The 72089-nt window shown below is 38.5% G+C and overlaps 1 protein-coding gene across 4 annotated transcripts; it reads right to left on the minus strand.

Moving 5' to 3' along the window:
• Positions 1 to 7730: 7730 nt before the first annotated feature.
• Positions 7731 to 22197, minus strand: LOC104235656 (uncharacterized). 4 transcript variants are annotated; one of them, XM_070150459.1, is made up of 22 exons: positions 21993 to 22197; positions 21458 to 21804; positions 21222 to 21256; positions 21001 to 21122; positions 20324 to 20412; positions 18931 to 19020; positions 18705 to 18824; positions 18469 to 18552; positions 17574 to 17651; positions 16391 to 16516; positions 16227 to 16316; positions 14918 to 14953; positions 14773 to 14828; positions 13988 to 14135; positions 11408 to 11852; positions 11201 to 11292; positions 10509 to 11058; positions 10180 to 10315; positions 10006 to 10047; positions 9102 to 9267; positions 8922 to 9005; positions 7731 to 8312 (listed from the first exon to the last, which is right to left on the minus strand). In XM_070150459.1, exons 5-22 carry the CDS (start codon positions 20363 to 20365, stop codon positions 8214 to 8216), a joined length of 2484 nt encoding a protein of 827 aa, XP_070006560.1. In that variant the 5' UTR covers positions 20366 to 20412; positions 21001 to 21122; positions 21222 to 21256; positions 21458 to 21804; positions 21993 to 22197; the 3' UTR covers positions 7731 to 8213. The 4 variants fall into 4 exon arrangements, with proteins under 4 accessions (XP_070006560.1, XP_070006559.1, XP_009787768.1 ...); XM_070150458.1 differs by lacking the exon at positions 20324 to 20412 and having other exon boundaries at positions 21458 to 21774; positions 21993 to 22181; XM_009789466.2 differs by lacking the exon at positions 20324 to 20412 and having other exon boundaries at positions 21993 to 22181.
• Positions 22198 to 72089: the final 49892 nt, after the last annotated feature.

A 72089-nucleotide genomic window follows, 5' to 3' on the forward strand; every position in this document is an offset into this window, starting at 1 on the left:
CTGATTTCGTGGCCGATTTTAGTCAAGGGATGCATTTAGAAGCAGAAAAAGAATTACTAGTTTTTAATGGTGCGAACCTGGGGACTTGGGTTTTATTCACTGATGGTTCATCTAATGTAAAAGGGGCAGGCCTAGGGATAGTCCTCGTACCACCTGCGGGTGAGACTATTAGACAGGCTATAAAATGTCATTCTATAACTAACAATGAAGCAGAGTATGAGGCTGTAATTGCAGGTTTAGAATTGGCACGAGAACTCGGCATAACACAGATTATAATCAAGAGTGATTCTCAACTCGTGGTTAATCAGATGCTGGGGACTTATACGGCCAGAGAGACACGAATGCAAGAATACCTCGCAAAGGTACGGGAGTTAATAAAGCAATTCCAAACTTGGAAAGTAGTGCAGATCCCAAGAGATGAGAATGTAGAGGCAGATGCTTTAGCAAATCTCGCATCTGCAGCAGACGTAGCAAACAATACAAATGCTTCAGTCATACATCTATTTCATTCCGTTCTCGAATCTGATAAAAACGAGGTAAATTTTAATCATCTAACATGGGATTGGAGAAACGAAATTGTTGCCTTTTTACAGCACGGTACCGTGCCTAATGACAAAGGAAAGGCTCACGCGCTTCGCAAAAAAGCTGCACGATATTGTTTATATCAAGGAAATCCTTTATCGAAAGATGTTCGGTGGACCACTAGCAAGGTGTCTCGGACCCTCTCAAACAGAATATGTGATGAGAGAAGTACACGAAGGACATTGTGGGAATCACGCAGGGGGACGGTCACTGGTAAGAACATTAATTCGCACAGGATATTATTGGCCTAAGATGGAAGAAGGTGCAACCAGTTTCGTGTCCAAATGTGATAAATGTCAAAGGTACGGCAATAATATGCACAGACCAGCTGAGTTACTACATCCTGTTATAGCCCCGTGGCCCTTTATTAAATGGGGAATGGATATCGTAGGTCCACTTCCACAAGCAAAAGGTCAGGTAAAGTTTCTACGTGTACTTACAGATTATTTCACTAAATGGGTAGAAGCAGGGGCATTTAAACAGGTACGAGAGAAAGAAGTTAAAGACTTCATATGGCGAAATATAATATGCCGCTTTGGAGCACCAAAGGAGATCGTGTGTGACAATGGACCACAATTCATTGGAGCTCAAATCACAGAATTTCTTCGAAGTTGGAAGATCAAAAGAATAACGTCTACGCCATACCATCCAGTAGGTAATGGACAAGCAGAATCTACTAACAAAGTCATTATCAACAACTTGAAGAAGAGGTTACAGGATTCAAAAGGTAATTGGCCTGAGGTGTTACCTGGAGTATTATGGGCTTATCGTACAACGACCAAAACAGGCACTGGAGAAACACCATTTTCAATGGTTTATGGTGCGGAAGCCTTAATTCCAGTTGAAATAGGTGAGCCAAGCACACGGTACGATCAGGCAACGGAGGAATCTAATGATGAAGAGATGCGGGTTAGCCTAGATTTACTTGAAGGGAGAAGAGAAGCTGCATTGATAAGAATGGCAGCACAAAAGCAAGTAATAGAACGATATTACAATAGGAAAGCACGCCTCAGATTTTTCAAAATTGGGGACTTCGTGCTTAAAAAGGTGTTCCAATCTGCAAAGGCTGCTAACTCAGGAAAGCTAAGTCCAACATGGGAAGGACCGTACAAAGTCCGTGGCATTGCGGGAAAAGGAGCATACCAGTTGGAGACAATGGACGGTAAAGTTTTACCCTCACATTGGAATGCCGTCCACTTAAAAAGATATTACTTTTGAGAAAGTACCTACGGTCAGGTATCATCATGTTAAAATTTCTCTCTTGGATTATTAATATTTTACTAACGATTTTAGATGCTAGGCAAAATACCCTAAACTCGTGCCAAATGATGAGTCACAACCTGCAAGGCAAAATGGAGTATTCTTAAATTCCTAGCCCAGGGTTACAATTAATCTGATGGAAATACACACGAGTTAGGCAGTCTTCATCTATAATCGCACCTTCGAGTCCCGTATATCTTTCTGTTTCAGGAAAAAGGGCCAAAGTAAAAGAAATAAACAAGTGCTCGAGGCTTCATACTTCACCGCTCAAACACTTGGGGGACTACAATACTGTACACAGATACGTGTAGAAATGCAGATACGAATATCGAACAACAGAGTCAAGTGTTGAGTAAAAGTTACGAAGTCTTCAGCGGTTATGAGAATAACAGAGTCATCTCTCAAACCCTTCTTAATATATAAAGATAGGGTCATGACTATGTACTGAAACAGGTTATGAAGAAAAACCTTGTTTATTCTATGTTATGTACAAATCTGTTACAAGAAAAACAGTTACGAGAAAGTTGTAGATGTATTGTAATACATGTAACAGTCAAACACTTGTTAAAGTTTATGAATAAAAAACTTGCCAAAGTTGTTTCATACAAAACGTGTGTTTTCCTATTTCTTTCATCGTATTATAACACCATTATGAAGTTGAGACGTCTTCTTCATTAAGTGTCGATAAAATAAAAGGGCCCTCTTTTATAAGCCTCATGTTAATAAGTCATGAGAAGAATCATAAAGCATTTTCAAAGGATAAAAATGCTAAACTATTCTATAAGTCCTAAATAAGTAAGGAAAAGGCAAGAATAGAACACATTGAAGTACTAACAAAACTTCTTAATATAATTAAAAAGACTAAGTAGAAACTTAGTCAATAAAAGTTTATACAAGTGCCCCATTATGATAACTGGGGACTTTCACCAAAAAATCCCTTAAAAACTAAGGGATAAAACCATCATCCAAAGGGTTTGGAGCATCAGAAGTTTCACCCTCGGGAGCAGGAATTGCAACCCCAATTGCTGCAGTAGCCACTTCCTCATTTAAAAGTTCTTCCGTTCCAGGAGCTTCAAGTACAGGAGAAGGAGTATCAGTAAATTGTTGACTTTTCTCAATGGTATCTACGACTTTGGCCAGTTCAGACTGCAAGTCAAAACCTTCCTGAGCAGCTTCCATCAAAGCATCACGGCGAGATTTCAGGAAAGCCCAACTCATCTCTATGTTGAAGTTCTCCTCCAGAAGTCCATATTCCTTTTCCCACATAGCAAGATCGTTTTTTAAGATTTGGTGCTCAGCTAAATGGGAATCAAGGGAAGCTTCAAGAGAGGCATGAGAACTCTTCAAGGCATGAATCTCGTCAGAAGAGGTCTGTAAGTCAGCCTGAGCTTGAGTCAAGCTTTGCACTAACTCTCCTGCATACTCTTCTTTCTTAGCCAAAAGTGCCTTAAGCTCCCTAACTTCTTCACTAGCCTTGGATAATTGTTCTGACAAAGAGCATTCCAAAAGCTCTTTGTCTCTTTTAAATTGGCTTGAAGAAGCCTTGGCAGTTGCCAGTTCAGAAGTCAAACCACGGTTTTGCTGCTCCAGGAGGTTTTTATTTTCTTGCAACTCCTCTATGGTCCCTTGAGCATTCTCAAACTGTTCTTTCCAATTGGCTGCCTCAAGCTGGGCTCCCCTAGCTATTTCTTCGGCCTCGTGGACAGTTTTTTCAGACTCACGGGCTTTTCTTTCCAGAAGGGAAATTCTTCCCATTAATTCCGTACCAATGAGGTTAGCCTACAGAGACAACTCATAGAAATGAGGGATTGAAGATAATTAAAAAAAAACTTGTTGGTAAGAAGAGGAAAAATACCTTCAAAGTAGAATGAATTATGTCATTCATCAGAGTCAAGCAGCTATGGCTCTCCATCTTCTTCTTCTCAATATCTCCAATTAGGGGCTCGAGCCAAACATCGGCTCTACCAGTCTTTCTCAAGAGGCTATGATTAGCAGGAACTTCCAGAGTAACACTTCTCATAGTCATACTTCCACTGCTAGAACCCATCTCTGTACGATGAACAGAGGGAAGAGGAGCAATGGAAGGAATGGAAGGAGAAGATGTAGAAACAACAATGGAAGGAGAAGATGTAGAAACCAACGCAGGAGCGGAAGCAGGTGCAGTAGAAACTGCCAAGGGAACGGACATAGGAGCGGTAGAAACCGGCAAAAGAACGGAAGTCGTCAAAACTGGTAAAGAAATACTTACAGTTGGCAAAGGAATGGAGGAAATAGGAACGAATGAGGAAAGAGGAGCTTCATCAAAAACAGGGCCGAGCTCGCCACTCTCAAAACCACTATCAAAAAGATGCTGAATTGACTCATTATTATCTCTTGGTTCGGTGTCCTCGTCAGAATGAATCAAAACAGGCTCGGTGGTGGAGGTTCGAGCAGGAGTGTCTTCAATTTCATCATCAATGATTATTCGCCTCCTGACCCTTGGCCTGGTAATTAGGGTACCCTTCTCTTCTTCTTCAGAACTTTCCTTTATAGCTTTCCTTTTTGGCAGCAAGGCTCGAGCCTTATCCAAATCAAGAGCAGCATTCGCAGACATGCGAATGGCCATAGCTACTTCAGCCGTCATTCCTCTAATGCCAAATCCTGATTAAAGGATGGATATACATGATCAAAATTGAGGAAAGAATGCTTAACATGTAAAAAGGGGGATACCATGTGTTTTGACCTTCCAGCCATGTAAGGAAGAAATTGATTTCCAAGTTCTTTGCTCCCTAGAAGCAATCTTCAAAAGTGAGTCTACCCAACCACGGAAGTTGGGAATAGGTTCCACATCTCCCATGGTTGCTACAAAAAACCAAGAAGAGACGAGGTTAAAAACAAAATTTCTTTTGAAATTCTCAAAAGTAGGTACGGTAAATAAAAGAAAACCTACGTTCAAAATTCCACTTCTCAGGGAAGGGAATATTTGTTTCGCCAATCAAGTCCACCGTACGAACAGCAACGTAACGGATATACCATCCACGATCTTTGTCATCTTCAGGATTTACCAGAACTTTTTTGCTCCTTGCAGTTAAGGTAAAAAACCCATGGCGTATTAAGTTAGGGTGGTACAGATGAATGAGGTGAGAGAAGGTGAAATTGACATTGGTTTTGGAGGATAAATATCTCAAATAAGCCACTGTTCTCCACACTAGTGGACCGATTTGGGCCAAACAAATTGTAAAGAAACAGCAAAAATCAAGAATAACTGGGTCAATCGGAGGATTAAAACCTAAAGTGAAGGGGTAAGTATAAACAAAAGAATACCCACTTCTAAAGGAGGAAATTCTTTGATTTGGGGAAGGAATTGACATTCGAAGACTATCCTTCCAGTTACAATCTTTTCTTATGGTGGGGATTGTAAGCTCGGTTACTATTGTAGGGTAAGTATCGGCTTTTTCTAAATTTGCAATTTGTTTTTGAAGAGACGTTTTGTCACTTTCAAAAGACAAATCGCTGGGAACTATCTCATCAACTGAGGGTTCTTGAGAAGAATCAAGAATTTCTCTACTTTTAGAAGAGGGGGCCTTTGGGATAGAACTCCTTGAAGAAGAACCAGAGGAGCCGCCTCGAGTAGATTCTAACCCTGTTCGAAGCCTACCTCCTCCGCCTCTTCTGTGTCTAACAGGGGCGTTGGGGAATTGGTCTAGAATTGGAACTTTTTTACGGTTAGGGTTTGAAGAAGACATTGTTAGGAAGGATAAGTCGAAAGAAAGAAGAAAGTGTTTGCTGAAGATTTGTGAAGAAGACAAAGGAAGAAAAAGTTATGTATATAATGGGAACCGTCAACCTTAGAAGTGTAATGATGGAAAGCCTATAATAAAGGCAGCTATCACTTCGTGAATAATGAGAATGAAGAAGTCTCGAAAAAGGGTGTAAATAGCGGAATCAATCAGAAAATGACACATGGGCAGAACATTAAATGGAAAAGACTACTGAGGCGTTAATACTGTCATAAGCATTAACTGTGGCAAAAATTCCTTTTTTATGAAGATCCACTTCCCAATTATTTAATTGATAAATAAATGGAAAGTGGGGGGACTATCTGTATTGGGAAAAAACTGAGTTTATATTAAAGATGATGTGGCATGACACGTGGTTTAGTTAAATGGTCAAAGCGCAACAATTGACTAAGAGGCACGGATGGAGACAACCACGGGAAGAAGAATTTAAATAGGCACGAGACAAAGTATAGATACGAGTCTCGTACCAATTTAAATTATTTACAGCCAACGGATTAGAAGGCATTAAAGACAAAGATCTGATGACAGAAAGGAGTCCAAATTCATTATTAAATACTTGATACGTTAGAAAATTGGTATTTAATAGGAATGATTGTATAACGGCTTATTTAATGTCATTTATTACTCATAATTATATCATTAAAGCTGAGGCTTCATTCCTTTACCTAGAATTATCTATAAAAGGAAGAAGGATCATCATTTGTAAGGATACGGAATACTATTGAGAATTCATTGAAATACAAAACTATCTGCTGTTTTACCATCATTCTTAAAAGTATTTTATTTTTGTCTCTTGATTATCAGTAACCCGAATTTCTTTTTAGCTTTGACCAAAGGCTCAAATTTTTGGTTAAACACTTCTACAGTTTGCTTATGAAAATATCAAAGTTTCTATATATATGCTCCTATTCCAGTATCATATCTTTGTTTCAGAATATATACGTGTTAGTTCATATGATAATGATTATTGAGGATAACAAGCTTTGCTACTATCTTCATTGTATCGACAAAATTTTGACGAAATGCTTGTGCTAGTTCAGTTTCTTCTAACCTAGCCTGCAATAAAAGGCAGAGCTAGAGTTAGAGTGCCGGGAGCAGGTTCGGTTGAAATATGTATTTATTTTAAAAAATTTATTGAATATGTATAAATTATTAATTTAGAATCCAATAACTTCAAATATTAAAATTCCGAACCTATAAACTTAAAATTCTAGCTCCGCCTCTATCTACAATCACTACTTACGTGCTAATTACCTCATTTTTTGTGGAGGGAGACCATCGTTCTTGTCTAAAGATTGTATAACATTTACGTAGACGCCAACTAAATCTTAGAGTTTTTCATACTTTTCATATGCACTTGCCAGTTTCCCACATTCTAGACGAGCATTAGGAGATGTTTAGGGGAGAAATTTAAAAATAGCTAGATTTATAACTGGTCGTTCAAAAATAGTCCAATTTCAAAAGCAATTTGAAATTTAGCCACTTTTCATATAAAGATAAATCTGAGCGAAAACACTGTTCAAAACCCGAAAAATACGCCAGTATATTATACTGGAGTTCCAACATAAGTATGCTTGAACTCCAACATATTATACTGGAGTTCCAGGATAAGTATGCTGGAACTCGAGTTCCAGCATAAGTACACTAAAACTCCAACATAATATACTGGAGTTCCAGCAAGTATAATTGTCCAGTATAATATACTGGAGTTTGGAGCACCGGTGCTCCAGTCTCCAATATATTATACTGGAGTCAGCAAAGTATACCGGTCCATCATAATATGCTGGAGTTCATACACAGGTGCACCGAACTCTAGTATATTATGCTGGATCGGTCTCTGTTGCAGCAAAATAGTGGTTATTTTTCATTGACTTCGTAAACGCTGGTTATTTTTGAATGACCAATCCGAAAACTGGCTATACCGTGCTATCTTTACGATGTTTAGGTCAAGTAAAGCATACTTACAAAAAGTTAAAAAGTTCTTTCTATTTTCTTCTTGGAACATATGAAGATGTCACAGTTAGAACTTAGAAGTTTGAACTCAGCAGGAGAAGATTGGATATAATGAACAAGCAATCTATGATCAGCAATACTTAAAATCAGAACATGGAAACCTCAATGATAATATTATTTAGTGAGATGGAGTGAGTACCAATGAACACCCAAACAATAAAAACATAGGATCAATTCAATCTTTTTGAAGGAGCTATTCTGTGTAGAACTTAGACCAACTAGCTTATTACAACTGACTGAAAGAATGCTAACCTCAACAAGAGCTTTAAATAATCCATCAAAATTTACCCACTTAAGGTCAAAGCCTTAAATGGTAGCCTATGAAACTCTATCCAAAAATCAAAATCCAAGAATGAATCAGGACATAACGAACCTTTACTATTTTCATTTTTCTTCTCTTTCCTAGAATGAACTCTATTCTACTGCGACTGTATAGGGAGTTACCCTACCTAGGACGATGTATTGATGTTAATGAAATAGAACTATTCAAGTTGTAGATTTGTAAGATTGTCCTAACAAGTTTCCGAAAAGATTGCCAATCACCTCCACCACGCTTAATTCTTGATGTAGTTTATTTGGTCATGCAAAATAGTATAGTGATGCGAAGCATATGAAGAAGTCAGTAAGAAGAAGACCCACAGCATCAAAAACAAACTTTGGAGCAAATAAACCCCATACCTGCAAGAAGATGTATGCGGTCAGTTGCAATAGCATAGTCCAACTAATGTCCCGGGAAGAAAAAAAGAGAAAACAAAGTACACTCATACACGTCTTTCAATTCAGAATTAAAAAAGAATAGCATGTTGTGACTTGGTACAACTATTAGGTCAGTAAAATTAATAATATTCAGGTCATTTTGTTAGCATTTTATAGTTTTTACAACGAAGAGAAGAAAAGGGGTACAAAGAAGTGCAAAAGCCATAGTGAAGTAATGGTTTGTGGTATATGGTAGTTGGTTAAAGTTCAATCTTTTTGAAAGAAAACACTATTCTCATATGGAAACAAAAGGAAAGGGACAAGCAAATTTAATATGGAGGGAATATTGCCCAGCGTTAAATGGCACTTTCTACATTTCAGGAATACATAGGTGAAAAAGTATAAGATAAAGTACATAATATAAGGTCTTTTCATTTCCAATAAGCATGTCATAGCTAGCTAAACTGAGATAATTTGAGAAAGAGGATACATTTTGGGATGACCTAGGAGAAAGTAGAGCTTCAGTTCAGGATAGGAGCACAATAAGATTGAATTATGATACTAATGCCAATGCACAAGGATTAGAGGTACCATCAAGTGCCGCCTTTGAATCGTAACACATATAATTGTAAGTGTCATAGTTGTAGCCATAATAAGTCCGTATGTCAGATAGACCTGAAATGTAATACACAACCTTAGTAACCCTCAAAAACTCTTCAGCAGCAATTCCAAACATCACTCATGATCAAGATCCAGCGTTGATTAGTTTACCTGGCATAACTGAAAGAAAAACAGTTGTTTCCTTTTCTCAGCCTGGACTTCTGGACGTAGGAAAGCAACAAGAAGTGGAAGTCCCATTACTGGAAGAATGTGGGAGAAACCAAATGTATCTATGGTAAGCAGGACAGCTTGACGAAAAAGGTTGAATTCGTCAAACCTGAAAGAAAAAGCATGACACATTTTTATTAGATTTACCATAATCCTGGTTGCTTATGATAGATGAGGACTAAAACTCAACCTTGTTCAATTTTTCTCAACAGGAACAACAACAACAAACCCAGTGTAATCCCACAAGTGGAGTCTGGGGAGGGTAGTGGGTATGCAGCCTTACCCTTACCTTGTGAAGTTAGAGAGGTTGTTTCCAATAGACCCTCGGCTCAGGAGAAGCAACAATTTTTCTCAAGAGAAAGTAAATATATTACATAGATGCATCACTAAGGAAGTGCTGGAATATGTACAAGTGAACAAAAATCAAGAGAATTCCCCTTCTGATCTTGGCGGATACCTTCTTCAAATGTTAAACAACTCCTTCATAGAGAGGAAACTTTCTCAAAATTCCAAGTTGAATAAGATACTTTTGAATTGTAAGGGCAATGAAACAAAAGTTGCAGATCTTGATCCAGATGTCAAGAGTAAACTGCAACAGTATTTTTAGCAATACAAAAGAGAAGATTTTAAAGAACGACAAAACTAGTGCTGGTACAACAAAATGTGCAAAAAATGACTTTTTTTTATCAGTAACTACAACTGTTCAATTTTTGTTAGAACCAAAAATGTCCAATTCAGGGATATTGGCATTACTTTGGACAGACCAAGATGAACACGGGAACCCAACATGGAATTTAATACACACACATTCACAACCCTTAAAAATGAAGAAAACATTTCCTCTTACCCAACAAATGCGGCAGCATAGCGGAGGCCATCAAAGGCACACCTGCAGAAAGATTAAACTCAAACCATTAATGACAAAGAGGAAAGTTCTACAACTGAATGTGATCTACACTTGAAATGCATAGGCTGTAGGAAGGAGTGTTTTTTCCTGATCTGACCGTGATAAGGATCTTACCAGTGTCCAGTGCAGAAAAAAAGACACACAGCTAAAAGGCTCCATTTTGTCACCGGAGAAGAATATGAAATCGAACTTCCCGTACAGTCATTCTTTGCTCTTGGTTCCAATAATATCAACCTAATTATGCACCACCCTGTGAAATGAAACTCTGCTACATTAACAAAGGCGTCAAAAACTAGGACGCAGTGATACTAAAACCACCAAAAGCAAATTAAGGAGAACGAGAACATGAATTAAGAATTTGGAACAAAAAGCCAGTAAGACACATGAAAAAATCTATAGAGGAACATAATTTCTGAGACCTTAGGTAGAATAGGAGTAAGCACCTTGAATTACTGCTGCTAGAGCAATTAGAGGACCTTGTTTCCCAGATAAAATGATTATTGTTGAACTCCATGCTGACAACATGGCAGTTGCTTTAACAATTGTATCTTCCTCCCAACCTGAAGTCTTCTCTTTACCACAAAGTTGAGATATTGTTAATAACAATAATTGCAGAAGACCAAAAACATAGATGATCCGAGGAATCCAATATGCTTTTATGTCCACAATCATCGTGCTCGGGCTGAATAAGTCACCATCAAAAGCCCAAGCCAGAGCTATAAGAGAAGAAGTGAATATGCTTCCAACAACAACATACTTGAATATTCCCTGGCAAGAACTGTAACTGATGCTCTTGTAAAGTATATAAGCTAAAATGGTAAGAGCTAAAAAAGATAAGAAATCAGCAACATAAATCCATAAGTTGGTGGCCTCGTCAATTCCTATAGTCCATGAAGGAAATGACTTCAAAAATAAAGAATTGACAGCCTGCTTTGACTGTCCAAGTTCAATACCAAATCTGAGAAGAGGAACCACCAGAACAAAAAGAAGACCCTGCAGAAAAACAGCAAAAAGCAAACAGAGGGCTGCAAATGAGGTATCTTGGCATTGTTGCAAGAAGGGGAATATGCAAGAGAAGAGACAATGAATAATCAGCATGCATGTCTAAAACAAATTTGCACCATGGAATACCTACTTCAAGAAGCATCTTCTTTTTTACTATTGCATGACGTAATTGAAGCATTCCAGCCGTGGCCAATAGAAAACTTGCCACTTTACCTTCCTCCACTGTAATAGAAGCACAAAATAAAGGCAAACTATTAAATGGAACAAAGGAAAGGGAGTATCATTAGCTGAAAGAAATCTGCATAATGCAGCATTCAACTCAAGGATAAGAGCTTACAGATGAAACTATTTGAAAGAAAACTGAAAGCGCGAATCAGCACAGCAGCATAAGCAAAAATAGACTCAAAAGATATTACAAAATTGCCACCATGAGGAAGATGGAAGCTGCATAGTTTGTCCAATTTCTTGATGGTGAAAATGTGAACAAAAAGAGAGAGCACCAAGATGCAGAAACCAGTGCCCATCATCTTTAGATTGAACTCTGTCCATTTGGAACGAGCAAGTGCAGCAATACTTGACAAGAAATTAGAATAAGCTTCAACTTGCTTCTTCAATTGAGGCAACGATGTAAAACAATGTTCACTTTTACACTTCAATAGAGCTTCCTTGGTATGTAACCAAATATCATGGGCCTGAGCATAGAGGTTTGATACGTGTAACAGATCTTTGTCTGAAAATCCAATCACTGATGAAGCTGAATATACATCAATGTATCTTTTCACCTAAAACAATAAATTCACAAATAAGAGAAAAAAGGCAGATGTAGAAACTAGAGAGTAGAGAAACCTCTATCACACACAGCATTAAAGCTTTGAAACTTATAAAGGAATATTGAACAACTCCACATCATAATGCATAGTTGTGCCTTCAAGCAAATTGCAGGATTAACTCTTTTATTACATCTTCAGAAGTGGAGGCAAACTTTGAAAAGCAGTTTGACCTCATCATAGTTACTGTTTCTCTCTTTCATTGCCTTGCTCAATGAATCTGCGTGCTTGTCCAATCCAGCACGGATCCCACAGCCTTGGAAACCCTAACTTACATTGTTGTGTGTTCCTATTGCAACAGTGACCGGATTTCGTCGCCCATTGTGCCTCGGTCTGGTACCAAATTTTTGAAAATATGGGAAGCAGATCGTCACAGGCCTATTGACTGGGAAATCCAAGTCAATTACCGTCCCCTTCCCCTTGTTCTTGTTTCTTGAATGCCCTTCTTTTTATTAATCACTCAAGCTCGTCAAGGGAGCTTGAAACCTTGGACCTCATTGATAAAGAGAGAGCTCCAGATCTCTGTAATTCTTCGAAAAAAATTGCTTGCCCTCTTTTTCATTAATACGGTCCTTTAAATAGGACTAACTTATTACAAAAGGATAGGAAGCTATACTTTAGGTCTTTTATTACGACTAAATAATAGATGGGGACTTGACCATTTTCCGGTTATGATGGGGTTGCATCAGGGGTTGGCACTCAGCCCTTTTTTGTTTGCTCTGGCGATGGATGTGCCACATCAAGGGGAGGTGCCGTGGTGCATGCTATTTGCAGATGAAATTGTATTGATTGACGAGATGCGAGACGGTGTGAACGCGCAATTAGAGGTATAGAGGCAGACCCTGGGGTCTAAAAACTTCAAGTTGAGCAGGACCAAGACAGAATACTTGGAGTGTAAGTTCAGTGGCGAGACTCAAGGAGGGGAAGGAGAGGTGAGGCTGGACTCACAGGTCATCCCTAGGAGAGGAAGTATTAAGTACCTTGGGTCTATTATTCAGGGGGACGGGGAGATTGATGAAGATATCACACATCGTATTGGGGCGGGATGGATGAAATGGAGACTCGCTTCCGGTGTTTTGTGTGACAAGAAGGTGCCACCGAAACTTAAGGGTAAGTTCTACAGAGTGGTGGTCACACCATAATGTTGTATGGGGCTGAGTGTTGGCCAGTCAGGATCGCTCATGTCCAGAGGATGAATGTAGCAGAGATGAGGATGTTGAGATGGATGTGCGGGCACACCAGGTTAGATAGGATCAGAAATGAAGTTATTCGCAACAAGGTGGGTGTGGCCCCTATTGAGGACAAGATGCGGGAAGCGCGGCTTAGATGGTTTGGTCATGTGAGGAGGAGGAGCACAGAAGCCCCGGTGAGGAGGTGTGAGAGGTTGACATTGGAGGGCCTACAGAGAGGTAGAAGTAGGCCAAAGAAGAGGTGGGGAGAGGTGATTAGGCAAGACATGGCGCAGCTTCAGCTGACCGAGGACATGACCCTTGATAGGATGGTATGGAAGTCGAGGATTAGAGTAGTAGAGTAGGTAGTCTAGAGTGTTCATAACAGTAGTATTGGCATGCAGTTTCGCTTTCTGTTGGTAGTAGGTTTTTATGACTAACCATTGTTTTCTTTCATTGTTGATCACCTTACTATCTTGTTATTTTTATTTTGCTTTTATATGGCTTTTTGGTATTGTCCCTTCCTGCCTATATTTTTATCAATGTGGTGCTTATGCTTTCCTGAGCCGAGGGTCAATTGGAAACAGCCTCTCTATCCTCACAAGGTAGGGGTAAGGTCTGCGTACACACTACCCTCCCTAAACCCCACGGTGTAGGATAATACTGGGTATGTTGTTGTTGTATTACGACTAAAGAACATAACTAAATCTATTAAAGGAAACCTTTAATAATTAAAATACTGACCACGCCTAAGGAAACCTACAGCAATTAAAATGCTGGAACCCTAGAATTAGTGATCCCACCTAGTATAGACACGGCCTACAAAGGCATCTGTAACATAGACCACCTTAATCTCGATTGAACTTCAGGAATAGTGGTTGATAGCAAGCAATTGCACAAAGAGAAGAAAGCAAAACTCACCTGCCATGTATTGATGCAGAGGGCATTGACGTAGTTCTGCATCCACCTTTCTAAACTTGAGAGATTTAGGCCACTTTTGGAGGTAAAGATGTCCAAGTTCCAAGTACCAGCAGCTAATGCATATAGTTCCGGATTAACACGCCCAATGCTGAAAACAAGTCAAATGGTAAGCATCACTCAGACAACCTGGGCTTAAGCAATTTGATAGTCCAACAGTCCACTGCACTATAAATACTTGAAATGAATTTGTAGCAGTAAATGACTACTAGATCCAAAACAGCAGATGATCTTGACCTTAGAGGGTGAAAAGGAGAATGGTATGATGCAATTGAGGTACCAATACCATTCAAGATTCTTAAGGATGAAAAAACTCAATATTCTGGAGCTGTTTTCCAGAAGTAGGACAAATTTTCAGAGAGGAAAATTAAAACAATAGGCGAAACTGGAATGAGATTGTCCTAACCTTTTTTTAGAAACTCCTATCGGTATCTCCTCATGAGGTGACCATATAAAGCAAGAAGACACGAAAATACTTATTAACTAGCACGTAGAAATTCACTAGGTGTGAAAGTTCCCAAGAAATCTTTTTAATCAAATATGGTATGCCAGAAAACATACGAAAATAACAGGCTACAAGTAGATGAATCATTCCTTGCGACGAATTCTAAGAATATAACCCGTCAAACCAAGTGCAGCTGAGAATAGTTGCAAGTTGAATATATACATAAATATAACTCTCCATGTTATTATCTCACATAAATATTGAGTGAGCTCTTACACTGCACCTTCCAAAAGGATAGGGAATGCCAAGCAGAGCAGATACTGTTGCGGCAAAGTCAAGCTGTAAGCAAAGAAAGCTCAGTGCAATTTGTAAAGATAAACATAGCTCATGACTGGCGAGTTCAAGCATCCGAGCACAAGTTATCTGACCTGCTCAATGGAGCTAGTGCATATCGTCCTTTTCTCCTGAAATAAAGATTAGAAGCAATCAATACCATAAGTGGATGCATGATAAAACAAGTGGATTAGGTTTGAAAAGGTTGAGCTCAGAAAATGTTGCATTAAGTTCATTTCAAAAAGATCAAAAATGAAACTGACCAATCACACTGACATGAATCCTCAAAAACTTTTAAAAAGCATTATCTTACAAGCGAAGGACATACAATTCTTGTCTTCAACTGAAAGATAGACATGTTATCAATGATGTATCGTAATCCAATTGGAGCTCCCGAGATCACAGACCAAATGATCAAAAGTAAGAAATACTAACCCAGCCTACTCCTGCATGCTTACACCAATCTCTAAAATCTATCAGAATTGTGTACTTGCTTTGGAAAGAAAAGTAGTGTAGTTGCTACATCAACTGCGGAAGCAGAATATAGAGCTATGGTCCACGGTATCTGTGAACTTTGATTACTAAAATTATTAGAGGAGTTGAGAGTCTAAAAAGCAAACTTTCTTTATATTGTGACAACAAGGCTTCCATCAGCATAGCTCATAATCCAGTCCAGCTTGACCGAACAAAGCATGTTGATGCTTCATCAAAGAAAAAGTTAGAGTGGCATCTTGAGCTTGTTTCATGTGTGATCAGAAAAGCTAGCGCTGATGCGTTTACCAAGAGTCTCAACAAACGGACTTCTCATGCACTGGTTTACAAGTTGAGCATGTGCGACATCATTGCACCAATATGAGGGGGAGTGATGATGGCTTAATTATTAAGAAAGATTTGATTTTATTTTGATTGATTGTAATTTATTTCCCCTTCTCAAAATCTTCACTAGTTAGAAAAGCCACAACGATGTAAAGGAAGTGACAGTATTTAAAGCTCAAATCCACCAAAAGACTTGGACTACTAAGTAAAAGAGGATGGTAAATGTAGCAGATTCCACATGCCAATAATCTTTTCTTTCTTTCTTTCTTTCTTTTTCTTTTTTTTTGGATAAAGTTCCACATGCCTATACTCGTTACTCCAATTAACTCTTTTTGTGATAACCTCCAATTAACTTCACTTTTAGTAAAAACTCAAAGGAAAATATTGGAAGGATGTGGTAAACAATGATTTTAATATAACAATCAAATGAAAGACCAAGGCATATTACCATGTATTCTCATACTAGATTTAGGTAGAAAAATGTGGGTTAAAAATAATAATCCAGTGTAAAATATATCAAATCTCAGGGGAAACAAAAGTTACATAAGCCAAAGATAGCAAATAATTTGTACTGAAAGCATATCATACCATGTCAAGTCGACAAGACGAGCTATCAGTTTCAGATGGTAATGAAGATGGATGCTTTTGCAAACTTAAAGCAAATAATGACGTTTCAACCTGCATAACATGTTCTTCAGCATAACAAGGTCACAACAGTTTATCTTCTTTAGGAAACTTGGAAGATATGTCACCTCCTCTGGAGCACCTCCACCATGATCACCATTGATGGTTTGCCCATGATCACCCATCACAAGAAGCAAAGTATTTTCATGCAACCCTCCAGGTCCACTTTGGCTTTCCAGGACATCAACAACTTTCTGGAGTCAGTGGCAAATCAATTACCACTCTTTAGAAAAGAAGGAGTGGAGGGTGGGGGTGGAAGGTGGAAGTCAGGTGGGCAGGCGGCGCAATTTATTAAGCCTTCAATAATGCATAAGTCCATAAAATATCCAACATTAAATTAACAAGAACATATATCAGACTGAAGTCTTATGTCTCATGCCTAAGCAAATCAAACTTTTGGATAGGTAAAAATACTATGTCTATATCCACATTCGCGAGCTTTTATTTTTTAAGTGAATAAATTCATCCAAGAAGAAGATGTGTCCCCAACAAGTAATTTGCAATAGACAGATGAGCTTTTTATTAATCGAAGCAGACAAAAGATGAGTCTTTTAAGGACAAGATTTCTCCAACAAAAGAGGCTGCCATGACTATATAAAAAACCAGAGATATTTCAGCTCCTTTAACAAAGTAGAACCAAAGAAAAACAACTTATCCCAAACACAAACCAAGGCCAAAAAGCTAAATATATTTGGAAATTCTGTTAGAACCTTCTAATTATTGCTCCATAGTATAGCAAACATAACCCTCTTCAGTAGCTTTACTGCCATCAAAACCTTAAAATCTGTATAAAATCATTTAAAACCCAAAGAAAACAATATTCTCCAATGACATTTAACAACCAGCAGCACAATCTTCTGGCAAATGAATTAGCATGATATTCACTTAGGCTTTTCCACATTATACGCCATCTAGAGGAGGAGCTGTTTATATCAGCCATCAGTGTTCACCTACCATGGAGGCATGAACCTTAAAGGCTTTTATTTTGTCCTAGAAATCATGGGATATACAACCAGTAGAAAGCAATCAATGAGAAATTGAAACAGAAAACAAGTTCCTATCACCAGTGATAGTTGAAAGGCAATCATGATTTTTTGATAGGAAAAATAAATAAAGGCTTTAAGGATGTTAATATGCAGAAGAATAGGTGATGTAGCATTTTCTTTTGACCTACAATTTTTATTGAGATTTTCTCTCCTTATATTAAAATGGCATTTTTAACGAGGACAGTGCTAAGTTCAGAAATATTACCTCCAAAATCCCATTGTACTGGTCCAATTTTTCTATCATTTCAGTAGAATCAACACCAAATATATGTCCAGCATGATCCTAGAGATTTAAACAAATACAACAGTCAAACTAACTTGATTATCTGGATAAGATAGAGGACTAACTTCTGAGGAATATCTATCATTATGAAAATATAAACAACAGCGAAAAGTATACAAGCACACAGCTATGATAAAATATTAGCAAGCATTGCAGGAAACAAAAAAGATAGCCATAGAATGAGAAAATAAAGAAATTAATCTTCAGAATATTCCATTCCGCTATCAACCTTTTAAGCAGAGCTCCAGCATATGACATCAATTTTCATATCAACAGTTCTGTATGTTTCTACTAATTAGCTCCAATAAGTTCTGTTGTGTAAACAATTGTTATGATTTTTCAGAATTCGAAAGAACTCTCCCAAGATGCTGGATCTCTTGTTTAGCTCTTGATCCAATCTAATCAAACATAGTTCAAACTAATCTGCTCCTGTTTTACAGTTTGAAATTCCCAACACTACCTTAACCAACGGCATCCCTTTTTTCCTTCTTCAAATTGAATATCACTTTAAATTGTTCTGATTAACACACACACAAAAAAAAAAAAAAAATAGAACGGGACAAGTCCAGCAAAGGGATTACTCGCCTTGACCTGCAATCTAATTATCTAGCAATTTATAGTTTGGGCTCCAAAGCTCTCTAATGCATTCCAGTTTTGTCAATGATACACTTATATGGAGTTATGGACGAAGAATCCAAACAAGTGCATCTTTTAGTAATAGTTGACATAGAAAATGAAACACATTGGTTCAAAATATACTAATCAGTGAGCAAGTGAATATTTCCATTCTGAAGGATTAATGCAACATAAGACATACCACACCAAGAAAATGTGCTATAAGTACATCCCAATCTTCTTTATACAAGTAAGGAAACAAGTGCTCAATGCAGCCATTATCTACCTGGTAAAGAAACAACATGGAAAATTCAGCAAGAAAAATAATTGTTGAGCAGAAGACACTATACTCAAGTCATTTGAACACTATCAATTCTCAGTAAGCATTTCTCGAGAAAAAGAAACTTATATCTTCAACAGTGATAGCAAAATAAATACCGTGTCGAGGTCTTTAACATTAAATGAAGGGAATGGGTGAGATATATTAAAATGATGAGGAAACAGTTGAACCCATGTGTCATCCCCCATCATCACAACTCGCTTGCCATTCTTAGCCATCTACAAGTAGGTTTTAGGAACAAGGTGGAAGGTAATTAGCATAACTATTAAATGGTTTAACCTTCCAAGACAACAATGATTTACAGGAAAACATTATCTTTCTTACCTGATATATCAAATTATCTTCAGCTATAGCTGGTGCACCAAAGCTATTACCGACATCAACAAAAGTTGGAAGCCCACCAGTTGTTAATCCCTGCAATCATAGAAAGCCTTCGTTACATCATTGATTTAAGAGAATTGAGTTTGTAGACATGCATACCGATCTACATGTTAAAAGTCCATATTTTGAATATCTCTTACAACTAATAAAGCACTGAGGGGTCGTTTGGTTTGCCTTCCTTATACGTTACTTCATGTATAAACATGTAGAAAATCCAGCATAACTTATTACAATGTTTGGTTGGTGTTTTGATCTCCATATAAAATCTTGCACAACTTATACAATGTTTGGTTACTGTTTTGATTTCCATATAAAATCTTGCACAAATACAACGTTTGGTTAAGTTTTTTTTCTTTTTTATACCCCTATAAAATAATACTTGTATACAATAATGAGGAAATCTTTGTATTATTTAACGCGGGATAGAATGTGGAATAAGAATACGTGTATTAAATAATGCATGGATTAAAATATCAAATGACAAAAATACCCTTTCATTTTATGCTTAAAATCTCTTTCCTTTTTCTAACTACTGCTCTCTGTCTATGCATTTTGGATTTCTTACTCAACAGTTGAAGTCATTTCCATAAATAACATCACAGAAATACTTCAACATGAACATACTTCAGCTCAACATCCAAGGAGAAAAAACTCAATATTCGAAGTTCTCGATATATAACTCAACTCAAGATCTATCGTGTAGTAAATGAAACAAACTCTAGATAATTTTAGACAACTTATTGTTCATAACACGAGAAAAAAATAACAAATATCAGTTCCCATGGGAAAAGATATGTGGTTCAACACAAGCCATCAATTGTTGAAAGAGATGGATGTAATTACTCTAGAATTGCCTTGATATTTACTTCACAGTATCTATTTTAAATTATACAATGTGTATGAATTTTTAATACAACAAACTAAACATCCAAAAATAATTAATCCCTGCATAGTAATCTCTGCATAACTAATCACTGCATAACTTAATTCCTGCATAACTAATCACTGCATAACTTAATTTCTTAATTCCTGCATAACTAATCTCTGCATAACTTAATCCGTGCATAACTTAACATGCTCAACTAATCCCTGCATTAGTTATCGCCGAACCAAACAACCCCTGAGTTGTCTTAACTGATGATGCGTCAGATGATGAATAACAGGGGTCAGTTTTCTAACTCATGTTTTAAATGATTATAACATCTAAAACACAAATAGTGTTCTTAATCATGTCTTACAAACAAGAATTGAGCTAAATAGGTTTTATCACATAAAAGAAACAGAACGGTCTTCTTTCATTTGGATAAGTAAAGACACAGAAGGGCGAGTTTCGCACGGTTCCTTGAAATGCAGTTCTTTTGATCCCTACTGATTGCATCAGGACTCCATCATTCCAGAAGCCTATCAATTAGTGTCACAGAAACACTGAGAAGGCAAAGATCAAATCACTAACACTCTTATCTTATAGCTGAGTGGAAAAAAAAACTAATAGTAATAATAAATAATGGTGACGTTGACAAAGATAATAATAACATCTTTTTAATAACTATAATGGCAACAAGAAAATAGCTATTTTAACAACAATAGCAATGATCAAAGAAGATTGAGCAAATAAGAATACATGCACAATGAAATAAATTATTATTCATGTTAGCATTGTGAAGCCTAGAAAATTTCATTCCTATAAAGCAATAAAAAAAAAAAAAATTGATGAAGTAAGTGATTTCAAAAAAAAGGCATCAAGCAGAGGCAGTGAGTACAAGATAGTATAAAAGCAATATTTTTTTTGATGAAGTAAGTGCTTTTTTATCTTTAAATACTTGCATCTGGGAGAACACAAGCACATAGGTAATGGCTATATGCCAAATGGTTATCACAAAAGCAGTATGTGACATTGTTCAATGGCTTTGCTGTTGCAGCCTTTTTAGTATAAACAAGACGTGACAACAGAAGCAAAAATGAAGTTAATTAAAATTAAAGTCTTCCAATTAACATGCAAAGCATTGGATTTACCTTTAGGCGTTGCAAACTGGTTGTTGGTGGATCAGCAATAGCTTTAAAGATCTTAGCAGATGAACCTGGCCGAGATGCCAACTTGTGCAAAACCTGCAATCTGTCCATCCATGGCTTTTTCTCTAAAGGACAAATACAACATGTGCCACAGTCATCAGGAAATGAAAATGCAGATACACCCTCATTATATTATGAATGAACTAAGTATACCAAGTACTCACCTTCAAAAAAGGTACTCGGAGCAACAAAGTCATACCTGTCACCAGATTGCACAAATCACCACGAATTTGCAGTTTGCGTAACTATTAAATAAATTAAATAAATAATAGCAGGTATTTTCTTTCATCATCATCACACATGCCTTTATCAATACATAGTTAAGAAAAGTGGAAATCGTAAAAGTTTCTGAAACATCCTGAAAAAGGGAAAGAATGACAACTGAGACAAAGAAGAATACCTGAGTGCGTCAAGAACAAGGATGACAAGGCGACCCACGGCTGGTTTCGTCCAACACCCTTTAGAATGGTTAACCATTTTATCGTCTTGAGGAGGAGAGAAGCAAGGAGATTGTTGAATTTCAGAGCAGTGGCTATATTGTGAAAGTTCAGTGCGAGTAAGGAGGAAGCCTCTGGTAAATACCAGAATAGCCAATCCATGTAGTATGAGTATCCCAAGGAACACCATGAAAACCCATCTCCGTTTTCCCAAATTCTCACTTTTCCACCATACCCAAGATGCAGCACCACTCTTCGACATTGTAAATAGGGGCACAGTCTGATCAAATTTTTAGCAGCAATTATGGATCTGCATCAAGCGTGACACTAATGAAAATTTAAGAACTTCAATTTTTTATATTCCGGCTATTATCTCATGTGTGTTTTGGTTTTAAATTTCAAAAAAAAAAAACAGCAAAATATGGCTCGATTTCGATTTCTCTGTAAAACAAATCCGCTCAAAAATAGATGATAACATAAGATGAAATGAAGGAATACCTCGGACGGATTCGATGACCTCGAACGCTACGGACCAAAAAACTAGCCGAACCATACAACCTCGAACGAAACGCTGGAAGCGGGTGCTCTATTTTTCTCCTGATGGAACCATAGCAGTAAAGTCACATTCAACAGACAAGAAGCTCAGACAAGTAAGAGCAATATATGCAAAATACACATTGACCCTAAACTAATTACATTCTCTATCCATTTGAAAACTAGTTACACTATATATATGTATCCAATTAAAACTAATTACCCAGCCTACATATGCATCTCACTTTTTTTTTTACCTATTTGGCTTCATGGCTGGATTTTACTTGGCTTGGCTTGGATTGAATTGGCTTGCGTAATTTAATTTAATTTGATTTGGTTTGGTTTGTCGTTGTCTTAATTTTAGTAGCTTAGTTTGGCTTTATTTGGTTGGAAGGGCTAGCATTAATAAAAAAAAAGTAAAGAAAAAACTTTATGGGTAGAGGCGAGTAAATAACTTGTTGTGAGCGGGTATTTGCACAAGAACTCCAACAAGTAATTACTCCTATGAAATTGAGACAAAGATAACAGATGTATCGGGTCACTAATACAAGGGAATGAGGTGATTGACGAGTATGTCACACACTGTATTGTGGCGGAATGGATGAAAAGGAGGCTCGCTTCCAGTGTTATGTGTGATAAGAATGTGCCACCAAAACTTAAAGAAAAGTTTTATAGAGCGGTGGCCATAACGACTATATTGTATGGAGCGGAGTATTAGTTAGTCAAGAACTTCCATGTCCAGAAGATGAAGGTGGCTGAAATGAGAATGTTGAGATGGATGTGCGGGCATACCAGGTTAGATAGAATTAGAAATGAAGTTATCCGCGACAAGGTGGACGTGGCTCCAGTACAGGACAAGATGCGGGAGGCGGGACTTAGATGGTTCGGCCATGTGAAAAGGAGAGGCACAGATGCACCTATCAAGAGGTGTGAGAGGTTGGCATTGGACAGCCAACGAAGACGTAGAGGTAGGCCGAATAAGTATTAGAGAGAGGTGATTAGACGACATATAGCGTTGCTCCAGCTTACTGAGGACATGATCATGGATAGGAATGTGTGGAGGTTGAGTATAAAGATCAAAGATTAGGTAGCCCAGCATTGTCTGTGTTTGTAGCAATAGCTTTGATACATCACTTGGTGTCTTTTGTGTATTTCCGTATCCATAAACTTCTGTTATTACTTGTTACTGTCTTTGTTTTAGTTTTCTATTTGCATTCCCTTACTGTTAGTTTCGCTTCGGTGTCAGATTTGGTTTGCTTGTATGGCCCTTTTGTTTATCTGGAGCCGAAAGTCTACCTGAAACAACCTCTCTACCTTCTTAAAGGTAGGGGTAAGGACCGCGTACACTCTACTCTCCCTAGACCTCATTTGTGGGACTATACTGGGTATGTTATTGTTGTTGTATAGCATATGTATCTAGATAATGGGTTATAATTTGTGTGTGTGTGTGTATATATATATATATATCTTACACACTTTTCGGCTATTGTTTTGAGAACAATTATACAATATCATTTTCTTGTCTTGGTGTACTTGGGAGATGTGGAGCCGACGGCGACGAAGGGAATGAAAAGGAATGACAAAGAGAGAGAGTTAAAAAGAAAGGAGAGGAGTGAATGGTTTTAGTTTTATGATCCTATCTTTTTTTTTATACATCATAAATTTACTTTTACACATAAAAGATCCATCTTTTATACATAAGAGATTTACAAAGGATACTTTCTTAATTTTATCATTGTAAATGGCAATGAAAATCCATTTCCTCGAACAAAATTTAGGTCTGAAGTTAATTTCAAAGTTTCCGACACAATAGTCTGAATTTTGAAAATTGTTATAAAATAAAGACTGTAAAGTAAAGACAAGTATAGAGAGAAACTTTATATTATTCGAATTCAAACTGATGTACATAATGAACTGAAATCTTTTCTATTTATAGAAGAAAGAAAGTTGTTGTGTAAGTTGCTACTATACCAGATATGGATAATCTTCTACTGAGAGCAATGTTTATCCATAACGGAGTACTGAAAGGATAAGCTTATTATACCCGATATGGATAATCTTCTATCGGGGGTAATGTTTATCCATAACTGGGTACTGAAAGGATAAGCTTATTATACCCGGTATGGATAATCTTCTACCGGAGGTAATGTTTATCCATAACTGGGTACTGAAAGAATAAGCTTATTATACTCGGTATGGATAATCTTCTACCGGGAGTAATATTTATCCATAACCGGGTACCGAAGTGATAAGCTTCTTCAGGAAGCTTATTTCCAATAGAGTACTAAATAAATAAACATATTTACGGCGAAGTCCCATATGGATAAAGAAGTTTATCCATAATATAACATAATATTATATTATGTTATGTACTAAATATATGTACTCTTCTTCAAGAAGCTTATTTACAACGGAGTACTAAATGAACATTCATAATATAATATATTTATAACATTCCCCCTTGGATGTTCATTAAAAGATAATGTGCCTCATTAAAACCTTATTAGGAAAAACTACGTGGGAAAAAATCTCAGTGAAGGAAAAAGAGTACACATATTTAGTAAGACGCATTGCTAGGTGCCTCATTAAAAACCTTATAAGGAAAACCCCATGGGAAAAAACCTTAGTAAGGGAAAAAGAGTGCATCGCGTATTTTACTCCCCCTGATGAAAACCTTGTTTCAAATATTTGAGTCTCCGCATTCCAATCTTGTATACCATCTTCTCAAAAGTTGAAGTTGGCAAAGATTTAGTGAATAAATCTGCTGGATTATCACTTGAACGGATTTGTTGCACATCAATGTCACCACTTTTCTGAAGATCGTGTGTGTAGAATAATTTTGGTGAAATGTGCTTCGTTCTATCTCCTTTTATAAATCCTCCCTTCAATTGGGCTATGCATGCAGCATTGTCTTCGTATAAAATTGTGGGTCTTTTCTCACATTCCAAACCACATTTTTCTCGAATAAAATGAATTATTGATCTCAACCATACGCATTCCCTACTTGCTTCATGAATAGCTATTATCTCAGCGTGATTTGAAGAAGTAGCAACAATAGATTGCTTTGTGGAGCGCCATGATATGATAGTACCTCCATATGTAAATACGTAGCCGGTTTGAGATCGAGCTTTATGGGGATCAGATAAATAACCTGCATCTGCATAACCAACAAGGTCTGCACTATCTTTGTTAGCATAAAACAAACCCATATCAAGAGTTCCCTTTAAATATCGCAATATATGCTTAATCCCGTTCCAATGTCTCCGTGTAGGAGAAGAACTATATCTTGCTAGTAAATTAACAGAAAATGCTATGTCAGGCCTTGTAGCATTAGCAAGATACATTAGTGCACCAATTGCACTGAGATAGGGTACTTCGGGACCAAGGAGTTCCTCGTCCTCTTCTGGAGGTCGGAACAAATCCTTATTCACTTCAAGTGATCGAACAACCATTGGTGTACTCAATGGGTGCGCTTTGTCCATGTAAAAGCGTTTTAAGACCCTTTCTGTATAGGCAGATTGATGGATAAAGATCCCGTCTGCTAAATGTTCAATTTGCAGACCAAGACAAAGTTTTGTCTTTCCAAGATCTTTCATCTCAAATTCTTTCTTAAGATATTCAATTGCCTTTTGGAGCTCTTCTGGAGTTCCAACAAGATTTATGTCATCAACATAAACAGCAAGTATAACAAATTCTGATGTCATTTTCTTTATAAAAATACATGGACAAATAACATCATTTATGTAACCTTCTTTCAGCAAATATTCACTAAGGCGATTATACCACATGCGCCCAGATTGCTTTAAACCGTACAAAGATCTTTGTAATCTGATTGAATACATTTCCTGAGATTTTGCTTCAGGCATTTTAAATCCTTCAGGGATTTTCATATAAATTTCATTATCAAGTGAACCGTACAGATAAGCTGTAACTACATCCATTAGATGTATTTCAAGCTTTTCATGTAGTGCTAAACTGATGAGATATCGAAATGTTATGGCATCCATAACAGGTGAATATGTTTCATCAAAATCGACTCCAGGTCGTTGTGAGAATCCTTGTGCAACAAGGCGAGCTTTGTATCTTTCAACTTCATTTTTATCATTCCTTTTTCGCACAAAAACCCATTTATGACCAACTGGTTTTATACCAGCAGGTGTTTGGACTACTGGTCCAAAGACCTCTCTTTTAGCAAGTGACTTCAATTCCGATTGAATTGCCTCTTGCCATTTTGGCCAATCAGATCTTTGTCGACATTCTTCGACAGATCGAGGTTCAAGATCCTCACTATCTTGCATAATATTAAGTGCAACATTATATGCAAAAATATTATCCACCACTATTTCAGATCGATTTAAATTAATCCCACCACCGATCGAACTTATTAAAAGTTCCTCACTCACATGAGCTTCGAGTTCATTGATTTCTTCAGGAATCTCATAACTAATCAGATTTTGGGTCTCTTCAGGAGATCCCTTCATAGTATCGTTTTGATCATTTGTCGATTTTCTTTTTCGAGGATTTCGATCCTTAGAACCCAAAGGCCTACCACGCTTCAGGCGTGCTTTAGGTTCACTATCTCTCATGCTAGTAGATGGTCCTACTGGGACATCAATTCGGATAGGCACATTCTATGCTGGGATATGTGACTTAGTTATCCTTTTTAAATCAGTAAATGCGTCTGGCATTTGATTTGCTATATTTTGTAAATGGATGATCTTCTGGACCTCCTGATTACATATAGGGGTACGGGGATCAAAGTGAGATAATGATGAAATTTTCCACACAATTTCTCCTTTGATTTCCTTTTTCTCTCCCCCTAATTGTGGAAAATTTGTTTTATCAAACCGACAATCTGCAAATCGAGCAGTAAATAAATCTCCTGTCAATGGTTCAAGATAGCGAATAATAGAGGGTGATTCAAACCCAACATATATTCTTATCTTTCTTTGTGGTCTCATCTTACTACGTTGTGGTGGTGCTACTGGCACATATACAGCACATCTGAAAATTCGTAGATGGGAAATATTTGGTTCATGACCAAAAACTAATTGTGACGGAGAATATTTATTATAATCTGTCGGTCTGAGACGGATAAGTGATGGTGCATGCAAGATAGCATGGCCCCAAGCAGTAGTGGGCAATTTTGTTGTCATAAGCAGTGGTCTTGCTATCAATTGCAGGCGTTTAATAAATGACTCTGCAAGGCCATTTTGAGTATGAACATAAGCTACAAGATGTTCAACTTTTATCCCAACGGATAGACAATAATCATCAAAAGCTTGAGATGAGAATTCTCCAGCATTATCAAGGCGAATAGCCTTTATAGGATAATCTGGGAATTGTGCCCTTAATCGAATTATTTGGGCTAATAGCTTTGCAAACGCCAGGTTGCGAGATGATAGTAGGCACACATGAGACCATCTTGAAGATGCATCTATTAGGACCATAAAATATCTAAACAACCCACTTGGTGGGTGAATAGGTCCACATATATCCCCATGTATACGCTCTAAAAAGGCAGGGGATTCAATACCAACCTTCATTGGTGATGGTCTAGTGATCATTTTTCCTTGATAACAAGCATCACAAGAAAATTCGTCATTTGTAAGAATCTTCAAGTTCTTTAATGGATGCCCACTCGAATTTTCAGTAATTCGTCTCATCATTATTGATCCGGGATGGCCCAAACGGCCATGCCAAAGCACAAAAGTATTTGAATCCGTAAACTTCTGGTTTACGATAGAGTGTGCTTCAATTGTACTAATTTTTGAATAGTATAAGCCAGAAGATAAAGTTGGTAACTTTTCTACAATGCATTTCTGGCCAGAAATATTCTTTGTAATACAAAGATATTCCCTGTTCATTTCATCTATTGTCTCTACATGATACCCATTTCGGCGGATATCTATAAAACTCAACAAGTTTCTTCGGGACTTGGAGGAGAACAATGCATTGTCTATAATAAGTTTTGTTCCCTTAGACAGAAATATTATGGCTCTTCCGGAGCCTTCAATCAAACTTATATTACCAGAAATTGTTGAAACATTTGCTTTTTCCTTATGCAAATAAGAAAAGTATTTCTGATCGTTGAATATGGCATGAGTTGTTCCACTATCAATAACACAAATATCTTCATGATTTGTCTTTGATCCAAACATAATTTGAGGGTTATCCATATTCTTCAAAATAACATAAATAAAATATATTATAGTAAACATCATTATCAAAGCATAACTTTTATTTATGTACAACAATTACATAACCATACTATCTATTACAAACAACAAAAATTAAAATATTTACATTTCTACAGATTCACTACCGATTACATGACTTGTTTCTCCTTCTGGGAGTGCAAAGTAATCAGCTACATCCAAATGCATGAAGTCTAAATTATCTTCAGAAATAAAATTTGCTTCAGCATTTTTCTCTGTCTTCTTCAGGGAGGCTTGATAAAGCTCAACCAGGTGCTTTGGCGTACGACAGGTACGTGACCAGTGCCCTTTTCCTCCACATCTATAGCATGCATTTTCTGCATTTGGCGCTTGCACCGCTTCATGCTTTTGTTCCTTCCTTTTCCACTGTTGGTGGTGAGGAGGCTTCTTTGGTGCATTATTATTACCATGATCCGACCACGGCCATGACCACGACTGGGGCCACGACCTCTTCCACGTTTAGCTTGGTGGAAGTTCGTCTCATTCACTTCAGGGAATGGACAAGAACCAATAGGTCGGCTTTCATGATTTTTCATTAATAGCCCATTATGTTGCTCTGCTATAAGAAGATGTGAGATAAGTTCAGAATACTTTTTAAATCCCATCTCTCGATATTGCTGCTGCAGGAGCATATTCGAGGCATGAAAAGTGGTGAAAGTTTTCTCCAACATATCATGATCAGTAATATTATCACCACATAATTTCAATTGGGAAATAATTCTGAACATAGCAGAATTATACTCACTGATAGATTTAAAATCTTGTAGCCTTAGATGAGTCCAATCATAACGTGCCTGTGGAAGAACGACCATCTTCAGGTGGTCATATCTATCTTTCAAATTATTCCACAGTATGACTGGATCTTTAATAGTGAGATATTCCATTTTCAGGCCCTCATCAAGGTGATGGCGTAGGAATATCATTGCTTTGGCACGGTCTTGGTTTGATGCCTGATTTTTATCTTTGATGGTGTCTGTCAGACCCATCGCATCAAGATGAATTTCAGCATCAAGCACCCAAGACATGTAGCTTTTGCCCGATATATCCAGGGCTACAAATTCAAGTTTAGAAAGATTTGACATTATTTAGGAAAAGAAAGTTCTTACCTCTAATACTTTTAAAGTATTTGCTCGAGATGGCAGAGTCTCGTGCTGATAACGTGTTATAAAATAAAGACTGTAAAGTAAAGACAAGTATAGAGAGAAGCTGTTATATTATTCGAATTCAAACTGATGTACATAATGAACTGAAATCTCTTCTATTTATAGAAGAAAGGAAGCTGATGTGTAAGCTGCTACTATACCAGATATGGATAATCTTCTACTGAGAGCAATGTTATTCATAACGGAGTACTGAAAGGATAAACTTATTATACTCGATATGGATAATCTTCTATCGGGGTAATGTTTATCCATAACTGGGTACTGAAAGGATAAGCTTATTATACCCGGTATGGATAATCTTCTACCGGGGGTAATGTTTATCCATAACCGGGTACCGAAGTGATAAGCTTCTTCAGGAAGCTTATTTCCAATAGAGTACTAAATAGATAAACATATTTACGGTGAAGTCTTATAAGCTTATTTACAACGGAGTACTAAATGAACATCCATAATATAATATATTTATAACAAAAATTAGTTTTTTGAATTTCTCGACTACATTAAGGGAAAGTTGGTCAAACTTTTTACTGACTTCTATTTCGACTATAGTAGTCGATAGAACTAGACGATATTCAGCTTAAAAATCTGGCCTACAATTTTGTGCATTGTCCGACTACTAGTCTACTACCGTCGAAATAATAATTTATTTTTTTTACATTTTGACTAAAGTTGTTGAAAAGTCGACCCAACTTTTTTGTTGACTTCTTGTCTCACTGAAGTAGTAGAAAATGTTAATTCGCAAAAAATTTCACCAAGTGTTACGACTGCTACAGTCAAAATTGTAGTCAAATAGTATTAAATTTTTTTTAAAAAATTATCAATTATAATTTTTTGGCTATTGTAATCGGAAAGCTCCGGCTACTATTTTGTAGTCGAAATTAGTAGTAAAAAAAGAATGATTTTCTGGTAGTGAAAATTCACTGATAATTGTTGCAAAAGTAAAGTATAAATAACTATGTACAACATTATTATATAGGATTATACATATATCATAATTACCCTCGGATGTCATGATTTATTTTTGAATCACGTCATGATTTAAGAAAGATTTTGCAATTAGCCATTTATATTTTCAAAATTTTGATTCTAAAATAAAATCACGTTTCCTTTCTTTAAAGATTAGGGGTCTACACCTTCTAAACATATGCCTACCTAGAAGGTTAATTTTATTGGTGATAACAGAGGTATTTGTGAAGTTCCTAGATTCTATGACTGGTACTTGGGGCAAGTATCTAAAAAATTAGTGGTTTGTTTTTTCTTTAAATCTTGTACATAATTATTATTTGGTAAATAGAATTTTTTTGGTTACCAAAAAATGATAAATAAATTTTTTCTAATTGCCCAAAAAAAGTTAGGAGTCGACACTATTATAATGCAATTCACAAGGATTTATATTTTACCATAAATCAGTGCAAAAGATAAAATTGAAATTGTTTTCTTATTGATGGCAGAGAAAATAGGATAATATTATATAGGAGGGCGAAGTCATCATATTAATATTTTTGAGGTTAAGTTACTTATTTTCGGCGGAAGTTTCATCTTTTAAATGGACCCTAATTGTTATATTATTTCATAAAATGTATCACATCAAAATATAATTGTACATACAATTTTATAATACCTAATCATAACTATCAAAATTGAAACTCTAATGTCCAAACTATGTTTAGATTTGCTAATTATATGCATGATAAAGTATCTCAAAGAGATCATTATATACATGATTGGAGTGACTCAGTTACTAATTTAATCACCAATAAGCGAGTCATTTTATTCAGTTAATTTAATCACCACCACGAATATTACATTATTACATATAATTTTATTTCTTTATTCTCTCCCCATATTTTCCTTCATATTTCCAGAAGTTATTTTCGTTTCTTTCACATTCCAGTATCTTCTCATCCATAGTTATGTGATTGCACTAATATCATCCTCTCTAATTTTGAGACTAGTCGTGAGCTTCCAAAGCCTGCACATCCCCTAATAAACAACTAGATTTTAGCTTTGGCTTGAAAGAACCCTTTAATTTTACGGTGCAATTTAGGACTTATTGTCTATTCATTCTGCTTGAATCAATCCTTGGATTGCTCGAATCATCATATAACATCATCAACAATGCCACCCTTGTTTCGCCGTATTCACATAATAATGAAATTCCCCCTTATTTCTCAACATGCGCATATCACAACCCTTATTTCGCTACAGAAACGTCAACAGTGAAATGCCATCATTACACTCCACACAACATCAACAGTGAAATGTCATCCTTATACTCCACAAAACAATAATCAACCCGCACAACATGTCCACATGTGCCACAATATCACAAAACAATAATACCAAACTTTCATCAAGATATAAGCTCACAACTTAAAAACAAAGTGCACAAGGACATGACAATAACATAAAAGTACGAAGGGGTGTTCAACAACTAAAGCATGACTATGACTAAGTTGAATGTAACAATCATGATCATGTAGTCACGAAGTGGTTTAAGCATATTTTATAAAAAGTATATTATTAGATTAAGGCATATTAATAGCCTAAGGTCTAATCCGGTCATAAGGCACAATAGTACCCGTGTACATGCTCGCCACCTCATGGATACGCCGATTTTCACATAACACGAATAAGCAATTAACGCCAAATCCTAAGGGATATTCTCACATACAACGTTAGGCAAGATACTTACCTCAAACAAGTCAAATCAATGCTCTAACAAGCCCTTGACTCTCAAATCGACCGTCGAACGGGTCACAATCTAGTTGAAATCAACTCAATAACATCAAACACAACTATAAAAGTCGGTTCCAATTAATAAAACTCTAATCTTTAGCAAAAAATAATAAAAAAATCAATCAAAAAGTCAACCAGAGCCTGCCTCTCGAAACCCCAGACAAGTCACAAATCTCGAACACCTATTTGAATCGAGTCCAACCATATAAGTTTCAAATCCCTATTTTTTATTTAAAAAATATTTTGTCACAATCCCTAATTTTCTTCACTTAGGTTCATCATTCAAATGCTAAAATCAAGGATGAAATCATAAATAATTACCAAATCATAGTCAAAATCTGTAATGACCCAAAATTCTAACCATGGTGCCATTATGACGCCTAACATCCGCTTGCTAGGCAAGCCAAAATTAGCTATACAATTAATCAATTGAACAATTTAAAAGCAACATTTTAAGAAATCAAGACTGGCATACTCTGAAATATATATAATAAATCCATACACAACGTTGTCTAGACTTAATCCTAGAAATTTGTGCCATAAGTACACGATCTATTAGTTTACTACAAATAGAATCTGAAATGAAATACAATTGTTCGATACAAAATAAGCAGTATATTGATAGGAAGGGGACTTCAAGAATTGCGAACGCTGAGCAACTCTACCTCAAGTCTCCTGAAAGGACGGACGGGCCCGAGCAATTTCCGCTATGCACCATTGGGATCAATATCGGGATTTGCACAAGAAGTGTAGAAGTATAGTATGAGTACAACCGACCTCATTTATCTGTAAGTGTCGAGTCTAACCTCGACGAAGTAGTGACGAGGCTATGACAAGACACTCATTATAAAACTCTGCTAATATAAGAAAAAAAGTGATAACGAAGTAGAGAGACAACTAATTAACATAATAACCGAAATAGAATAACGACAGAGGGACCCAAAATATCACAACTTCTCAGTCTCACACTACAATACGATAATGAAAACCAACAGCCAAAATACAATCTTTGTTGCGGTACGCAACCCGATCCACAAATAAAATACTAATATTATTATGGCGTTCAACCTAATCCACATATATATAATATACTATTACGGCGTGCAACCCAATTCATATATATATAATATATTGTTACGGATTGCACATTCGATACCCCAATATTATATATATATATATATACATATACATATGTGTGTGTGTTGCAGCATGCAACCCGATCCACATATTTAATAATAACTACTACCAACCACGACGTATCTCACGAAATATAAAAAGGAGCTAATACGCATAAACTCTCTAAGACAATCCAATAAAGCATATTAAAGTTAAATAGGAAACAAGTAAAGACATTTTAAGCAAGTAAAGGCACAAGATGGGTAATATCACTGATCTAATAACATGTAGAGTATGGAACAAGTAAAGGCGAACTATAGAAAAAGGCATGAGTACATGAAATCATGTAGCAAATAGATACATGTAATATGTGAAGACATATATTTAACAAGTAAAGGCATGTAACAAGTAATAACATGGAATAAATGAAAGCATGATATAATTAAAGAGATGCAATTAAGTAGTCCACCTCACATGCTTAACCCCATGACAATGCATATATACTCGTCACCTTGCATATACAGTGTCCCCTCACATAAATCACGTAGCGAATAGACCTATCAAATCATAATTACCTCAAGTCAAGGTTAACCATGACACTTACCTCTTTCCAAAAATAAGTCAACAATCCAACATGACTTTTTCTTTAGAACAAACCTCCAAACCAATCGAATCCAGTCAAATATTGTTCAAACACATCAAAATAAGATTTAGAAACTACCCCCATACAATAAAGGTTCAATCTTTAACATAATAAAAAAAGTCAACTCGGGCCAACATGGTCGAAATCTGAAATTAAGATCAAATTCAGATTATCCTATTCACTCCGAGAGTCCGGATATGTGATTTATTTCGAAATCCGACCTCAATTCGATGTCTAAATTTTAATTTTATAAAATCCCTAAATTCTACCCAAAACCCTCAGTTTCTACTTTAAAATTCATTGATTTGATGAAATAATTCATGAAAAAGTAATTGAAATTGATTGAAAACAAGTTAAAGTTGTTTACCAATGACTTTGGGGCGAAATTGCTCTTCAAAAATTGCCTATAAGGAGTTTAGGCTTCAAAAATGGTATAAAATGAGATAAGTCCCAAAATCCCAATATTTTACCCAGCTGCAGATGTAGCAATTACGAAAAGTGAACCATTAATTGCAAATGTGATCAGTGTCTCAGCCACACAATTGTCGCAAATGCAATATTTCGTTCGCATTTGCGAAGGCCCTCCAGATTGCAAATGCGGACCTAGACATCGCAAAAGCGAAGCAATACCCAGTCTTCATGTGTTGCAAATGCAACACTCATGTTGCTAATGCGAACCCCGTCCAGTTTGCTGCGATGCTTTTTTCGCAAAAGCAAAGTCCCAACTCCCAACCCATTTTCGCATTTGCGAGACTGACATCGCAAATGTGAGGCTCGCAATTGTGATCAGGTCATCACATATGCGAGACCTGCAAGTTCAACACATCAAATTTTTAACAACAATCCAAAACATTCCAAAATACATCTAAAACCCACCCGAGCCCCTCGAGCTCCAATCCGAACATTCACACATGTGTAATTATAACATCATGCAAACTCGCTCGCTATCTCAAATTGTTAAAATAATATCAATTGTTAAGAATCAACCATCAAAACTCGAGATTTTCAACCTCTTCAACTTTTCACATAATATATCGAAATGACTTCGTGTCACTCGGGAACCCAACTAAATATGTGTACAAGTCCAAAGGTCATACGAACCTATCAGAATAGTCAAAATACCGATATGAGGTTGTTTACCAAAAGTGTTGATCGTAATCAACTCTGCCTCATTTTAAGTCAAAAATCACATTTTCTTTTATATTCTATTTAGTTAGAGGAAACCTACATTCCTCTCCTATCTTATACTTGTCCAAATCACTAGGCTAATCCCCAGCCACTTGATATCCAAACTAGACAAAATAATCGATCCATTAAAATACTTAAACCCACTAGGATCACTATCCACCAGCGTCAAAATAGAAAAATTTAGCTTTATCTTCATTTTCCTAAAAACAATTGGGTTTTTACGTCTAGTTTCCTCTTTACAGTAACAAGTATACAAGGAATTAAAATCGATGTTCAGCCAACGTCACATAAGCGACATCCTTTTCAACTAACATAATGAATAATGCATCACTCTCTATATTCCCAACCCTATCATTAATCTGAGGAACACATACTCCTAAAATTCCATTGTTCGCACAATTAACTATATTACCATCTGCGATATAAGTTAGGCTACCAACAATCATCCTTTTCAATTGAGGGGAAGGAACAGTGGAGAGGCCAATGTCGACGGGGGTTAGGGTTTCGAAACGGAGGCCTTAAGGGTTTTTAGGGTTTCAAGGATGACAGAGTCGGGTTCTAGCTTGAATACCACAAATGGAATCATCATTAAAGTCATTGGTTGCTTGTCGAACCGATGTTCGATGAGTGGATTGGAAGAAAATGTACAACTGGTTGTAGGTTAAGAAGTAAAAGGCAGGTAAAGGAGAGAAGACACTTTTATAACACCACTGTGAGTGGCGAAAAGACAACTACAAAAGCTTTCAATTTTCAAATTTTGACTCTCTTTTTGTTAAAAACAACCAACAGGGACAAAGTTTGAAACACTAAAAGAAATGCAAAAAAAAGTTTCAAACTATAAATAGGGAGATATAATTGTTTATCCTTAAAATTGAGTAAAAATTAAATTTGTACACGGTTTAAAGGATACGTCATTTAATTAAATACGAATGATCTAAGTACAACAAGTAATTAAATTAAAGGAAGAATGAACAATCAAACTAATCTTAATGTGACGATCAAGCCTGATCTTAAGTTGAACACTGGAACTCGGTCTCGATCGGACCCTCGATATAAACCTGGTCGCGGTTAAAGAAGAAAGTAACTGAAGAACACTTTGAATAATAGTTAGAAGACAAAAATGAACTTTTATTGCTTTGATATGCATGCCAACAGTACGTTCAATTAAAAGAATTCTCCCCTTTATATAATAGAGGAGTTTTAGTCCTAATACAAGTCTAAATAAGGTAAAAATTATTTTTTTGGTAAATGCCAATCCGTAGTTGATAGCGGGCGGGATCTGCGCCGTAATATTTGGTTGAGGGCGAATATTATGGCTCCCTACTTATCACGATCAACAATTCCTCCTTTTCCCGTGGTCTCAAAACTTTACTTGGTTCGGGTCCATTATTTTGCCGTGCCCGGTCCTAGATACATTGTTCACTCCTCCCAAGTTTCGATACGAGGGGTCTTTCGACCTCGGTTGTAGTTGCATCGAATTGTGCTTTCATCTTGTTTCCTTATTGGGGAATCAGGGGAAACTTTGCCCCTGATTTTACCCGTACATAGATAGTCCCCTCACTTTTCGGAGAGCAGACTTATCAAAGCTACGAGAAGCGATTAATTGACCCCGGTTCCTTCTTCCGTACTTTATAATTGAGTTGACGAGTCAATGAAACGTCTCATTAGTCACGTCGTTCTGACTTCGGACATGTGTCAGGCGCCGGTTGACCGTCCTCAAATGCAAAACGTCATGCATTAATTACTCCCTCTCTATAAAAGGTTCGGTCCCTTTTTTCACCTTCTTACTTTCTGATTCCAGAACTCCTTAATTTACCGCCGAACTTTTCACTTATTCTTAACCCCTTCAAATCTTCATACATTGTTCCATATAACTTCATATTTTCATCTTCCCATCTTCAAATATTCAAGTTTGACCTTCAAACCTTCATCTTCATCTTCAAATCTTCATCTTTGCCTTCAAATCTTCATATTTCCCAGAATTCGACGGCGAAGACTTTGAAATATGTGCCTCAACAAACCGCTCTTTCAACTTCTAACCCGGCCACAGATGTTGAGATGGCCATACCTAAAATGGCCTCGGAATCTTCATTGAAGAACTTCATCCCTGGAGGTTGCTTTATTGAAAACGACTTCAAGGTCGAAAAAGCCTCTAGTCAACAGGAACAAGGCGAAAGTATGGAGGTACATATGCTTTATTACCGAGGATATGCTTCATATAGTTTGGGAGGACTGCAATTGGGGGGGGGGGAGAAGTGGTCATCCCTGGTCCCGATGAAGACATTACCACTTATGTAGATGAGTATCTAAATGTTTACACTTACCCCTTCACACTTGCTCTGGTGGGTCCTATATCCTTAATTTTGTAAAAGGTATGAGGTCTGCTACATGCAGATTCACTCGTTCTTTTGGAGGATCGTAATCCTCCTCCGCCACTTTATCAACAACACTAAAGCACCTCGATTTATCATCGACCATTTGCTTCGTCTCTATAGTCCCTGAATCTTCCGGGGGGAGGGGGATAATCAAGCTTGTTCGTCGGGCAAGGAAGGCTCCATTTCGAGCATCGATGAAGATAAGGATCGAGGTTGGCAAGGGAGATTCGTTCGGGTAAAAATTGAGGATCTCATTCCCTCTAAATTCTTGTCATCCCCTGAAAAGTAGAATTTAGCCCATAAGTTTCTTTCCCTTTTGAGTACTTAGAATTTCTTTCGTTCTTCTTTATTATTGCCTACTTCTACCATCATGAAGCGGTTGCCCGAGTCCCCAACACAGTTCCCCGCTTCAAAGAGTGGGTCAAGGGTATCTGTAAACTACTATCGTACTCCGAGTATGAATAGTGCAAACTCTCAAAGGGCAAGTGAGAGGCCCGTTCCCATGGTGAGTACCCCCCTCCCCCGACCAAGTCTACTCCCATACTCAACTATTATTTCCCTTAAATCCTTCTTTTCTTTCATAGGTTTGCCCATGACCAGTGATATTCGGGCATTGGACGAGGACGAGGCTTCATCCTCACTTGATAAACCCTACGCTTTGGGACAAACTGAAATTGCTGCAAAAGGAGAAAAAGAGAAAAAAGAGGAAATCTTTAGGCTTCACGGACATGGATGTCGAGGCTAAGAAGAAGAGGGTAGTAGTTTGGGTTCGAAGGAGCAACAAGAAGCATAACCAGGACAGGGTACTGGGCCCCGACTCCCTTTTTCGAGAGCTTGAAGGAAAACCGGTGGCTGCAGCATCCCGAGAAGTTATTCCTACCTCGAGGGGCCGACAATGTTATTGACATTACAGAGTCGCCATCTTATACAGAGTCTTTATTTGACGAGGCTCAGGCTATCAAAGAGAAGCCCAACAGACATCTCGGGCCACAAAAAAGGCCTTAAACCAGTTTTTTGAGGGCGTGGACATCGGCGCATTGGAGGATTATTCCAGGTTTGGTCACTTGAAGATCCCGAAAAAAGACGTGTTGTCAGAGACAGGTGGGTGAGCTCGAGCCCGAAGTTGGTGACATAGTTCCCTACTCCGATTACGGTTCTTGATCGCAAAAGAACGATCATATTTACGATCCCAAGGAATACCAGAGTGCTATCCGGACCCATAGGAGTGGCCATCTATCTTCGTTGTTTGGTAACTGAAGAGGATCAGGCGAGAATGAACGAAATGGGCACACCGAGTAAGTTTCCCTTTCCTTGTGTCCTTCATGTGGCTCATTTAACTTCATCATATCTTCACGATTTCATTAATTTGTTTTCCAGGATTTGATGCTTTAGCATGAAAGTTTCCATAAATTTCAGATGGAAGTTAGCCAGCTCGAGTTCGAGATCAAGGAGAAAGTCCAGAAAAATGATATGTACAAGGCTCTCAGCGAGCAAAAAGACGAGGCCCTCAAGGATTTCCCCATTCTCTGAGCTGAGTTGGAAAAACTCAAAGGGAGGCTTCGTCTGTGAAATGAGAGCACGCCGAACTTGTTGAGAAGGTAAGTATATATGAGATTAAAAATGAGAGGTTGATCGTAATAGCTAACGATGCAACCTAGTAGGTCCAAGAGAAGGTACACCTGAGTGACCAGCTCCGGGCCGAGATGAACGAGCTCAGAGTTTCGGCCAAGACGTTGAGGAGAAGGATTAACTTTCTGGCCTCGGAAAAGGAGGCCACCAAAGAGGAGTGGGCATCGATCAAGGACCAACTCTAGGTGATGAGGGAAAAGGCCGACAAGTGGTCTCGGCTAAATGATGAGCTCTAAGCTCAACTAGGTTTGACCGTTTCAGAACAAGATGACCTCAGTCAAGAGTATACCGCTTTGAAGTCCAAGTTATAGGTAGCTTCAATTGATTCCTCCGAGGTCGAGGAGATGCTTGACCAGTACATAAAATAGCCGAGGCCCCCTTAATAACAAAAGCGAGTACGTAAAGTGGCTATCCCGGTGGGAGACCCTCGAGGAGATTCATGCCCGAGGGTTTGATCTGTCAGCTGAGATTGAAAAGGCCGAGGAAAAAGAGCTAAATGAGCCTGAGGGTTCCGGTGCTGAGTCGGGCTCTGGTGAGGATTAGGCGGAGATAATGGTGCACTGTGGGCTGGGCCTGAACCGGACCGGACCAGGCCCGCGGTCTTAACGGGCCTAGTGGGCCGGTCTTAACGGTTCTTTAAAGCCCGTGGCGGGTCGGTTCTTCCTAGAAAGCACACGAGCCCATGACCGCTAAGCCCGGGACCGGCTGGCGGGCCTGGGCCGGGCCTAACGGGCTTAGCGGGCCTAACAGCTAGTTTTTATTTATTTTTTTTTAAAATAAAATTCCAACGGTCAACATTTAAAAAGTAGCCGTTTGGGCTGCAATTTTGACCGTTTGGATGTTTAGAAAATAGCCATTTGGCCCCCAAACTTTATTTTAACCCCAAACTTTATATAATTACACTTTTTCCCAATTCTCAATTATAAATACCCCATCATTCTTTCATTTTTACTCACCAATTCATCAATCTCTCTCAATCTCTCTACTATAATTGCTTATTTTATTGTTGAAATTTCGTGAAAAATTATGAAGTTGGTGAATTGAAGTATTCAAGTCTTCAACGATTTTCAAATTTCAAGAAGTTGTTCGGCAATTCGGTAAACACGTTCCAACTCTTAAGTTTTAATATTATAGTTTTGTTAGTTTTATAGTATAATTATAATTAATATGGCATTTTCTTTGAAAAATATTTTTGGTGGTAATGGTAAAGCTAAAATTGGTGAAAGTAGTGGCCAACCTACTACCCTTCCCCCGGCTCCTCGACCCAGACCTGGTAGACGTCCGACTGCTCCTATTATTCTTGATAGTGATAACCCCTGTTTTCAATTTTCCGATAGTCAATTTTGCCATAATGTTGCACCAGGTCAAAATTTAGATGATGAAACTATGAATGTTTTTATCCTAATGAAACTATCTGTAAGCACGTGATTTTTGCTTCACGAAAATTACTCCGAAAAAGAAAAGAAAATCAAAAATATATGCATAGGTGTTTCCAGACATTGAGCGATTTTTATTTTAATGTTAAATGGTGTGGGTGTTAAATAATATAGGTGTAATTTTATTGTTAATTTTTTTTAGGGAATTTTGTTTAATTTTGGTAAGGGAAAGAAAAGAGGTGTTAAAATCGGATTGGACCCCCCAAATTTAGGCCCAAAACCAAACAGACCCAGTCCAACCCAGGCTGCCCAAGCACGACCCCAAACGACGCCGTTTCAGGGCGTTTGATCTGAGCCGTCCAACCCCATTGATCCAACGGATCCAGGCCCTCCCCTAGACCCGTTAATCTGACCCGATCCATTCCCCTACCCGGTCTCACCCACCATCATACCCAAACGACGTCGTCCCTCCTAAATGGATAAATCTTGGCCATCGATCTCACTTGATCCAATGGCCAGGATCTAAACCCTTACTCCGTATATAAACCTAACCCTTTTACCCCGCCCCCCTATCCAAGCCCCCACCCTGTTCCTTCGTCTCTCTCAGAAAGGACCCCAAAATACCCCGAACCCTAGCAACCGCTATAGCTCCCCTTTCACCTGAACCCGGCGGCAAGGACGCCGGTGACTACCATGGTTACACCACTGGACCTACAAGCCACCCTGAACACAAATCCCTGGCCACTTAACTTCGAATCACCTCCAGGGTGCTCGAATCTTCAATCAAAGATTCGAGCCGAAACCCTAAGTCACCGGATGAGTTCCAAACTTACACCATAACACCCCCTGGCCTCCCTCATACCCCAGATGCCTTTGGTTCCGGTCAAATATAGATAGAACCCTTCGAACCCCAAATCCGAGCTCAAGAACCCTAAAAGCCAGGCTTGGTTCGTTTTGATGTAAGTTTCCGTTGTAATTTTCTTTTCTTTCCTTTTGTTTATGTGTTATGCATATGTTCGTAGATTTGTTCTGGATTTTTGATTATTTTTCTGTCAATTCCCCCCATCTTCAAAGACCCTTTTGTTTGGTCGATTTCTTTTTTCTTAAGTGTTAATTGAGTTGTTATAAGATGTCTATTCGCTTCGATTGATGTTGTCGACTAGTTAAGTTTCGTAAACTCCATGTTAAATGTCCCGAGTTTTGAAATAAATTGGTGCCCTGTTTAGTCTATGTTGTTTGTCGATTAATTGTTACGTATAATAGTTCGTATAGTCGACCTGAGTAACGTCGTCAAATGATCAGGTTTAATGGGCTATCAATTGTTTAATCAAAAATACTATTAATCTAGTATTAGTGGGGACAAAACATAAGAGCATGAGAGTTAAAATGAATACTTAAATAAACCCATGACTCTTGATTAGAGCAATAGGCCAAGCATGGGGAACAAAATGACTTGCATCAAGAAGATGCTTAAGCATGGGAAATGAAGGGTATGGGCAGACCTGGAGGTTGTGTAGTTCTAGGCAGACCTTAGAGGGTCTCTTTCAGATTATAAATAGAGCTATTTTTGGCTAAGGAAGGGGGGGGGGATAGTTCTAGGTTGGCTGGACAGTTTTAGGTTGGAAAAACTGAAAGAAAGAAAAAACAGGAAGAAAATTTAAGAACATTGCAACTAAACACTATCTGAAAACTGCATAAGAGATTAAGTTGGTCAAGCTGTCTTTGCCGAGTCAGTTATTCTAGTTGGGTTGTTACTATTCCATTAGGATATTCTGATTTTCTCTGCGGGATTGCTTCTATTCTGGGCTTCTATATGCTGCTAACTGGTGTAAGCACGTGATTTTTGCCCAATGTGAGAATTACTCCCAAAAAATTCAAAAATAAAATAATTTTTCTTTGGTGTGCAATTTTGTGATATTTTGAATAATTATTTGTATTTGTCTGTGCATGTTTATTTGCTAAATTAATAAAAAATACAAAAATATGTCGCATATTGCATATAGGATTTGATTCTACAATTTGTTAGTAATTAAGTTTGTTTACAAAAAAATAAAAATTTACAAAAATAGGCATCGTTTGCATTTTTAGCATTTAATGTCCAAATATACAATTTTATGCTTAATTATTACTTAATTGTGCGTTTATTGTTATTTGGAGTTAATTTGCGGTTTTATAACTTAATTTAGTTCTTAAATAATAGTTTAAGTATTTTTATAATTTAGTTTTAAAAAATAAAAGAAGAAAAGAGAGCAGAAATACAAAAAATCGGAATTGGGCCTTTTTATTCAAATTCAAGCTACAAGCCCCAAAAATGACCCAACCTTCCATATGACCCAGTCCATTTCGAACTGGGTCGACCCAGTCCATAACCCAACACCCTTATTATCTTGCATTTCAAAAATAAAACAAAAAACAAAAAGAAAAACAAAATCAAAAAACCCTAACCTAAACACTAAACTACCCGCCCCCATATCTTTCTTCTTCTTCTTTTCTTCATCTTCCCAAAAGCTCCAAGCTCTATCAATGGCTTCCTTCCTTCCCCTCACGCCACACACACTCACTCACGACACACACACACACACGTCACCCTCACGACCCCGGCTCGACTAAACGACCCCAGCCCTATCCGCCATTGATGAAGCTCGTCGAGCTCAAGCTTGAGCTCGACGTCCATGTCGCTGCTGCTTCCGGCTCAACCAAACGACCTGCTACTCCTGCCTTCTACTTCATCGACCAAACAACCAAACGACCACAGCCTCGACGAGTCAGCTGTTGTTCGAAGCCCCCATCGCCGCTGCTTCGTCACGGCCAAGCTCACGCAGCTACTACTGCTGTCACTGCCCTCGACGGGCTGCTGCTGCTTCTGTTTCAACCTCGTCGACCATGGCTTCTTTAGCCAGCTGCTGCTGCGTCCATTTCTCACCATGGCCAGCTGTTTCTGCTCGCAAGTTTCTTCGCGCAAACTAACCAAATGCACCCCCCAGCTGCTTCATCGCTACTGCTTCGGCCTCAGTTTGCTTCGTAGGTTCGTGTTCGTCGTCGGTTGGTCGTTGTTCTTCGTTTCAATCCGGTTGGTAGATTTTGAGTTTTATTTTGTCCGTATTTTGTTTTGATATTTCTCGAATCTAAAATCGGCAAATGTTTGTTTTGTTCATCGTTTGAATTAATTTTTTAGTTTGTTCATGTGCTTTGTTAAATTAATTTTCAGATTTCAAATGGAAGTTTAATTAGTTTTTGTTCATGTTTATTTCATGTTTGTATTATTGTTTAGGTAAATATTTGTTAGTTTAATGTTTGGTAGATTCAAATTGAAATTTAATTAATTATTTCTTCAATTTGTTTCATGTGTTCTATGTATTTTTTCCAGAAATTGTTAATATTGTTAAGTTCAAGTTTAAATTCATAATTATTTTTTTCTTAAGTTTTGTTTTGTTATTTGCCTAAAATAATTTATTTGTAATAGGGAAATATGTTGGTTTAATCATGTGAATCTGTCATGTTTTGTTGTTTAAAAATAGATTTAATTCATGTTCATATTATGTTTGGTTGATCTTGAATCCGAAATTTGTATAGTTTGATTTCTTATTTACCATTTATGACTATTTCTTGAATTGGTCTCATAATCTTGTTTAAAGTTTAATATAGGAATTGTTTGTTGTAATGTTGTTAGAGTTGATTTTAAGTTCAATATTATCTAAATATACTTGTTTGATTGTTGTTGTTGAATCTGAAAATAGATTTGTTTGTTGCTAAAAATATTGTTCAATCAAATTTTAGTTGTTCCTTGTTGTTCAATCATGTTCATGTGATTTGTTGTTAAAATGTTGAAGAAATCATATTCATGAGATTTGTTGTTTGAACATTGTTAGAAATTGATCATATTGTCTATATTTTGGTTAAGTTTGATTAATTGATTGTTATAGCTGATGGGGTAGTTTGGTAATTTGTAGTACGTTCAGGGGTAAAATGGTAATTGCAATAAGGTCGGAGGGTTAGTTTAGGAATTGTACATTTTGTAATTTTTTATGTGAAGCATGGGGGACAAAATGAATTGGGGTGGGTTGTGATATAGTTATTTAATATAAAGGGGGGACAAGACAAATTTTAGTGTGGGGGAATCTTGTATTTGTTTATGTTAGGCATGGGGGACAAAATATAATAGGGTGGTGTGATATATTTATTTAATGTAATGGGGATGAGTGGGAAGATAATGGGTTTGGTAGGGGAAAGTGATTGATTTTAATTGATTAAAGGGTTGGGATATAAGTAGAAGTCTTGAAATCAGATTTTGGACACACACAGATAAGAGAAACGAATCTATAAAGAACAGAACAGAAAAGAGAGAATACAGAAATAGAGAGAAAAAAGGGCTGAACATTTAAGAGAAAGAAAAATTCCGAAAAATATTTAAGCTTTCAAAATAAAAATAAAAACTAAAAAAAAATCTTCTGCTTTCTTTGTTTGAAATCAGTATTAATTGTTGTTGTTTCATTCAAAGCTTGAAGCTTTTGTTTTTGGGATTACTGCTCTACTGGTTTGCAAACTCTTTTCTTGGGTTGTTACTGTTGCTGTGCTGTACTGTTATTACTGCTGCTGATTTTCATCTTCATTTTCTTTTGCTTCCAATATCAGGTATATGTTTTAGACTCATGTTGTGGAAAGCTTCAACATTGCCAAATAAATGAAGTTCGGAATTATAATTATGTCTTTTACTCGTTTAAATCTATTAGTTTAAATTTCAGTTTTGTTTCAGTTGATTAATATAGTAGCTTACATTTGATGTGAGAACTGTTAGTTAATCATCCCTTTGAAATTCGCATAAGCTTTGTAATAATGTTATTTATTTCAGAATTTCATTAAGTATAGCTATATTCAAATTATAAGATAGGGAACATGGCAGAAAGCTAGCCATTAATTAAATCTTATGATATTGTTGGCTAAGTATGGAATAGTATGGAACTATCAAGAAACTACATTACTAGCATATTTTGTCACAAAAGTCCGATTTTATTTAAAACTAGATTGATGTAAGTTGTATGTTGTTCGTACATGGCATGATAACAGTTACATGTATAACCATAAGTGAAAGGTGAGTTGATATAATTCGTTACGAGGTTAGAATATTAGGAATGGTTCAGACGTACAACTATATTGCATGTGATGCAATTTTATTGAATCAATTTGTATAATAGTTCTCTTTCTTATCAACTTGATTCTTATCTACCATTGTAAACAAATTAACCAAACAATTATAACTTTGGACTAAAAACAAGTATATGAGAAGGATATGGGATTTATAAGCACGAATTGCAACATTTTATGTCAAGGATATGTAGAAATAGAGTTCGCATTAAATATAACAATGAAAATTCTTCAGAAACTATTAATTTGTTTATCAAATTAATTCTTTTCCAGTTTTATATGCGATTCGATTTTTGGATATATTAATGTTGTATCCACGATAAAAATGGTAGTTTTTTTTTAGTTACATGTTGTTTGTTTCTTTTTCATATCATTAATTCTTTAAAATTTGAATAGTTTTGAGGTATATAATTCATACGCGTAAAATAAGACTTGCGGTCAACACATAATAACTTTTGAATTCTTTTCAAGAAAATTTAGAGACGTCTAAATCAGTGTTTCTCTATGGCTTTCATATAAAAATAAGTGTATGCAATAAACAATTTGTAGAGAATTTTATAAAGAATATTTTGTGAAATTAGGGATACGTTCGCGTGGCCTAAATTACATTTTTAAGGTAGTTCGGATTATGCGTTCGTGCAACTTTGAGCCAATATTTTAATAAAAAAAGATTCGTCGGAGGATATTTAATTAATTTCATAAAACCCGAGATGTGCGGTTCACTATTTAAGAAAGGCGAACGTTCTTAATTTTATTTTAAGCACAATTTCGAATATCAAATAAATTTTTTTATAATAAAAATATAAAAATATTATCAACATTTTTGTGTACACGTATGCGTGGCACGATTCTCTACAATTATAAAAGGTATATAATACGAATATACGTACGCGTGATTCGTTTATATAATTGTAAACAATCTAAACAAAAGCGGTAATAAAATCGGGCAACAAGAAAAAAGGTATTTAGTAAATCAAGATAATTAAGCCAAATATAAAAATGGTTAAGCGACCGTGCTAGAACCACGGAATTCGGGAATGCCTAACACCTTCTCTCGAATTAACAGAATTCCTTACTCAGGATTTCTGGTGCGCAGACTGTTAAATAGACAGAGTCATATTCTCCTCGATTCAGGGATTAAAACCGGTGACTTGGGACGCCTTAAAATTCCCAGGTGGCGACTCTGAAACAAACAAACAAATCCCGTTTCGACTGTCCTTTAATTGGAGAAAACTCCCTACGCCCCTCGCGGGGGCAGAAAAATGCTGTGTGACAACTGGTTCTAGTCTTATTGCTATTTGGAGTTGTTGTGATTATTGAACTTCTAGTGCTATTGCATTGAATATTCTGGGTTTGCTGCTGGTTTACTACTCTGTTTTTGGGATTGCTTGTTTGGTGCTCGACCACCTGTGGGTTTCATCGTTGTTCAAACTGTTGTTGTTTGTTTGTGGACTATTGGATACATTGTTGCTGATTGTTACTGCTGTATTGCTGCTGCTTGGCTGCTGCTTGGCTGCTTCCTGCTAACTCTCTTCCTTTTCTTCCTGTTCTTGTTATCTGAATCCAGGTACACATACTAAGTCGATGTAATTCCATGTTTGAAGTTGACATTTGAAGCATGAATACACACATGAAGAAGTTGAAGCTATAAACTGAATTTAGTTTTTTTACTGATTGTACTTAAACCATTTTGTGTATCACTAATATGTAATTCCTTCCAAGGAACTGTTATAATTTAGCTTATGAACTCCCTAGGTAAGTCCTTAGAGAGATATGATGCTAGAAATCACCCTGCTTATTTCATGTCGCTTGTAAAGATGCATGTTAGACTTGAATCAGGTAAATGGACTTCTAATTGTCGTAACAGTCTAATCTCAGTATGCAAATGGTTCGAATTAGGACTAAAACTTGATCTTAAAGTCCTTTCCTGACAACAGATAGCCTATTTTAAACTTACAATAGACTGTTAAATGAAATAGTATCATTTTATCCTCCAGCTTTGCAAACTCACGAATAGGCGTAAAAACAAGCAATTAGGCTAATATCGGAATAAGGACTGCCCAAGTCCAGTATAATACCATATGCGTTGGACCCAAGCCCATGCTTTGGCAAACGGATGACCCATACGCGCCCTTGCCTTTGGAATTTCATAAAAGTTTTCTTTTGTTTGGAGGTCGACTATAACAACTTTAAGTATGTAATGGGACTATGATCTTTTTCCCTCTTTCATTCTAGAGACTGACAAAAATAGAAGAATGTAGTCGCTTTAAGATATCCTTTAGAAAAATAAAAAATGAGATGAGCCTCGCCAAATAAAAATACGAAATTGCGGGGCCCTTAGTAAATATTTGCTTAAAATTGCTTAGGCATCGGAATGGACCGTTTAGCAAAATTTCACGGCCCTATCCAAAATAATGATACGTTAGTCGCTTTAGGTGCGTATTTAATAATGTTATCTCCTTAAACTCGGGTGCACAGTTATGTGACCCAAATCCAAATCTCAACGGAATCGAAATATGTCTCTAATCACGGGTACATTGATTGTGACGTGGTTTGAGATGCATTTCCATGATGTTGCAAATTCTTTTAAAATAATGGATGAGACGAGCCTCGACAAACAAAAATGCATAAGCTGCGGGGCCCTCTAAATGTATATATTAAAATCCTTAGAATTCGAGACAGGCCGTTTAGCGAATTTTACGGCCTTCCCCGAAATAACAATACGCTAGTTGCTTTAGGCGCGCCTTTAATAATTTACTTTCCTTAATTCGAGTGCACATTTATGTGACCCAAATCCAAACCTCAACCGAGTCGAGATATGTCAATAACCACGGGTGCATTGATGTAACGTGGTTCGAGATATGTTTTCACTACGTTGCAATTCTCGTACAATAATAATTTGGAAAGCGGTAAAAAGTTAAAATTTGCACATAAGTCCATATTTGTATAAAATCAGATAATCAAGCCGAATATAACAATTGAGCAACCGTGCTAGAACCACGGAATTCGGGAATGCCTAACACCTTCTCCCGGGTTAACAGAATTCCTTATCCGAATTTTTTGTACGCAGACTGTAATATGGAGTCATTCTTTTCCTCAATTCGGGATTAAATTGGTGACTTGGGACACCCTAAATCTCCCAAGTGGCGACTCTGAAATAAATAAATAAATCCCGTTTCGATTGTCCTTTAATTGGAAAAACTCCTACGCCCCTTGCGAGGCGGAAAAAGGAGGTGTGACAGCTCTGGCGACTCTGCTGGGGAATCAGGACCCAGAACCACTGGTTCAGGGTTAAGAATTCGAGCTTAGAATAATTGTTATTATTTGGCTTTATTTATTATCTGATTTTATTATATGTTTTAGCCTAAATGTGCAAAATGTTGCTCTTACCGCTTTGATATTATTTGAACTGTATATAAACTGTGTCGAAACCTTTCTCTTCTTACCTCCGGGGATGTGCTTACTGGTTGAGACTCCCTATTCTGTTAGTGTCATACCTTAAAATAAAAGAGGCTCGAAAAGTTTCTAAGCCGACTGACCTTTTGGTTCCCGGAAAGGAGCTCCTTTCTCAGCTCGAGTTGTCTGCTCGGGTACACTGTCTAGAAAAAAGACCCAGGTTTTGAACATAGAATAACGTAACTTTATGCCGGATCCCTAGTAGGAATGCTTATTCGCATCATGTTGCATTCGACTTAGGGGACTCAACACAGGAGTTGAGTTCGTCTAGGACTAGCAACCTGAAATGGAAAAAAGTCCATCCTGCTGCATCCTGTATGTTGTACGCATTTGTCTGTTTTAGACTCGCATGCTGACCGATTTTTGGAATCAAGAATTTCTGAAAATAAAGAGGGGAAAATAGCAGTATAGAGAGATAACTACTTTTAGAAAATAAAACCAATGTCCGAGTAGTATCCATACTCTGCCGAAACCTGGGAAAAAATGAACTCTGCCGGTTTGATTCTCATAGGGTGTGAGATACGTAGGCAATCCCCGTCGGGTCCAACCTCCCATTTTGAAAAATTAATAAAGTAGCGAAAACGTCAAAAGTGTATTTTTCTTTCATAGGGCCGGGTGATGCCGTTTATATCAAAAATAGCCAAATGTTCCCAAAAGGAACTCCGGAAGGCTGCCTTTGTACAAACGGCCACCTCTTGTTGTTTTTTTTAATCACACAACCTTAAAAATCTTCGTCCCTGAAGTGCTGAGAGGTCGTGTTCAGAAATCCTTTTGAGAAAAGTGATCATGTGTTTTGTTGTTTTTATCAAATAAGTTTCGTTTGTTAAATCTTATTAATAAATGTGCGGAATGAGCACGACTCCGAATGGACCCTTTTCAATCATGAATAAAATTCCCCTCCAATTGCGGCTCTGGTGGAATGATTTAGGCAAATAAGGGCATGACGAAATCAAGAAACATCTGAAAGGCCTCACGAGTTTGTTGGATATCAGGCCGCGGGGAGATATCATAAGGGAACTAGTCCCTCACTGGGATCCTGCGCACAATGTCTTCCACTTCTCGGACTTTGAACTTAACCCAACTTTAGAGGAAATAGCAGGGTATATCGGTAGTGCTGAGGCTCAATTAAGGCATAAATACCTGGTTTCTCCAAGAGCCGTGGCAGTACACCGGTTTCTGGACTCATTAAAGATAGTCAGAACAATTCATAACCCTGACTTGGCAAAAGGTTTTTGCACTATGAGTTTCATATACCAAAGATATGGTCACATAGGAGGATTCGATAAGCCAGAAAACCAGTTGTGCAGCAAAAGTAACCGTCGAAAATGGGATGAACATAGACGGGTTGCTTTCATGATAACTTTCTTAGGGCTCTTAGTATTCCCAAGAAAAGACGGGAATCTCGACATAAAGATAGCGGGGGTCGTCAGTACTTTGCTCACACAGAAAGATAGCACGCTGGCGCCCATGATTGTATCTGATATGTTCCGGGCTCTCACATCCTGCAAGGCCGGAGGAAACTTTTTCGAAGGTTGCAACTTGTTGTTGCAAATGTGGATGACTGAACACCTGTGTCACCGAGCCCAGTTTTTGAGCCATGGATCCTCTGAAAAGACCTGCATAGAGGAGTTCTATACCAGAGTTAATGAGGCCTACCTACCTGAAGGAGTCTCGTCATGGACCTCATATTTCCGTACCCTCAACGCCAGTCAAATACAGTGGACACTGGGGTGGTTACCGATCGACGAAGTCATATACATGCCAGCATCCTGACCCCATTTTCTTTTAATGGGACTTAAGAGCATTCAATCTTATGCGCCGCATCAGGTTTTAAGGCAACTTGGGAGGTGTCAAATAGTGCCAAAAGATGAGGATCTAAGCACCCAGGTGATTGAGATCAGTCCCGATGGCCAGTTTCCTGAAGCAAGGGTTCGCCAAATTTGGAGCCAATGTCAATACTTAGAGGCAAATACTTGTGTATTGAATAGGGCAAAAGGGGAAGTTTCGCCCGGATATCAGGCTTGGTACAAAGGGGAAACGTTATCTGGAAGGCCGGCTAAAAGACCTCACCTACAAGAATTTGCCAGGTCCTCACAAGAGCAGTGGGGCTGGTTGGCCAAAGAGCGGGAATATCTTGCCGAAACAGGCAAACTGAAACAACAAATTCAGGATATGAAGTTTGAAAGCCAATTACAGTTCGCCGCCCATAAGGGAGAAAAGAACAGATTAATCAGAGAAGGCGAGATCCTCAAAGCTCAGATCCGGAAGATGAAAAGGGAGGCCGACAACAAACTGAGAAGCCGGGCGGATAAAAGGTTGATAGTAGGGTTAAGGAATCAGGTTGCGGAAGGCCAGGAAGATTTGGAAAGATCCAAGGCTAGCACAACAAGATTACGGACCAAATGGGCAAAAGGTACAATGGCCCGGAGGCAGCGCCTGCAACAAGTCATAAGGGATTATGAACTGAGCATCGGGATATTAAGGAAAATGAACTCCACTCTTCAAGAGCGGATCTTCAAGCAAACACGAGATGCCCAAGAAGACAGAAGACGCTGTTACGAGGCGATGACCCGAATGGAAAGACAAATGGAGATGTTCCAGGATCAACTTGCCGACAATGCGCAAGCACTAGGATTAAAGAACCGACAAATAAGGCAATTGTTCGTTGAAAGGGACAACATTTGAGGAAGGATCGACGAGATTGGGCACTACATCTACATGAGATGCCTAGCATGTGAGCAATTGACTCCGAAAGAATTTTTGTGTGTCTTTTCTTTGGGGCAGAACTACGCCCGGTCTGATTCATGCGGGGACGTGATACGTAGGCAATCCACATAAGATTCGACCGCCATTAATAAAGAAAGAAAAAAAGAGAGAAGAAAAGACAAAAATAAAATAAAATACAGGGTTTCCCAAAGTACTTTAAAAGGACAAATGAGCAAGTCGGGATGACGCATGTTGTTTGAAGTAAGGCATGTTAGAAACGGTTAACTGCCTAGGAGCATTGCATCCTCAATGTGTGGTTATCAAATCTGTTAAACTCTAACGGTAACAAAGTTTGTTGTTGTCTGAATCCAGACAGTTAGTTGTTAAAGAATTCTGGCAACACACCCTTACCAAACCAGATCCAAAGGACCGGTAGCAACGAGCATGTGATGGAAAAGATAGAAAGGATGGGACTAGAGATGAATGCAATGCATCTAGCTCTAGCTAAAGCACAAAAGAGCCCAGAGCCGCTAGGGCACATGCCGGAATACCCTCACACCGGCCCTTCAACAAGCCTCCCGAATCACCGTTATCATCAGGAGAGAAGCCCCCATGATTCCCAAGCTCCACCACCCCATCAACCTCTACCAACACCAAATGTCCCCACTTTTGTGGGACCCACATCAGCCACCCTGCAAAGATCAACCAGCGAGCCATTGTTTCAGGCTCACGATACGCAGTACTATCCCCTGAACCCACATTCCATGCCCCCGAACCACATACCTACAATCCGCACTTGGAGGTACCGGTAGAGATTGAAAAGCCGGTTAAAGTCCTAGAACAAGATGAGGTATTGAGGAAGTTCAAAAGCATGGAGCAGTCCTTCAGGAACCTGCACGAATTGGGCAACCAGGTCAGCGTGGGGTTTCTGTAACAAAATGAGAGGGGCAGGCGGCAAAGATGAGCTGCTGATAGCTTATTTCGGCCAAAGTCTGAGCGGATCGGCACTAGAATGGTATACCAGGCAGGATTCCAGCAAATGGTACACTTGGGATGATCTGGCGCAGGCTTTCGCAGGTCATTTTCAATAAAATCTCGAGATAGTCCCTGACCGTCTCACGTTGTTGAGGACCGGAAAGAAGCCCAGGGAAAGTTTTCGCGAGTTCGGGTTCCGCTGGAGGGAGCAAGCGGCCAGAGTTGATCCTCCCATGAGAGAGGGAGAAATGGTGGACTACTTCTTGCAAACACTGGATCCAACCTACTTTGGTCACTTGGTGACGACGGTTGGAAAGTCCTTCAACGAGGTAGTAAAGATAGGGGTCATGATAGAAGAGGGCCTGAGGTCTGACAAAATCTTGAATTACTCGGCACTCAAGGCAACGACCCAGGCTATTCAGAGCGGCACGGGAGGTGCGCTGGGAAGAAGGAAGAAAGAAGAAATTGCCACGATTGAGGCAAGCAGTTGGGCCAGGTCTGGCAAACCACAGTACAATCAACCCAGACCTCACAGGCCAAACTACCCATACAGCCCACCACATCACTACCACCCACCTCAAGAACCACATTTCACCGTCCATCAAGCCCATACATACACCCAACCTCCGGTTCGCCCACAATGGCATGCGCCAGCTCCACATAATACCTACCCACCACCACAAAATGCCTATCCTCCACCAAGAGCATACAAGAACCCTCCGGGGGCAGGTTTTCGAGCGAGTCAAGCCGCTAAAAATGATAATTTGCAGAAACATAGAGCCTTTACTGAGTTGGGAGAGACCTACACCGCTGTATTCCACAAATTGAGACGGTTGGGTTTGGTGAGTCCTGTCGAACCTAGAGAGCAAAACCCCCCACCCCAAAATGTGAACAGGTCAATAAACTGTGAGTACTGCTCAGGAATGATGGGACATGATACTGAAAAATGTTGGAGGCTGAAGCAGGCGATACAAGATCTTATTGATGATAACAAAATCGAGGTCCAGACGCCGGAGACGCCTAACATCAACCAGAACCCACTGCCAGCGCACCACGAGACTCACATGAGGGAGAAGAGCTGAGGAAGCCCTCACAGACAGTGATGATGATCCAGGCCGCTCCGAAAGAAGGATCGACCGGTGGAAGAACGGGGGTACAGTTGTAGGGAGAAGGCGTCAAGCCAGTAGTGATAGTGGGAAAGAGCCCGTCCGCCGTAACAAGTGAACCCGAGCCAAACAAGTTGGTAATATCAGGGACTCCACCCACACCTGCAGTTGTGTTGAAAGGGGTGTACAGGGAACTGGTCACCATAAAGCCTGTAGTCCAGCTGCCGATGATCGATAGCAAGGCCGTGCCTTGGAAATACGAGAAGGCAGTGGTGATGTACAAAGGAAAACAAGTGGAGGAAGTTAGTTGTGAAGCGCAAGGGCTGACTCGATCTGGATGGTGTTTTGCTCCGGTGGAGCTGAGAAGACCCAACCCAGCTGCAACCAAGAAACCTGTGTCCGAAGAAGAGGCTGAGGAGTTCTTGAGAAAGATGAAAGTGCAGGACTACTCCGTGGTCGAACAACTGAGGAAAACACCGGCCCAGATCTCGCTGCTATCATTACTAATCCATTTTGAGGAACATCGTCGGGCCCTGATGAAGATATTGAACGAAGCTCATGTACCCAACGAGATTTCTGTAAACCACCTGGAAACCATTGCAAACAAAATTTTCGAGGTGAACAGGGTAACATTCTCAAATGATGATCTGCCAGTGGAAGGTACAAAGCATAATAAAGCTCTCTACCTAACTGTCAAATGTGGAAACTCGACAGTTACTCGGGTATTGGTGGATAACGGTTCAAGTGCCAATATTTATCCATTATCCACCCTGAACCAGTTAAAGATCGACCACGGAAGAATCCACAAGAATAACATCTGTGTCCAAGGATTTGACGGAAATGGAACAGCCACTGTGGGGGATGTTGTACTTGAATTGACCATCGGTCCGGTCCAGTTCACCATGGAGTTCCAAGTGTTAGATGCCACAGTATCTTATAACCTTCTGTTAGGACGACCGTGGATCCACGCAGCCAAAGCAGTACCTTCCACCCTACATCAGATGGTCAAGTTCGAGTGGGATAGACAAGAGGCCGTACTGCACGGCGAGGACACGGCGTGCACCATGGGTGGCGCCATTGTGCCCTTCATAGAGACCGATGATGACAAAGGTCCTTGGGTCTACCAGATTTTCGATACGATGTCGGCAAACAAGATTTCTGAGGGCGAGATCCTCCAGCACCCTAGGGTAGCTTCCGCAACAGTCATGATGGTCTCGGAAATGCTGGGCAACGGGTTTGTGCCGGGAAAGGGCTTTAGGGTTGATCTTCAGGGGATTGTCCAACCTGTCTCCCTGCCCCAAAATTTGGAAACCTTTGGTTTAGGATTCAAACCAACTGCGGCATATGTAAAGCGAGCGCGAAAAATGAAGAAGAAAGTTTGGTTTCTGCCCAAGCCTGTGCCACGTCTCTCAAGATCTTTTGTTAGAGCAAGTGCCAAAGGGTCACCGGTCCCAAAGATTCTCGGACCATTGATTGGGATGGACGGGGACCTAAATCAGAGTTTCAAGAGGCTATTCGCTGATGTCAATATGGTAGAGGTTGGAGAGAGTTCCAGCGGAGCGGATATACAGTTTGTGGGGCCTGAGGCCAAAACCAACAATTGGACGGTTACTCTTCTTCCTGTCCGGGGGGAGTCTTGGTAGTAGGCTTTGATTTATGCTTTTCTTGTTCGGATTATTCCAGGGTGTAATCCCAATTTTTATTTTGTTTTGTAAAAGTGTGAACCCTGTTATCCCGCAAGTTTAATAAAGTTCTCTTCTTTTGTCTCATTTTAATTTTATTTTGTTCTTTTTCTTTCTGAATAGTTCTCTTTTTACTGGTTCTAATGACATGGCATGCACATCGGATCTCTAACCTAGTCTAATAAATCAATCCGAGTCCGACTTAATGATACAAGAGGTCGTTTGTGACGATGAATCTGAATATGACGAAGATGAAGTCTTCAGGAGAAATTCGACTTAATGATACTCCCTTACTTTTTTTTTCATTTCTTTCTAGAAATTCGTTTTGAAAAGGATTTTTCAGAGTTTACTACCAGAGGCCGAAGGGGTACAAAAGCAAAGTACAAAAGGGACAGGCCAAAAGCCGAGGCAGTAAGACAAAAGGCGTTGGTTGCAAAACCAAAGGACGAATTGTGTAGAAAGTTAAGGGTGACATGAAGAGAGCGGAAAATGACGGGTGAAGGACTTGTGGACCAAGTTCCGAGAAGGTTTCCCCGCAGAATGTCGATAAATCATGGACCCAAATCCGAAGTGGACACCACAGGAAAAGGAAATTAATCCGATGCAAGATAACCCTAACAGTCCTAAAGGTTATCCCCAGACGATAAAATCCTATGCCTTGCAGTTCGGGGAGGAAATAAACTCCTAAGGGAGTGGTTTCGGGATTGAAGCAGTCTCCCACAGTTTGTTCTGTAAAGAGAAAAGCAGGAAAGGGGATAAATGGAAAACCATCCCCAGCAGGTAGGTCACCTCCAGCAAGCAACTTTATCCACCAACCAGTTGTGGGAGCACAGAGCAAGGAAAAGAAAAGGAAAAATCATCCCCCAGCGGAAGGACACCGCTGCCCACCATGATTAAAACTAACAAAATCCTTTTGTCTGCTGCAGGAAAATAAAGGTTGATGATGGCAGAAGGACGTGATGCCAGAAAGGTCACCAAAACCGGAGCAGAAAATTTTCTGCCGTTGTCAAAAATTTTCTCGGAGGAACGAGGAAACAAATTCAAATATTTTCAGTCTTAGTTTAAATAGGCGCCCACCTGTAATAATGAGAGGAATATTTTCAGTCTTAGTTTAAATAGGCACCCACCTGTATAACGAGAGGAATAATTTTCATGTCTTAGTTTAAATAGGCGCCCACCTGTAATAATGAGAGGAATATTTTTAGTCTTAGTTTAAATAGGCGCCCACTTGTATAACGAGAGGAATAATTTTCATGTCTTAGTTTAAATAGGCGCCCACCTGTAATAATGAGAGGAATATTTTCAGTCTTAGTTTAAATAGGCGCCCACCTGTAATAACGAGAGGAATAATTTTCATGTCTTAGTTTAAATAGGCGCCCACCTGTATAACGAGAGGAATATTTTCAGTCTTAGTTTAAATAGGCGCCCACCTGTATAACGAGAGGAATACTTTTCAGTCTTAGTTTAAATAGGCGCCCACCTGTATAATGAGAGGAATATTTTCAGTCTTAGTTTAAATAGGCGCCCACCTGTATAATGAGAGGAATATTTTCAGTCTTAGTTTAAATAGGCGCCCACCTGTAATAATGAGAGGAATATTTTCAGTCTTAGTTTAAATAGGCGCCCACCTGTATAATGAGAGGAATACTTTTCAGTCTTAGTTTAAATAGGCGCCCACCTGTATAATGAGAGGAATATTTTCAGTCTTAGTTTAAATAGGCGCCCACCTGTAATAATGAGAGGAATATTTTCAGTCTTAGTTTAAATAGGCGCCCACCTGTATAATGAGAGGAATATTTTCAGTCTTAGTTTAAATAGGCGCCCACTTGTATAATGAGAGGAATATTTTCAGTCTTAGTTTAAATAGGCGCCCACCTGTAATAACGAGAGGAATAATTTTCATGTCTTAGTTTAAATAGGCGCCCACCTGTATAACGAGAGGAATAATTTTCATGTCGTAGTTTAAATAGGCGCATACCTGTATAACGAGAGGAATACTTTTCATGTCTTAGTTTAAATAGGTGCCCACCTGTATAATGAGAGGAATAATTTTCATGACTTAGTTTAATAGGCGCCCACCTGTATAACGAGAGGAATATTTTCATGTCTTAGTTTAAATAGGCGCCCACCTGTATAATGAGAGGAATACCTTTTATGTCTTAGTTTAAATATTTCAGATTTTGAGATCAGTAACCCCACCAGAAGGCAGAAGGTTACAACAGGAATCTCCAGCAGGAAATGATAAAAATCCCCGGCACCGGGAAGCAGGAGGTTGCAACAAGAGGTCCCAACAAAAATTTCATCGCCTGAGTCAAAGGGAGAAAAGACGCGTCTTGAAAGAAGCGGCTTGTGAACATTAAAATTACGCCCAGCATAACATATCTGATGAAGAGAGCCATACCCCCCAGAGGAACCACTGAAAAGCTTAATGAAGAAAGCCATGTCCCCAGCGGACCAAGCAAAATGATGAAAACCGGTATTCAGAAAAGCAAAGGGCCAGTGTCATTCCCAAATTCACGGAAGAAAAGCACCAGAGGAAGCACAAGATGACAAGAAAGCAAGACAACAAGAACAAGTTGAAGATAGATGAGATCTTATGATCCGTAGTCTAGCCTAGCTTCTTGTTTTTTTTCTTTTTCAGCACGATGTAACAAGGAGATCGGTAAGCAATAACAGCATACAGCAGCATGTAACAGCACACAACAACAGTGAACGTTACAGCCACATGGTAGTCCCAGCTACCAAAACTTCCCGAACTACATTGACCTGATTCTTGTTCAGCCCAGGATACGTAGGAAAGCTCTGAAGCAAAGGATCGGTCAAATCTTTTTCAAAAAATGCTTCACACGGAGTATTCGGACGAGCAAAAATCGCTCGCTTTATCTTTGCACGAAAACCCTTCGTGTCTTCAGGCAAAGAGGGGCAGCTGTAAGCACGTGATTTTTGCTTCACGAAAATTACTCCAAAAAAAGAAAAGAAAATCAAAAATATATGCATAGGTGTTTCCAGACATTGAGCGATTTTTATTTTAATGTTAAATGGTGTGGGTGTTAAATAATATAGGTGTAATTTTATTGTTATTTTTTTTAGGGAATTTTGTTTAATTTTGGTAAGGGAAAGAAAAGAGGTGTTAAAATCGGATTGAACTCCCCAAATTTAGGCCCAAAACCAAACAGACCCAGTCCAACCCAGCCTGCCCAAGCACGACCCCAAATGACGCCGTTTCAGGGCATTTGATCTGAGCCGTCCAACCCCATTGATCCAACGGATTTAGGCCCTCCCCTAGACCCGTTAATTTGACCCGATCCATTCCCCTACCCGGTCTCACCCACCATCATACCCAAACGACGTCGTCCCTCCTAAATGGATAGATCCTGGCCATCGATCTCACTTGATCCAACGGCCAGGATCTAAACCCTTACTCCGTATATAAACCTAACCCTTTTACCCCGCCCCCTATCCAAGCCCCCACCCTGTTCCTTCGTCTCTCTCAGAAAGGACCCCAAAATACCCCGAACCCTAGCAACCACCATAGCTCCCCTTTCACCTGACCCGGCGGCAAGGACGCCGGTGACTACCATGGTTACACCACTAGACCTACAAGCCACCCTGAACACAAATCCCTGGCCACTTAACTTCGAATCACCTCCAGGGTGCTCGAATCTTCAATCAAAGATTCGAGCCGAAACCCTAAGTCACCGGATGAGTTCCAAACTTACACCACAACACCCCCTGGCCTCCCTCATTCCCCAGATGCCTTTGGTTCCGGTCGAATATAGATAGAACCCTTCGAACCCCAAATCTGAGCTCAAGAACCCTAAAAGCCAGACTTGGTTCGTTTTGATGTAAGTTTCCGGTGTAATCTTCTTTTCTTTCCTTTTGTTTATGTGTTATGCATATGTTCGTAGATTTGTTCTGGATTTTTGATTATTTTTCTGTCAATTCCCCCCATCTTCAAAGACCCTTTTGTTTGGTCGATTTCTTTTTTCTTAAGTGTTAATTGAGTTGTTATAAGATGTCTATTCGCTTCGATTGATGTTGTCGACTAGTTAAGTTTCGTAAACTCCATGTTAAATGTCCCGAGTTTTGAAATAAATTGGTGCCCTATTTAGTCTATGTTGTTTGTCGATTAATTGTTACGTATAATAGTTCGTATAGTCGACCTGAGTAACGTCGTCAAATAATTAAGTTTCGTAAGTTCCATTGTTGTCCAAAAAATGCCTGAATCACTCAGTTGTTCTGTTTTGAGTTTAGTTGATTAGCGACTAATTAGTATACGTTATAACTCGCAAAGTTGACTCGACACATGTTGTCGTTTGTTTCGCAGTATTAAATGGCAAACGACCTAACTCTTACTGGCTGATTTTGTTGAATGGTTGTGTTGGACTGATTATAGGTCTGTTTGTTAGCTGTGGGGGGTTCGAACTAGTTCTCAAATGGTTATAACTGGCAGATTCAATAGAATGAAAGGGTGGGGCAAGGCAGTAATGATCAAGGGTCTGTTAGGTAATTTTGGTTGGGCAAAGACTAATTAAATGATCAGGTTTAATGGGCTATCAATTGTTTAATCAAAAATACTATTAATCTAATATTAGTGGGGACAAAACATAAGAGCATGGGAGTTAAAATGAATACTTAAATGAACCCATGACTCTTGATTAGAGCAATAGGCCAAGCATGGGGAACAAAATGACTTGCATCAAGAAGATGCTTAAGCATGGGAAATGAAGGGTATGGGCAGACCCGGAGGCTGTGTAGTTCTAGGCAGACCTTAGAGGGTCTCTTTCAGATTATAAATAGAGCTATTTTTGGCTAAGGAAGGGGGGGGGGGACAGTTCTAGGTTGGCTGGACAGTTTTAGGTTGGAAAAACTGAAAGAAAGAAAAAACAGGAAGAAAATTTCAGAACATTGCAACTAAACACTGTCTGAAAACTGCATAAGAGATTAAGTTGGTCAAGCTGTCTTTGCCGAGTCGGTTATTCTAGTTGGGCTGTTACTATTCCATTAGGATATTCTGATTTTCTCTACGGGATTGCTATTATTCTGGGCTTCTATATGCTGCTAACTGGTTCTAGTCTTATTGCTATTTGGAGTTGTTGTGATTATTGAACTGCTGGTGCTATTGCATTGAATATTCTGGGTTTGCTGCTGGTTTACTACTATGTTTCTGGGATTGCTTGTTTGGTGCTCGACCACCTGTGGGTTTCATCGTTGTTCAAACTGTTGTTGTTTGTTTGTGGACTATTGGATACATTGTTGCTGATTGTTACTGCTGTATTGCTGCTGCTTGGCTGCTTGCTGCTGACTCTCTTCCTTTTCTTCCTGTTCTTGTTATCTGAATCCAGGTACACATACTAAGTCGATGTAATTCCATGTTTGAAGTTGACATTTGAAGCATGAATACACACATGAAGAAGTTGAAGCTATAAACTGAATTTAGTTTTTTTACTGATTGTACTTAAACCATTTTATGTATCACTAATATGTAATTCCTTCCAAGGAACTGTTATAATTTAGCTTATGAACTCCCTAGGTAAGTCCTTAGAGGGATATGATGCTAGAAATCACCCTGCTTATTCCATGTCTCTTGTAAAGATGCATGTTAGACTTGAATCAGGTAAATGGACTTCTAATTGTCGTAACAGTCTAATCTCAGTATGCAAATGGTTCGAATTAGGACTAAAACTTGATCTTAAAGTCCTTTCCTGACAACAGATAGCCTATTTTAAACTTACAATAGACTGTTAAATGAAATAGTATCATTTTATCTTCCAGCTTTGCAAACTCACGAATAGGCGTAAAAACAAGCAATTAGGCTAATATCGGAATAAGGACTGCCCAAGTCCAGTATAATACCATATGCGTTGGACCCAAGCCCACGCTTTGGCAAACGGATGACCCATACGCGCCCTTGCCTTTGGAATTTCATAAAAGTTTTCTTTTGTTTGGAGGTCGACTATAACAACTTTAAGTATATAATGGGACTAGGATCTTTTTCCCTCTTTCATTCTAGAGACTGACAAAAATAGAAGAATGTAGTCGCTTTAAGATATCCTTTAGAAAAATAAAAAATGAGATGAGCCTCGCCAAATAAAAATACGAAATTGCGGGGCCCTCAGTAAATATTTGCTTAAAATTGCTTAGGCGTCGGAATGGACCGTTTACCAAAATTTCACGGCCCTATCCAAAATAATGATACGTTAGTCGCTTTAGGAGCGTATTTAATAATGTTATCTCCTTAACTCGGGTGCACAGTTATGTGACCAAAATCCAAATCTCAACGGAATCGAAATATATCTCTAATCACGGGTACATTGATTGTGACGTGGTTTGAGATGCATTTCCATGACGTTGCAAATTCTTTTAAAATAATGGATGAGATGAGCCTCGACAAACCAAAATGCATAAGCTGCGGGGCCCTCTAAATGTATATATTAAAATCCTTAGAATTCGAGATAGGCCGTTTAGCGAATTTTACGGCCTTCCCCGAAATAACAATACGCTATTTGCTTTAGGCGCGTCTTAATAATTTATTTTCCTTAATTCGGGTGCACATTTATGTGACCCAAATCCAAATCTCAACCGAGTCGAGATATGTCAATAACCACGGGTGCATTGATGTAACGTGGTTCGAGATATGTTTTCACGACGTTGCAAGTCCTATAAAAATAACAATGAATGATAAAAGCGGTTAAAAGATAAAATTGGCACATAAGTTCACATTTGTATAAAATCAGATAATCAAGCCGAATATAACAGTTGAGCGACCGTGCTAGAACCACGGAACTCGGGAATGCCTAACACCTTCTCCCGGGTTAACAGAATTCCTTATCCGGATTTCTGGTACGCAGACTGTAATATGGAGTCATTCTTTTCCTCGATTCGGGATTAAATTGGTGACTTGGGACACCCTAAATCTCCCAAGTGGCGACTCTGAAATAAATAAATAAATCCCGTTTCGATTGTCCTTTAATTGGAAAAACTCCTACGCCCCTTGCGAGGCGGAAAAAGGAGGTGTGACACTATCTTTGAAAATGATGAGGAAAATGAGGATGAAGATGAAACCCAACCGGATTTAGATGATATACCTACTAGTCCTGTTAATAACCCAACTGATGTACCGTCCGACCCACCTGTAGAAACCCTTAGTTTTAATAGACAACCTTCTAAACGCCTAGAAACATCATTAGTTTGGAATTTTTTTACTCAAGTAAGAGAACAAAATAAGGCTAAGTGTAAAACATGTGGGAAATTACTGGCGCATAAATATACTGGAGACCGTAGCGGCACGGGTAGTTTGACTAGGCACATAAAAACACACCTAGAGATAAAACTAGATATTTACAAATGAAAGCGCAGCTAGATGGAACACATGTAAATTCTGATGTTAACCCTAGTACAGGTTCAAATCTAGTTCAACCAGGAATTAACACTGTGATCGGAGGTATTTTATATTACAATCCAAATAGAGATCGTGAAGAATTAGCAAAGATGGTTACCGTTATGTGCTTACTGTCACACCTCCTTTTTCACCTACACCCGCAAGGGCGTAAAGGAGTTTTTCCAGTTAAAGGACAATCATAACGCAATTTGGTTATTAATATTCAGAGTCGCCACTTGGGAGATTAATGGTGTCCTAAGTCACCGGTTGAATCCCGAACCGAGGAAAAATATGACTCTGTTAATAGTCCGCGAACCAGAAATCCGAGTAAGGAATTCTGTTAACCCGGGAAAAGGTGTTAGGCATTCCCGAGTTCTGTGGTTCTAGCACGGTCGTTCAACTATCGTGATTAGCTTATTTATCTGATTTTATTACATGATGAACCTATGTCCCGATTTTTACTTCTAACCGCTTTAATTTAATTTTTTAAGAAAGTTGAACGTCGTTTAAAATGTGTCTTTGGATCGCGCCACATGAAATACACCCGCAATCCTAAACACACTTTATCCAACGTTTTGGAATTTGATTTGGGTCACATGAAATGCACACCCGAGTTTAGAAAGATAATTTTATTAAAATCACGCTTAAAGAGGCTAATGCATTATTGTCTTTGGGGAAGGCCGTGAAATTTGCTAAACGACCTATCCCGAATTCTAAGTATTTTAACACAATATTCATTGAGGGCCCCGCAATTTATGTGTTTTGTTTTGCGAGGCTCGTCTCATTTTATTAATTACAGGACAAACCTAAAGCAACTACGATTTTCTATATTTTTGTTTCTAAGAATAAAGAATAAGAGGCCCTAAATAATTGGAGTTACTTAAACAAAACATATTAATAAGGACCCTTTAGCAATTCTGGGCTCAAGTAATTGGCTCAATCCCTGCTGAATTGAAACCAACCAGCGAGTTGGGCCTTGAGAACATGCTGCCCAGTCTGAGTTCCCATTGTAGAGAATGAGCCAAACCTTGTATTCAGCTTGGCCCATTAGCAAAAATCAGGCGAGATCAACAGCAGCATTGACGTATTCGTGTTATAATTCATGGTCTAATTTTGTGTTAACACACACGTGATGCACTTAACGTGCTGAGTTTGAAATTCTACACTAATTCTATGCTAATAACGTTCAGCCCAGTTTTGCTTCAGTTCCTAGTTAATAATACTTCCTAACTCATGTTGCAATTGATATTAACTAATTATCCACAATCATTCAAATATCCAATTATCAACTAAAGATGCAAGTCCAGAATCAATTTCCAAACTTATGTCTTTTAATAGAGTTACTCAACAAACTATTCTAGGCTAATTAGTGATAAGCAAATCCAACAGTCAAATTACACGTCCAGCTCTAAACTAACTCACAATTACCATTACTAAATACAAACAATGTGAGTCCAGGATTACACTGCCAGTTATTAAGACGAGTGAGGACTGTGAATCACAAGATCGCTTTATGCTTTGAATAACTTCTGATTTTCAAAACTTAACTACACCAAATAAAATTAAACTACAACATGTCTAACAAACGATCAAATGTCCCGAACAGTCCAAACCAATCTAAATCATTGAAAATAATTTTAATTACAGTCCAAACTACTACAATCAACTATGATAAAACACGACAATAACTGAAGCTTCCAATGAAGTTATACTTCCATTTCATTTCATTCCAACTGGACAGCTACATGATTTGAGATTCAGGACATGTACCTGATATTTAGACCATAAAACAAAGAAGAGTTGGAAGTCAGTTGAAGCAACGCACGAGCAGCAGTAGCAGAAAGCAATTTTCAACAGTACAGAACAACAAACAGCCTAGAAAATGAATCCAGAAATTCCCGGAAGGTTCAGAACTCAAATGAAACAAGCAGATTAAACCAAAACACTTGAAATGCACTCAGTTATACTAGAAAGGCATCAGCATACTTTCACAGAACCAAATCTTAATCAAACACAATCTAATTAGACCCAAAAACTGCTCGAAATCACCCAGCAACCATTCTGAACATCAGCAATCAAAGATTGAACTTGAGGATGTGAATTAATAACTAGAACGTCAACATCAGTCTTTAATTTCCAATGAAATAGTGATATTTTTTTATTTTTGAGTTTTTGTTGTTTTTGTTTTTTTTTTTAAATTTAAATTTCTACTTCAGATCTGAAAATTTCAGAGAGAGAGAGTTTTTTGGGGGAATTAGATGGCTGAAAAAACCTGCCCAGTGAAGGCAAGAAGTGTGCATTTTATAGGCAACAAATGAAACCCATTAGATTTTTAGTTTTCTTTTAGTCCCTCATTCAATTTCAACTTGAATCCCTTATTTGTTGACTTGTGACCCAAGTAACTACCCTAACTTTTCTAAAATCTAACTTGAACCCTATTCTAGAAGATTCTAGGGTGTTCTATTCTAATCTACAGCATTCCACCTATTACTAAAGCCCCAAAATACCCCTGAACCCCCTGATATTACCCAACTCAATCAGCTATACCCGCAAACCCTTTTAACCTATCTAAACTGACCCAAACCCTTAGTTAGAAATCAGTTATAGCCAAACGGATCCTAAACTACTAATAATCTACATGGTCAGCTAGTAAATCTAATAAACATAGAGCGATTATCAAAATAAGACTTCTAACTACAACAATAATCACTAACAAAACCACAAAACAACAAAAATTAAACTGAAATGAAAAACCTAACATACAAAGGCATCAATTAACTATAACGAGCATGTTAATTAGAAGAGAAAAAGCCTATTGAATTAAAGTGAACAATTAGTCTTAGACTATTGAATCAATTAACTAAACTTTAAAAATCCAAGCAAACAACCTAATTAACCGACTCACATTTCAAACGCCTAATGAAGCAGAAAAACTATGACAAATGAGATAAAATAAAGTAAAAGGACTCAGTTAAACGACTAGGTAAGCAAAACTAATAAAAATAAAAAATAAAAAGGAAAAGGAAAAACTCACTGTAAATTCTTGGATTCAAAATTCGACCGATTCCAGTGAGCCTCAAGCATTTTGACCATAGATTCTACACGAGGGAAGTGGAGTGATTGTGTGGTATCAATTCGGTACCATTTGGAGAAGCTAGGGTTTTGGACCGATTTTTGGATTTGAAGATTCGAGGAGTTCGGTCACGATTTGAGGCAGATTATTGATGGATTGGTGATGAGGAGGTGGAAGATGTTTGTTGGTGTGAAGTTGGGAAGGTTTGGGCGACGTCACCGCCGTGGACGACGGAGACGGTGACAACTCTTTCAATTATTCGACGACCTCTAGTGGGATTCAAAAGATGATAGTGGTGGATTCGTGACGGGGACGTTGAGGCGGTGTGAGGGTGTGAATTTGGAAGCCATCAGAGAAAGTATCGTTTTCTCCAGCGACGACGGCGTTACAGAGACTGTACGAGGAATGTGACTTTGGTCGTTAGGGTTAGACGACTATTCCGACATTTTTATGTAATATTGGGGAATAACATGAGCCGTTGGATTGAGGGAGATTAATGGCTGGGATCAAGTGACACCAAACGGTGTCGTTTCGATGGGGATTGGGTCGGGTGAAGGGGTGTTTGGGCCAGACTAGGCGTGGGTAAAAAAAAAAAAAAAATTTTGGGCCTGAAATTAATAAACAAGGTCATAGCCCAATTCACAACCCTGTTTTTTTCTATTTCTTTTGTTTTTTTTATTTTATATTGTTTACTCTTTTCCTCTCTTTTTGTATTTTGTATTTTATATATATTAAGATATTTCCAAAATTAACTAACTTCTATTTTTTAACTAAAACTTATGAAAAATTCTACAAATTAAAAATAAAAATGCAAATAACCATTTTTGTCATTTTTTTTATATGCAAACAATTTTAACTACTAATTAATACTAAAATTATGAAATTAAATCTCAAACAAATGCCAAATGTATTTTTTGTATTTTTCATATGAATTAAATGCACAAATAAAATGCAACAATTATCAGAAAATGCCACAAAATTCACAAAAATTATAAAATAATAAAGAAATTGTTTTGTTTGAATTTTTGGGAATAATTTGCTTAGGGTAAAAATCACGTGCTCACAGCTGCCCCTCTTTGCCCGGAAACACGAAGAGTTTTTGTGCAAAGATAAGTGAGCGAAAATGAGCGATTTGCCCGTTTGAATATTCCGTGTGAAGCATTTTTAAAAGTTTGACCGCACCCTGCTTCAGAGGTTGCCTACATATCCTGGGCTAAACAGAAATTAGGTCAGTTAGTTGGGGAGTATCTGGTAGCTGGGACTACCAGGAGCTGTGATTTCACTGCAATTGCTGCTGCTACTGCTTGCTGACCTTCCTTACTATACCATGTCAAAATAAAAGAAGCTAAACTAAACTATGACCTATAAATTACAAAATCCTATCTAAATTCTTCAAACTTGTTGTTGTACTTCCTTGTTGCCTTGTTGTCTTGTGTTTTTTTGGTAAAATCCCTTGCTCCCATTACAAACTACAAACTGAGGTGTTGTTCCTTTCTTCAAATTGCTGAACTTGAATGTATTCCCTTGTTGTACGGGTGGGCTCCCGACTTCAAAGCTAGAAATAAATTCTCCTATTCTCCAGGCGGGCTCCTGACTTCCAAGCTTGAATGTATTCCCATGCTATTCAGGCGGGCTCTTGACTTCTACACTTGAAATGTATTCCCTGCTCTTCAGGCGGGCTCCTGACTGCTGGACTTGAAATGTATTCCCTGCTCTCCAGGCGGGCTCCTGAATTCCGAACTCAAAATATGTTCCCATGTTATCCAGGCGGGCTCCTGACTTCGAATAGACAAAACAAAGAAAACTTTCCGCCCCAGTTTGGTGGCTGAGGACAGATGTGATTGTAAAACTAAACCGTATTATCAAGTATTACTAAGGATTTGAAAGCTAGGTCCCATTATTCAGGGGGGTCTTGGCAACTCTTAACTAAATGACGATTTAAAATCTAAGTTATATCTTCTACAGGTTCAGTGACTTTTGCTAAATTTTGTTATCTAAGAGGATCTTTAAACTACTCCCCATTATCCAGGAGGGTCCTGAAAATAAAAGGTCAAATTTTATCTTAAGGGTGACAACTTTCATGTCTGAATTATACTACCCTACAACAGAGTTTACGCTAAATGCTGTTATCTAATCGAAATCTTAAAGCTAAGCCCCATTATTCAAGAGGGTCCTGGAAACTCCTAATTGAAACCTTTCTCGAACATGCCAACTTCTAAGCTAACTTATATTCTTTTGGGATACATTTATGCTAGATTATGCTATTTCTGAACTTTAAACTAGGTCCCCTTTTCCATGAGGGTCCTGAAAATAAAAAATCAAACCTTTTTGGTGACTGCCTTTCTCCACAGAGAGTTCCTCTGAAACAAACGAACTTTTCTGCCCCTGTTTTAATCAAAGAAAATTTGTCAGTTCAAAAATGGTGGTTAGTTGGTGGCATTCTTGCTGGAGATCTTTCTGCTGCATTGTTTTGTTCCGACTAGCTTCCCGAACTGGCCTTGAATCGCTTGCCTTTCTTCCTGACTTTCAAACCCCTGACTCTGACAAACCGAGTGTTATGTATCCATGTTGTTGCTTCACACCTCTGACCCTTTTTCTGAACCTTTGCACTTCCCACGACATTTTCCAATCATTCCACCGATGACACTTCCGGTGATTCCCTGTATTCCACCTTTCATCACATTGTTTTTGACATGATCTGACCACATCGCGCTTTACACTTTCCGAAATCTGGTAGTGAGTTTTGAAATCCCTTTCCACTTACTTTGAACAAAACTCACATTGAAACATTTTAGACAGATAAAACCCCCAAAGAAAATGAAATGCAATGAGTTTACGAGTCAAAGACAAGAAAAGGGGAAAGAAACTTATCTGACCGGAACAGCCGGTACCAATCGTCATGACATGCATTTCGGACTAGTCGGTCCAATCTGTCCAACTAACCAACTCTTGGTCGCCACCCTTTGTTGCCCCAGAATTTCCATCACTTGATTACTTTATCCAAACCTTAGCCTTGTTCATCCTGTGGTGCCTCGAAACAATTTTCCACCAACATACCTTTCTCCATTAATCATTTCTCAACTCACTTTCGCCTCAAGGTGCCCGCGAGGTTTTTCACCCATAAGACTCTCTCATTTTATCTTTTTGTTTTTCTTGCTTGAACCAGAATGTTGCCCCAGACATAAATTACCTTTACCTGCTTGGCTTGGCATTTTTCAAAGATTGATCAGAAGGTCTTTCTTTGGACCGTAATGTGGGCTTTGGACGAGGTTAGAAAGAAAGAGTATGAAAGGCTCAAAATAATTTCAAAATGGGTTAAAATTACAACTTTCGAAATCAGATTTCTTACAACAACCATGACTTCTGCCCCAGTTCCTTGCTTGGGGACTTTTGGATTTTATTTTGGTATGACTGAACCTCAGAGAGGCTGCCTACGTATCCTTTCGGGATCAAGTCAAACGTAGTTCACGTCATACAAACTACGTTGTTGTGATGTTCTTTTTTTCTGCTTTTCTGTTCTTTTTTTCTTTTCAGTTTTCCTTTTCTTTCTTTTATTTTCTTTCTTCTTTTCACCTTCAATTTTCCTCTTCTTTTCTTTTCCTTCTTTTCTTCCTTCTTCTTCTTTTTTTCTTTTTCACTTTTTTTTTTACTTTTTTTTTCTTTTCATTTTCTTTTCTTCCGCACTCGCGTTTTTTAATGGTGACATTGATTCCGAAAGAGGGATATGAAAGAGAATAAATAAGGCTCAAAGGGGATGACAAGGGGTAAAAGTGTTTAGATAGCAGAACAAAATGCCTTCGTCATTTCAATCTTTAAAATATGCCAAATACAAACAAGTACAATCAAAATAAAGAAATCATACATATTATCTCTTGACTGCATCGGAATTGATGGCCATTTCTACACATTTTCCTTCCATATCTGTGAGATATAGTGCACCGTTAGGCAACACTCTGGTTACGACGAATGGTTCCTGCCAATTTGGAGCAAACTTTCCTTTTGCTTCGGCCCAATGAGGCAAAATACGTCTCAACACTAACTGTCCCACCTCAAACTTCCTTGGACGCACTTTCTTGTTGTATGCTCTTGCCATTCTTTGCTGGTACAGCTGACCATGACACACGGATGCCAATCTCTTCTCGTCAATCAAACTCAACTGCTCAAGGCGGCTTTTCACCCATTCATCATCATCGATCTCAGCCTCTGCTATGATTCGGAGAGACGGGATTTCCACTTCTGCGGGTATCACTGCCTCGGTGCCATACATCAATGAATAATGAGTCGCCCCCACTGAGGTACGAACGGTGGTGCGGTACGCTAACAATGCAAAGACAACTTCTCATGCCACTGTCTAGACCCTTCAACCATCTTCCGGAGTATTTTCTTTATATTCTTGTTGGCTGCTTCAACCACACCATTTGCCTTGGGACGGTAGGGAGTAGAATGCCTATGGGAAATTTTAAACTGCTCGCATGTCTCCTTCATCAAATGACTATTAAGATTAGCCCCATTGTCTGTGATAATCACCTTCGGTATCCCAAACCGACAAATAATGTTCGAATGCACAAAATCCACCACAGCTTTCTTAGTCACAGACTTGAACGTCTTAGCTTCCACCTATTTGGTAAAATAGTCTATTGCTACCAGAATAAACCTGTGCCCATTTGACGCTGCTGGATCAATTGGCCCAATGACATCCATGCCCCAGGCAACAAAATGCTATGGTGCGGACATCGTGTGTAATTCTGATGGCGGAGAATGAATCAAGTCTCCATGCACTTGGCACTGATGGCATTTACGTACGAAACTGATACAATCTCACTCCATAGTAAACCAATAATAACCTGCCCGTATGATCTTCTTTGCCAAAACATAACCGCTCATATGCGGTCCACAGACTCCCGAATGTACCTCAGTCATGATAGATGTGGCATGCCTCGCATCTATGCACCTCAACAGTCCGAGATCTGGGGTTCTTTTATATAAAACTCCTCCACTAAGGAAAAACCCGCTTGCCAACCGTCGAATCGTTCTTTTCTGATCACCGGTGGCCTGTACCGGGTATACCCCCATTCTGATGTATTCCATGATGTCGTGAAACCACGGCTCACCGTCAAGCTCCTCTTCTACCATATTACAATAAGCATGCTGATCATGGACCTGAATCTATAACGGGTCCACATAAGCCTTATCTGGATGATGTAACATTGACGCCAAAGTAGCCAGTGCATCGACCACTTTATTATGAATCCTTGGAATGTGCTTGAAATCTATCGACTGAAACCGCTGAAAAGCTCATGCAAACATTGTCGGTACGGTATAAGCTTTAAGTCACGTGTTTCCGATTTTCCTTGAATTTGGTGTACCAGTAGGTCTGAGTCACCCATGACCAAGACTTCCTAGACACCCATATCTACAGCTAATCTCAACCCCAAGATACATGCCTCATATTCTGCCATGTTGTTCGTACAATAAAAACAAAGTTGAGTTGTAACAGGGTAATGTTGCCCTATTTCAGTAATAAGCACCGCTCCTATTCCCACGCCTTTCATGTTTGCGGCACCATCAAAGAAAAGTTTCCATCCTGGCTTCTCAACTTGTTCCAACTCTTCAACATGCATCACCTCTTCATCAGGGAAATAAGTCTTCAAAGCTTCATAATTTTCATCAACCGGATTCTCGGCCAGATGGTCCGCCAAGGCCTGTGCTTTCATTGCAGTCCGAGTCACGTAGACAATGTCAAACTCTGTGAGCAGGATCTGCCACTTTGCAAGCCTCCCTGTGGGCATAGGCTTCTGAAAAATATACTTTAACGGATCCAAACTAGATATGAGGTAAGTAGTATAAGATGACAAATAGTGTTTCAGCTTCTGTGCCACCCAAGTTAGGGCGCAACATGTCCTTTCAAGATGAGTATACTTAACCTCGTAGGGTGTGAACTTCTTGCTGAGGTAATAGATGACCTGCTCCTTCCTTCCAGTGATATCATGTTGACCCAATACACAGCCGAACGAATTGTTTAATACCGTTAAATATAGAATCAAAGGTCGCCCTGGTTCTGGCAGAACCAACACGGGTGGATTTGACAAATAC

This window comes from Nicotiana sylvestris, chromosome 7, assembly GCF_000393655.2.
Source record: "Nicotiana sylvestris chromosome 7, ASM39365v2, whole genome shotgun sequence".
In the NCBI taxonomy this organism is placed as follows: Eukaryota; Viridiplantae; Streptophyta; class Magnoliopsida; order Solanales; family Solanaceae; genus Nicotiana; species Nicotiana sylvestris.

What these genes read in the sequence shown, in the direction of transcription:
- LOC104235656 (XM_070150458.1), bottom strand. Translation starts at nt 21,756, where the DNA reads ATGTCGAAGAGTGGTGCTGCATCTTGGGTATGGTGGAAAAGTGAGAAT. An exon ending in TCTAGCAGCAGTAATTCAAG is followed by an intron (nt 10,316 to 10,508) that starts GTGCTTACTCCT and finishes TTCATTTCACAG; the next exon opens with GGTGGTGCATAATTAGGTTG. An exon ending in TTTTTCTGCACTGGACACTG is followed by an intron (nt 10,048 to 10,179) that starts GTAAGATCCTTA and finishes ATCTTTCTGCAG; the next exon opens with GTGTGCCTTTGATGGCCTCC.